This window comes from Orbicella franksi, chromosome 10 (genome assembly GCF_964199315.1).
Source record: "Orbicella franksi chromosome 10, jaOrbFran1.1, whole genome shotgun sequence".
Classification (NCBI taxonomy): domain Eukaryota; kingdom Metazoa; phylum Cnidaria; class Anthozoa; order Scleractinia; family Merulinidae; genus Orbicella; species Orbicella franksi.
In genome coordinates, this window is record NC_138154.1 from 6,996,781 (window position 1) to 7,050,823 (window position 54,043).

The following is a 54,043-nucleotide window of genomic DNA, read 5'->3' on the forward strand; positions in this document are numbered from 1 at the left end:
TTGGCACAGTACTGTACAAGACCGAGGAATGATCTGACTTCAGCCACATTCTTTGGAGGTTGCGCATTCTGAACTGCTGCCACCTTTTCTTCGCTGGGTGTGACTCCATTTCTGCTCAGATCATGTCCAAAGAAGGTCAACGTGGGGAGTCTAAACCGGCACTTGCTTCCATTCAGGGTTAGTCCACACTGTCTGAGGCGATTGAGAACAGCTAGCAAATTCTTGTCATGTTGTTCGATTCCACATCCATGCACAATCACATCATCTGCAATGTTTGCGACACCTTCACACCCTTGCAGAACATCACTCACGATCTTCTGATACTTCTCTGGGGCTGACATAATGCCAAACATTAGTCTCTTGTATCTGTAAAGGCCTCTGTGCGTCACAAATGTGGTTATTTGACGGGACTCTTCATCAAGCTCAATTTGGTGAAATCCCCAGCGCAGGTCTAGTTTGCTGAACACAGTTGAACCGTTTAGGTCATGGAGAACTTCCTCTATGGTAGGAATAGGATGCCTCTCTCTTTTGATTGCTTTGTTTGCTCTTCGCATGTCTACGCAAATACGAATATCACCATCTGGTTTTGGCACGACCACAAGAGGTGATGTCCACTCTGTAGGACCACATGGTACTTCCTCTATGATGTCTTCTTGAAGCAACTCGTCCAGTTTCTTGTCTACTTTGTCTCTTAGACCAAAGGGTAGTTGTCTCACTGGCTGGGCCACAAGCTTGACATTCTTGTTAATGTGCAACTTGAGTTGGAAGTCTTTAAGTTTTCCAACACCTTGGAATATGTCAGCAAAGTCCTTTAAAACATCTCCAGCATCGCCTTCGCTGGTGATAGTACATGCCAGTGGATTACTGGGCAGTCCGACTCTTAATACATTCAGTTTCTCTGCAGTGTATTTTCCAAGCAAAGTTTTTCCAGGACCCTTAACAACAGTGAACTCATCCAAACAGCTTTTCGCAGAAACTTCACAGTGAATTTCAGCTTCAAATGTTCCCAGTACTTCAATTGGTTCAGTTTGACCATAGGCGAATAACTTCTTGCTGCATTTCTGAGATGTACACGTCACTCCCTTTTGCTTCAAACTTTCCCATGTAGTTTTGTCCACTATGTTGCATGATGCTCCAGAGTTGATTAGTACATCCTTCAACTCTACACCTCCCACTTGCAGATGTACAATGCCACTTGTTTTGTTTCCATCATTCACGGCAAAGGCATAACCATCTCTTTGATCCAACTCTTCTTCCACTTGATACACGCCATTTGGATTAGGTCTGCCACTGGGAGGACGTTTAGGATTCTTTGTCTTGCAACAAACAGCCAGATGACCAGTAAAACCACACTTACTGCATGTTTTGTTTAGGGCAGGGCAATTGCGGGCAAAATGACCAGTTTCATTGCATCTGTAGCACTTCAGATGTTCCCCTGGCTTAAAATATTTCTTCTCAGGTTTTCTCTTTTTCTTTTTGTTTTTCCCCCATTTGGGGTCGACAGGTCGCACAGCATTCACTTGATCATCTTTGCTCGAGGTCTCCAATGACTACATTTGAAGTTTGACAGATTCATGTATTCGTGCAACATCTTGAAGGACAGTAAGGGTTCCATCCTGGGCTTTCTCCAAAAATTTCCGTCGGAGTTCCAGATCTCTACACTTCTCAATCAATTGATCCCGGATAGCCTCATCCAACTTGTCAAACTCACACGAGACAGCTTTTTGCCGAAGGCAGCACACAAATTGATCGATTGTTTCACCTTCTAATTGTGCCATTTGTCGGAATCCGTGTCTCTCAAAAGGTACGTTCACTTTTGGCGTAAAATAGTTGTTGAGGACGGTTAAACAATTGTCGAAGTTGTTCTGAGCTTCATCTTCTGGTGCAAGCGTGTAGTAAATTTCTTGCAGTTCCATTCCACCTGAGTCCGGTAATAGAGCCACTTTTTGCGCTTGATTTGTTACACCTTTCGATGTCACATACAAATGAAAAGCACGTTTCCATCGCTTCTATCGAACGGAAAGAGTAGTCGGTTCTCCCTTGGGGTCGAAGCAAGGAAGACCACAAACTTCAAGAGATTTTGGTTCAACAGTGGAGGTTGTCGGTAAACTTGGTTGCGTGTCGCTGGTTTCACCGCTCCTGGTTCCAGGCATGTTGCAAAATTCAACTGAAATATACAGAAGAACCTTTTTCCAGTTTGATACTCATTGCCAAATGTGGTGATGGCTGATAAAACACACGGATTTAACACGGATTAAACTCCTCAAAACTCCTTTAATCCACTGTACAACACGCCATGCTTACAACCTGAGATCCTTTTCGAACTTATAGTACATCATGTATACTATCACGAAATGTCTCAACAGTACTAACAGCTAAACACTACAGTCTGCCCAGAGTAAAAATCTCTTAGAACCGTAACATGAAGCTTGTGTCTTCAGTACAGAACTTGTAGGACAATAATAACTTGACAAAACTAACTGCAATCCTATTAACATACTGTCAATATTCTTGTTGCCAGTGTTACAAGGTGTTGAGTCTGGTTTACAACAAAACAAATGCTTTGACATTGTTATAATTTTGATGTACCACTACTTCGTGCAGATGTTTTTCACATTATCATAGTTAAGTTGTGTTCAAAATGACTTGACAAAACTATCTGCAATCCTATTAACATACCATCATTATTCTCGTTGCAAGTGTTACAAGGTGTTGAGACTGGTTTAGAAAAAAAATGCTTTGACATTGTTGTAATTTTGATGTACTACTATTTCATGCAGATAATGTTTACACATTACCATAGTTAAGTTGTGTTCAAATGACTTGACAAAACAATCTGTAATCCTATTAACATACTGTCATTATTCTTGTTGCAAGTGTTACAAGGTGTTGAGTCTGGTTTAGAACAAAACAAATGCTTTGACATTGTTATAATTTTGATGTACTACTATTTCATGCAGATAATGTTTACATATTACCATAGTTAAGTTGTGTTCAAAATGACTTGACTAGACGAACTACATTCCTATTAACATACTGTCATTATTCTGATGCCAACGTTACAATACAAAGTGTTAATTCTGTTTAAAAACAAAACAAATGCATGGACATGGTTATCATTTTAATGTACTACTACTTAGGTTTACGTTAAGTTAATGTTGTATACATTTTGTCTAATATTTAAGTTGCATGTTGGGTGTTTCCTTTCTAGTTCTACCATTACTTCATGACACAGTGCATGTCAAAGAAGTTTGTTACATAAAACTGATCATTTCAAATAATCCAGATATAGCTATTCTAACAGTCAAATGCAATCATATTTCTTCTCTCATTTCAATCCCTTTTTTACTTTCCAAAATATACTACCCTTTGAATATTTGTTTGTAACTAGTAGCAAAAGCTGAAATTGCAAAGGACTTAGTATGCAATAGTAAAAACTATACACTAAGAAAGCAAATAAGATACATAGCTACAAAGTAATTCAGACAACTGTAAAACAACTCATCACAAGTCTTTGAGTAGCTACGCCTGGATTAACCTTAACTCTGAAAAAATTTTATGTAACCTATGTAAACATGCTCCATCAATAACAGACTGTTCTTGTGTAATAAAATAATTGATTTATTTTAGACAAGAAAGCCAGAAAATAAACAGCTTATTCTTACATAGCACTCAAGTCCCTTCTCAAGGTCTACAAGCATTCAAAAAATGTCTTTTGTAAAATGCTTGATGGTCTTCTCGTAAACCCCATCCGGCAGATAGACTTTTTAACCACTCCTACTTATTTCTTTGAAGTGACATTCCACCTTGAACCCGTGTATCATAAACATAAACCACTTATTACATGCCTAACTCAATTTGACATTGATATAATGTTCCAACTTCCCAACTTCTAATGAACAACTTTCAAACTTCATACTTCTTAGCTACTTCGTAGCCCGCCAAAATTCAACTTTAAGTAACGCGAAATACAAATAGTACGGCTGAGAAGTTTTAAAACTATAGTAAGCGTCTAAAAACTTTAAATGACTTCCTTTAAAGAAACAAGGGATTTTATTTTATTTTATATACGTGCACTCGCAGAAGCACTTTGAATCCCAGACTGGATTAGCTGTAATCAGCGAAGCAAATGAGGGCACAGAAGCCCTTTGTATGCTGCTAAAATGCTTTGCGTACCCTTGCCGGTACAGTGATATGATACCATGGTTCGCTCGTCCCGTCCCTGTTTTCAGCATGGTAACCAACGAAGTGCTTGATTACATCTATACAGTCCACAGTCATCAAATGATCAATTGGAATCCTGCAGTGTTGAACCCACCAGCATTGCAAACTTATGCCCAAGTTATCTCCCAAAGAGGGTCACCAGTGCAGAACTGTTTTGGTTTTGTTGACGGAACAGTGAGGCCTATAGTGAGGCCTGATGATAATCAGAGAGTTGTCTACAATGGCCATAAAAGAGTGCATGCTCTAAAGTTTCAATCTCTAACTCTGCCAAATGGGATTATTGGACACCTGTATGGCCCTGTTGGTAAGTACTTCTGTTCTTGAAGTTTCCTTAAATGTAAAAGGTGTTAGTCAGTGGCAGATCCAGGTGCTCAAGAAAGGGGGGGAGGGGGGGCGAGGGGTGGGTCTAAGGAGCGTCCTTATTGTCTGAATAATGCAGGGGATAGGATGCATGGTAGGGGGTGAGGGTAGTCTGTGAAATGCAGGAATCTATAATTATTCACTAAGTACTGACATATATTATCTGCAGATAATAAACGTGATATTTTTCGATTTTTCCTAGAAGGAAGAAGGCATGATGCTGGAATGCTTAGGGATTCTCAGCTTCTACAGAGTTCAGATGTTTGCTTTTGATCTTCATGGGCAGCTGATGTGCATCTATGGGGACCCCGCCTATCCCTTGAGGATCCATTTGCAAGCACCATTTTGCAATCGAGTGTTAACTCCTCAAATGCAGGGATTCAACATATGTTCAACATATGTTGATCTACAGAGTTTGAAAAACAAAAATTCTTATCTTCATCAGTACCTAGACAAAATAGAAAAACAAAAAAGTTTTGAAAACACTGGGGGAAGTATTGCAGAGGTCAGAGAAAGACAACAACGCTGTTAACTTCAAGAATTGAAAACAGCTGTTGAGAAGTCACTTTGGTTTGCCAAAACCCTGGGCCTTAGGCTTAATCAAGTATGGTTTACAGATGAGAGAGGAGAAAACCACAAAGTGGATTTTTCTTCAGAGGACACCCCTAAATCATTTAAAGATCTACCCGAGGAAGAGCAAGAAAAGTTGAAAGGTGTACTATTCCTCACAGATAAGTTTTGTATAAGTGACACAGCATACCATGAGCTGACTCTGACAAGTGGAGGGGAGAATCTGCCCTGAAGCTACCTGATCAGACAATGTGAGGAAAACCTTAACCAACTCTGCCACATAACAAGAACACCAGGAGCTGCAGAGGGTGCCCAGTTGATATTCAAGGAGGAATTGACGAACAAAATAAAATCACAAGTAAACATATTCCAAACTATTTAATTAATTTATTTACTTATAATTTTATTATCTATAATTATGTATTCGTGTATGTACATGTAATCACAATAACATTTGTATCAGTGGTTGGCTAATCAGCTATGACCTTATTTTATATTTTCTCCCTAAGAGCCTGACCAACCCTACCCTGCCAGAAAAAATAAGACTGAAGGTCAGTGGGGATGGTGCGAGGACGACCTGGATGACCAATTTTGTGGTTATCTCCTACTCCCTGTTAGATACAGATGACGTGATGTCATCAAAAGGTTTGTAATGATATAATTATGAAGTACACACAAAAACTCCATCATACATAGCACTTCAACTTTAAATCTGTATTGATATATAATACTAGTTATTATTTCAAAGGTATTAATGGTGGAGTTGATAAGGTGATGAGGGTAGTCCAGACGTGAGAATAAAGACTTGAAGCGTTCACACTCCTCCGAAAAGTAAGGCCATAGCATAGTTGTTAATAAGCTCCGTTTGTACCGGTTGTCAACGTGACTCTGGTAGTGGACAAGTAAACTAATACTAGGCTTCACGTAAACTTTATTCTCAAAACCAATTAGTGAATTCTTTGTGCAACAATAATAGAATTCTGATTGTACTTCAGCTACATTGTAGCCTAGCACAATCTACAATTTTTACACAGTACCAGTATAATGTACTAGCCTTGAACTTTTTTCGTTATTTCCCATGTTTAGGGTAATGCCACTTGTATACAAGCATCAAGAGTTTCCTCGCTTCCAGTTTTTAGGCAATTCATTATGGGATATGTGCCCCAGAAAAGTGAGCACCAACTCTCGAATCTCAGCCATTACTGAATATTTGTTTCAGCTTCACGTCTGTTTACCTTTTATTTATGCTGTGTTTTTCCACTGGAATACTTCCTTTACACCTTTTATACTGGTCAGCAATTCTATAAACTGGTGAGTCAATCAATTCTTTGGCTACTTATGTCTTCTGCGCAAAAAAATGCAATAAAACTTTGAGTTTCGAGAGCGATGTTTACTTGCGAAATGTTTCAAGTTTGTAATCACTCTGTTTTGATTTCTTCTCTAGGTATGGGATTTGGGTACTGGAATTGTGTTGTTGTTGGCTGCCCAAACAGCAGAAACAGGTTGAATAAATGGGCGAAACAAACCTGCAATGTTCATGCTTGTTTGAACAGGACATATACCTGCGACTGCAAGCCACCATTCAAGCTTTTTCCCTTTCCCACAGAGAAAAAGGATAACAAAGGAAGAAGACGTTCATGTTGCTGAGTCATTGTATTTTCAATTGGTGCTAGCTATTACATCGTTTCAATTGCCATTTGTTTCTTAATTTAATGGGCCAAATTTATTTATGTCACTGTTTATAATTCTGACCTTTGACTTGGCTATAAATGTACCTGTATTATGGACAATATTGCTATTTTTGTACATGCCACATTTCATAAATCTCATTGTTCAGTGGCTAAATGTGGTTCACACATGCTCTGTTTTTGCAGCTATTTTTAACCCTGGTAATCATAAAAGGCTTAATTTCAAAGCTATTTTAACCCTGTTTATGTCTATTTTAAAGCTAATTCATGTAAGTTTTGGTCAGCACTCTCGACTATTTTTTGGCCAATTTTTGTTTCAAAATAGTAGGTTTAAAATAGGTAAAAATTGCTTTAAAAAAGTCCAGAAAAATAGTAAAAAAAATACAAAAATGATAGGAATAAAATAACAAAAATAGGTATAAAACAGATATAAAATATGCATTATTTTCGTAAGGGGTAATTTCACCTACCCACGCGACAGGAAATAAATCTTGTACCAGTATACTGAATTCATAAATTCAAGTACATTTTGTCAGTTTTCTGAACTGCCATTCGCATGCATGAATGACCACAAAATGTTGGCTTACAAGTTACGTTAAGAGCGTCAAGCTCTTTGTTTTATGTAAGCAAGGATGGGACAGATGAGTATCAATATTGTTTGTGGTTGTTGACAGGAGGATCCTCATGGAGGTGAAGACCTCCTGTTTGTCTTTTTATGTTGTTGTGCACTCATTATCTCTTCAATATTGAGTACAAAGCTATTATATTCAAAGAATATTTTATATAAATTTTTTGGGGGTTTTGTTTGGGAATACAGTTGTTTGTTTCATTAGAAACTCAATTATACCTCACTGAGGGCTATTTAAACTCAACCTTTCTCAGTGTGAACAGAATGTACAAAAGACAGCAATGATGGATCATCCTTGCAAGTGCAACAGTCTAGTGCCATATATTTTGTGTATTCTGTTACATTTGTAATGTTGTACATTAAATGGCTCTTACTGAGGTATTATGAAAAGAACCATGAGGACATTATTATGATTTTACTACAAAAAAGCCAGAAAATGGCTTGTTTTCATATACATGGAAGAGTTTTGTTTAGGGTTTTTATCACTGACTCAAAAAAAAAATTATTAACTGCCCTATAAGTAAAGAAATGTAGATATTAAAGTAAGTGGGTTATTGTAGAATTTTCAGTGAGAGGAATATTTAAAGGGGCTGTGTTGCAGATTTAAATTATTTTTTTTTGCAAGGACTTTAAATTTTGAATACAGGAAAACATTCAGATAACCAGTCAATATTCTACGTCAACCACTCTTGGTCATTTGCCTCTACTTAAGAATCATGTTGAGGTTTGTTCCTACTTCAGACAAATTTGATTTCACTTGACAAGACATGAGTTAATATATTGCGACATTTATCCTTTAATAAAAGTAGGATAATTGAGCGCTTTCCAGGTGGCCATGGAGTCTTGTACAGGACCAGGACCATCTTATTTAGGGATTTGTTTCTCCAACAAGCCTCCAATTTCTCCCATTTATGTATCATTTGCTAAAATCAATTCATCATTTGGAAATAATTGAGGATTATTGTAAGAAAAGAGATTTGAAGAGCTACAGTGGTCAATTTGAACTCCAAGGCTGTGGTATGGTATGGTACATTAGCTTACTTTGAATTTAAATTATCTTCAGTTTACTGAATGTGACTCTAGTTGTTAGAGCATGATAAATTAATGGTATTTAGTAGCATACATTGTGTGCTTTTTATTTCACCATAAACTCCACTTTTATATTCTGGAGCGTTGGGACAACCTCAAGAGGTATCCTGAAATTTCAAAAACTTGTTTGTGGACTGATTTCTGGATAATTTGGTTGAATGGAAAGTGGCCATTGTAATTATGTGGTTATTTCTCCACACAGAAAAAAGTGGTTTTTAAGCAAGTATGAAGTAGTTTAATGTCCTGTTGTGAATCCAATGTCCAGCTAGATTGCAAACAAAAGACTGAGTTTTAATGTGCATTGTTTTGCATAGAGAGTTGTATTTTTCTACTAATAAGTACAGCGATGGCATTGCAAGACTTAAGTATATGTGATACTACATCCACAAGTGTTTAATCTACACTGTCACTGGCCTCAAAGCTCTGGTTATCCTCACACTGACCACCCTGGAGGAGACCTGTAACTGGATTTGATCTTGTCCAGAATAGTGAAAGTAACAGGACTTCTTGAAATACTTCTTGATATACTTACATGAAATGAGAAAAGTACTCTTAAAATGGGAATTAGTTTTAAAGAAACAATATTCATGAACTGTTCTTGAAAATAAGAATAATCTTTTCTTGAAATAAGAGCATTCCTTCTTAAATTAAGGATTTAATAAGGAATCTCAAAGTAAGAAACTGTTTCGTAAAATAAGAATTAAATAAGAAATTTAATTTAACAAAACCAAATTTCTTAAATGGAGATTTGTTTTAAGAAATGTATTTCTTACAATAAGATTTTTCATTTGAGTGTTCAGCAGTTGGTTGGACAGGAATTCTCATTTCCAAGGCTGCAAACACATGAGCAACCAGTTCTTGCTTGCTTCCGGAAACTTTCAAGCCCCGTTGACGGCAATAAAGCCTCAGAGGGTCAGAACGCCAAGAGTTCAGTTCATTATAAGTTAGAGACTCCTGACTCCTCAGAATTCATTGCAGCCCGTCAGAAATTCTTGGCCAAAAAATTATGACTTTAAATGCAATTTATTCCCTCAAAATTATCTGGAAACCGTCACTTGAAACTTTAGACATATGTAGTTGATTAGGATTGGTAGCAGATGCATTAAAGATGGAGAAATAAGAAAAGATAAAACGTAAACAGACTTAGGCTGAAAAGAATACTCAGTAATGGTGGAGACTTGAGAGTTGGTGCTCACTTTTCTGGAGCGCATATCCCATAATGCATTGCCTAAAAACCGGAAGCGGGAACCTCTTGATGCTTGTATTAGCTTTGATTTTGCAATAAAGGTCAGGTGGCAGCAGTCAGCTTGACATGGCTACCAGTGGTGTGTGAGAAAGGAAGTTTAAAGAAGTGAAAGAGATAAGGAAGTGGTGTTGTGTGAAGTCCTTACCCCAGCAACAGAAGGTTATGGTGAGGCACCAGTCCTGCTACTGTGACAACTGTATTGTTGAGGATGAGACCTGCATTAACAAGGCTTGGATGGATGATTGGAAAGAAATGTCCATCTGCAGAGATGGTTCAGTGGCAACTACAAGACAAGCAAGAGAAACACCCACCCTTGACCATAACACTGCCGCAGAAATAGCTGACCTTGTGGTCAAGCAGAGCACTGTAGCAATTGCTGCTGATGATGACCTAATGTATGATTTCTTTCTCTGAAGGTCACACCAAGCGGTGTTGAAGAGCTTGACAGCAACTACACAAATGACTACAACTTAACCGCTTTGAGGGGTCAACTGGTTTTAAAAGGCAACTTTTACCTTAGCGACAACATTAATGACATCAAATTTATCCTAGATGAAAAATGTACAGCCACTGTGTATGCTGCCACTGTCTGCCATGTTTGCAGATAATTGCAAGAAAAGAAGGGAAGGAAAGCCATACACAAACTTTCACTGAAGGAATACAAAGAAAGTTTTACAGGGCCACCTGCAAAATGCTGTTAATAGAGTGTATGTCCTAGTGTATGTAACATTGTGTCCGACCTTGCTATGATACAGATTTTTTCATTAGTTTGAGCCACAGGCTCAGTCTAGCTAACAACAATCCTGTTCAAGGTCCAAAGTCACATTTCTTAGTTTATCAAAGCTAAGGTCACACTCTTGGTGACTTTGTATTTCACTCCACATGGTGTGTCCTCGTGTTTCAAAGCGTTCGACACAGCGACCAACGACTCCCAAGGAGAATCTCCCTTCCCTAAGTACCAAGGTTCTTGGCTGTTGTCTGCAGGCTCTAAACCTGCCCATCGCTGGTTCATGTACACAGCTCATCATTCCACTCAAAAGAGCAGCCACTCTTCCATCATGTCACCCTGCCAAGCATACACATGTATCCAAATGCTCCCGTGGGTGCTTACCAGCAACAAACCAACCAAGGTGAAGGACACTACTGCTCTGGATGATTCCCTGGTGGATAGCTACGACAGTGATTCAACTGTCAGCATCCAGGGCAACAAGGATCCCATGTCCGTGGACCAGCCAGCTCACACTGTTAAGGACTTGTTAAGCACTACAGAAGGAGTTCTCATCCCTCCATCGCCCTTTGACCCTTTCATGCTTAATTTTGCTCCAGAGAAGCCATATCTTTTATTGTCAAATGATTTTTGGGCATGCAATGTTGCTAAATTGCACTAAATTTTCATAAAAATGCAATATTTTACATTTTAACTAGATTTTCGACTAGTTTCTACTGTGTAATAAGCAGTATTTTACTTAAGTGCATGAGCATAAACCAAAATTTCGACTTTTCGACACACATAAGGAAAGCACTGTCTCTCCTGAGTTAGTTGTTTATCAAAACAATCAGCTGACGTAGGAATTTGTTGAAAAATGCATAACAATTAGTTCTTTGTCTACCCCACCAAATGTTGTCTGGGGACAACACTGAGTGCGAAAGGGTTAAGGGCAACCAACTACAAATTATCCAGAATACCGTAAACATTTGATATCACAGGCCTATCATTATGGCCAGATTCGGCCTAGAACATCAGTTTCCCAAGCCCAGGCTCACTCCCAACATCACCCATTGGGAACAATGTCCCCTCTGGGTTTGCATCGCCCTTTGGAAGAAAACTTGAAGGACAAAATCTTATGGGGTGGATAAGTTGATTTTACATTGCTTACTCACTTATCCACCTCCATTCCCCCTAGGTTCAGCTCCAGGTGAAGGATTGGACCCCAGTTTCTTTGTTTCCGGTCACAAAAGTGCATAAGCAAAAGCCAATGATCGACACCTTCCACAAATTGCTGGATGCCTACATCACCTACATGCTTGTCATTGTTGCAGCTCACCCAAGGAGGGCACTGCAATTACTCAAATATCCTCATATAATCAGCAGCATGGAATCTAAATTCAGGGGAGCATATGACGAACAGTTTTGGCGTCATGCAGTGTACCTTGGAACCTCGAGCATCTAAAGTTGTGGACAGTGATATTTTCTGGTTTTGCTAAGCCGCATTGTTTCATCTGTTCCAACCCCTACCAGAGCCAGGCAGATTGCCCCATGCCTGACCCCACTCATCATCAAAACAGAGGATTAGGGTTGTGTTGCTGCAGTTAAGAGATCATTGCCTCTCTTTGAAGTAACAGAACATATTCTACACATTTTCCTTCATCTGGTATCTCAAGTGTTGGTTTCTGAATTGAATTTCTTAAACATTGTTGAACCTGTCATGCCCATAACGCATTATGGGTAAAATAAATGATTTGCTCAAATAGATGGAAAATAAAAAAAATAAAAACATTGAGTTAAAGTCCAATAGACATTACAAAGCCATTGATTTAACCATTGAGGTGTTGAAGAAAGGATTCTTCATTTTGACCTGTATTATAGAAAATGAATAGGTAACTGTGCTTCTCATCTATGAGACCTTCCACAGGAAAACATACATTAACGCCTATCTGTTGCGCACTTTGAAGCATCTGTTAACTGTTTGTTTGCTGCTAAAACGGTGTGCAAAATTGTTAGAGGCGTTAGAACATCTGTTAGAATCTCATCTTTAGCTGTTCAAAGCGTTAGAGAAACCGTTTGAAATGTTTTAATGCACTTATCACTGTCTTTCCTGGGGAATAACCCCCGTAAACATGCGCGAAGTGGTGCATTTTTGCAAAACATTTTTGGTAGGTTAAGGGCATTGTTTGTTTTTAAAATGAACATGCCAGACCCCTGGGATGTTCATACGGGATTTGTTTGACATTGGTCAATGGTACATCACTTTTACTTGTTGTTAATGGTAAAATGCATCTCCTAGGTTCTTAAAAAAAGACTATTCAAAGCGAAACAATGAAATGTTTATCAAAATACTGATAGATTGTTTGAAAAGGACATCATATTTGTGGCTAGAAATTGTGTCAGAAGCTATCATGTTTGACATGAACAATTTTCCATAAGAAAAGTGCCACCGGTATGCTTGACCAGTTTTGCAGAACAGAGCAGTTCATTTAATGGGTGCTTGAAAGGAAAATAAAGGTATGTTTATAATTCCAGTTTTGTCTATTAAATCATTTGTTTGAATGCTATAAAAAAAATTGTAAGTGCTGCTTTCTTGACCATGTAATGCTTCGTATTAACTCCATAGTTTTTCAATCACTTCACCTTTTCAGCATAAAGCTTACAAACACGCAATTTTAGCTCACCACGTAACCTGCCCCATCTACATTGATAAACCACTTGTTCGTTAAGTGTGAAGCTAGGGATGTTCTTTTACAATTATTAGCTGCCACCGCTGATAAATTTCACATTTTTTTTCACAGCAATCGATGTGATGGATGACACTGAGGGGGTTTCGTTTATTGACTTGGCTGCATCCCTACTCAAATCTGTGTCCTCTTGTTTGGCTGGTGTCTTACTTTTCAACTTTAAAAACGAGGAAAGATTGGATTGTCAAGGCTTTGCCGCATTAGATTGTTTGAGAAATTTTTGTTTACAGTCACTAGCCTGAGGGCTACCACATTATTTTTCCAACCAAATAACTTTCTTTGTCGTAGCCTGGTGTTTCAAGAGAACAAGCCACTGAACAGACACTGGAAATTGGAGTTGCACATCCAATACAGCGATACTTAATGTTCTTTCATCCACACTTGACACAGTCACTCATAGTAAGTAGCAAAATACTTGATAACAAATTGTGCTCAGACTTTTTACCCCACCAGTTAACGAAATATTTCCTGAACTACTTACATCAGTACAAAGAACAGCACGTGGCTTTGCAATAACTAGACGACAAAGTGGCGATAACAATTAACGTTGTTGTGCTTCTAAATTTTGCCTGTAGCCAGTCAGGTGGGTTGAGAGATGGAGAGTTATTTCCATGACCGAGATGAATTCTAAAACAAAATGTCATGCAAATAATTTACTATGATCAAAAAGACATGATTATGCTAGTGAGTTGGAACTTATGAGTTTATTTTATCTTGCATTCTTATCACGCATTGATCACCCCTGTACCACTACTCCCATGGCGACAGCATTGTTCATGGTAATGCTCTATGGAGGAAGGTTGACTTGATTTCAATGAAGACTCACCTCAGATGTCCTAGGAAATTATGTCTACCCAGGAATGAGGAAACTTTTTCGAGCGAGTGTCATAATTTGGATTGGGAGGATTTTTGCCCCATTTTAAGCTGATGCAGAAAGCTTGAAGTTTTGATTCTGGCCTGGATTGGATACAGGAAACAAACTGTTCCCACAGCCTTTACAGAGGTATTGAACATTGGGAAACTACGTTTTCTGCAGTTGAGGCACTGTTAAGTTACCAACTCTTTGTTTGGAAGGCTTCCTTTAAAATGCCCAATTCTCAAAATATTACTTATTGACGACTGCTAAGATATTTCTCAGGAAAGTTATAAAATATCTCCCTTTAAGCACCACAAACCTCTCAAGCTTTTGTGTGGCATACAATCAAGAAACCCTATTTCCACATTGTGTTGCTGAGATGTTGAAGTATACTATATTCATGGGCATCACTTCACACAAGAAGGCTTAAATAACATCATTCGAGAACATTGTGATGCATTGGAGCTAATAAAAGATTACCAGCATATGCTGTGTTTCCCATGACATCTTTGCTGGAACAATTCACATGTTAACATAATTTTTGTAACAAGTTTCATCCCTTTTTTAAATTAACATTTTTCATTGATGGAAAATGAGTGTTTTTTGCTAGCAAAAGCAAGAATGTTTGTGCACATTTACGATATAATTGATGCCGCATTTTGTTGTAGTGTAAACAATTGTGTTGTAGAGAAAACACTGCGAAATGCCATGCAAATAAAACACTGATAACCCTACAAAGAAATGGAAGATTGTTTTAATTGTATTTCCATTTCTGAATTTTTCTTTATAATTCTCAGGTTTGGAGATAATTTGAGTGTAGGAGGAAATAGACAACTTGAAAATTATGAAATGGGAAAGGGAAAATATGAGACCGGAAGTGTGAGAACATGGCATGATGCCATTGTAAACCTTTCGTAGTGCGATTTATAAACAACAGTTCCAGTTCATTTCAGCTCACATTTCCGCAGTTAGGAATCCCACAATGGGAAATAAGGTTGAAAGAGTTCAATTGAAAGGTTGTTTTAATTTCTCCACTTAATTGTTGTGTTTGGTTGGCCTTAATGTTGGATAATTTTGTGCCAAATTTCAAGGAAAATGATTAAATGCTTGCAGAGTTACTAGCAAGTGAAGTTTCGCCACAAAATTACCCTGGTGTGCACTGCGCGCTTGGATTTTTAATCGAAAATGAGGCTAAACTTTTACCTGTTATAAGAAAATTTAACGGATTGATTTCAAATTTGGTGATTGTTCTTACATCTAAAGACAAACTACTGGTTTAACAACATATCAGAGAGAGACATTTTTTTGAGATAGCAACGGTTTAGATTGGACATCACCAGTGACGTTGTCAAAACAATGTTTTGTCGCTGTTAAACAATGGCAACTTTTATCATTTTACTTCAGATTTGGGTTAAAAGTTCTTCACCGCCATTGCTATTAGTTGGTGCAGTTACAATTAGTGACATTCTCTACAGGATTTTGACCATATCTAAACAACCAAATACTTTACAAGTAATGTGAATTCCAAAAACTTCGACAAATGGGTCATAAATGTATGCACTTCAAACCACTCTGCAAGTGAGTCACAAATTTATAAACTTCAAACCACTCTGCAAGTGACTCATAAATTTATGAACTTTAAAGCACTCTGTAAGCGAGTCTAAATTTATGAACTTTAAAGCACTCTGCAAGTGAGTCATATATTTATGAAATCCAACACACTCTGCAAGTGAGTCATAAATTTACGAAACCCAAAACACTCTGCAAGTGAGTCGAATTTATGAAATCCAAAACACTCTGCAAGTGAGTCATAAATTTATGAAATCCAAAAAACATAAATTTGTGGACAGGAAACTCAATATAAATAAATTCATCAATAGAAGACTTGACCGAACATCAGCTTAACGTGTTGATTAAACTTACTCTATATTATAGAGCATAGCAGAGCTAGTACGTAAGTTTAACAAAGTCTGAAAAAGTAACAGTAACAGTAACAGTAACAATAGAACTTTGTGATACCGGAAATGCCCTGGCGCTCTAATCGGTAGATGGGGGTTTGTAAAGCACACGACTGAGATAAAGAACAACAGTCAGAAAAAAAATGTATAAACTGGGGTGTCACTGTTAGTCATAAATAATAGCACCTCATTTTTATTTGGCTAATTGCTCTAATACCAATACCTGACCAAATATTTTACGAGATATCTGACCAGATGTCGCTTCACTATGTGCTCCATTGTCGGAGCTACTACAATTTATCTGATTCTTTGGTTTCCCTATTACTTATTATTTTACCAACTCTGATCGTATTTACCTCTTTTGAAATGTCTACTTAACTGCCAACAGTGTAGTGTCTTTATTACTTTCGCTTTAAAAAATGTGGAACGACGTTTTCTTTTCATGACTTTTGACAACTTTTTTAAATACCAAAATGCTCAAATCGCGGCGAGTGGCAAAATGGCGTAAACCTCCGATTTGAGTAATGACTTAACACCTCGCAATATGCAAAACACCAAGGAAAACATTACACATTTCTATTTTTCATTTTTCAACGATGGGCTGCAAGAACCAGCAATGTAAAGGTGAACCTGCAGTCACAGTTTACAAGAATTGTATGCAACAGCAACCAAGTTCCTAGACATCGAGTCCACGTGAATAAAAATTACTTATAACAGAAAAGGAATGTCGAGCAAAATTTTCAACACAGTGAATAGAAAATCTGACAGATCAATCTGGGCAGCGCTAATGCATTAAAACTATTCAGACCGGTAAACTGTACCACAATGGTGAGGCACTGATTTTCCTTGCAAATAAATAGAGTTTTAAAAAGTCACTGTTTACAAGATCGGTGAGAGGCCTCATCGGAGGGTTCCAAGGCTTGCATTTAAATGGTTTTGGGTTCCCAGCACAAGTCCTCCCATGCAACCGATCCTAGGGGCATTTTGCACTCAAGCTTTGCGAAACTGGTGAGTTGTGCCACCACGTAGGTCATTGAGATGACACGATTGTTCCATTTTTTTGTTGTTGTTCTTGTTATCATTATTATTATGATTATGATTATTATTATTATTATTACTATTATTACTATTGTTATTATTATTATTATCATTGTTATGCTGCACTTTGCACAGGCAGTATTAACAGATCAGTAAGCAATGGCAAAATTGCCCATACTTCGGCCATTTTCCTATACAGTCCTTGGGTGACTTTTTGCATTTATGAATTTTGCAATGGTTTGATATTAAATTATAATACCATTCTTGAAATGGTAGTACCATGTCTCTTATTGTTACTAGTTTTCCTCTGGGTTCTATGGGAAACACAGGGGTATTTGAGATGTATTGGTTCTCTAATATGTTCCAAACTAAGTACGCAGCTAAAAAAATTCAGAATCAATTGATATGGTAAGAAAAGTACACATTTTCAGGGACTTCTTTCAGAAGGATGTGAGAACTGTCACCTGTGTAATACATGGAAGCATTTTCTTTATTTTTTTTTATTAAATATTTGCTTGATTCTTAGATAGCTAGGTGTCCTGGGTTAGTTTGCACTGAGTGTAAGCTAGGAATTTGACTTGTTAACAGAGTGTATTGCTTGTACCACTTTCAATGCAACAAGTACAACACCTGTTATTTTTATATTATATCATTAATCCGTGCCTCAGGATCAGGACTTGGGACCATAAAACAAAACTTTCATAATATCGACTTAAAATTGCTAACTCGATTTACAATGGACTATAAACTAGACCTTATCTCTTCTGTTCCGGACAAGGGAACATACATTGAACGTTATCAGATATTTTCGATATTTCGGTTGTATCTCTTCAATATTCTACAAGAGCACATAGATTGGGCCATATCAGACACTCTCAGAATATCGGTCATATCTCTTCACTATCGTACAAGGGCACATCGATAAGGCCATCTCAGAAGTTTGGTAGTATCTCTTCAGTAATCTACAAGCACACATAGATTGAGCCATATCACACATTCTCGATATATCAAGCGTATCTCTTCAGTATCGTACATGGACGCATAATTGGGCCATATCAGACATTCTTAATATATTGGTCCATATCAGACATTCTTAATATATTGGTCTTATCTCTTTAGTATGGTGCAAGGACGCAAAAGTTGGGTCATAAATGACATTCTTAAAGAAGAGCTTTGTCTTGCTGATATAGCTCAAAAATACATTTGCTGCTCGTAGTAAGATTGAAAACTTTTGGCAGCGTTAGAGAATCTGATTTCCACTTTAGATCTGCCATTATGGTGTTGTTATTATAATAATTTCTTTTTCATTGGGATAAATCGTTCTGCTGATACAATCTCAAGCTATGACTCCAGTTTACTGCATATATACCATAACGACATAGATTGAACCTAATCCTCCAATCTCAAGCTATGGCTTCAGTCTATTGCATATATACCAAGGGCACATAGATTGGCCCTAATCATCCAATCTCCAGTAATGGCTCCAGTCTATTGTGTATATACCAAGGGCACATAGGTTGGACGTCATCTTCCAATCTCAAGCTATGGCTTCAGTCTATTTTGTACATACCTAGGGTGCATAGATTGGACATAATCATCCAATCTTGAGATATGGCCCTACTGTACTGCATATATACAAAGGAGAACTAGATTGAACCTGATCATCCAATCTCACCCAACAGATGTGTAACTAAAATGATCAATCCATGATTTAGAGTTTTGAAGTTGAAAGTATTAACAGCCCAAGTAGAGGACCCATAGTTATTATTTACTTTTGGCCTACGAAAATTCAAATTCGCAGCAAATCTTGTATTGTAGGTATGGACTTCAGATGCCTGAGTAAGGGTTCCATGGAATATAGTTGGAATGTTTGTTGAGTCATTTAAAATTTTATGAGTAAATAGAGCCACTTTTAATTTGTCCACATTTTCAAATTTGAGAATTCCTAAAAGATTGTAATATGGTGAAGCATTTTCCCTGCTATAAGCAAAGAATATGCTTCAGACACATTTATTCTGCTTAGTTATGATTTTACGTAAATTAGTTTTACATGCACTACCCCAACTTATGATAGCATAGGCTCTTTGGACGAATCAAGGATTACAAGAGGAAGAACAATGTCAAGTTCCTGTGGACCAGTAATGGCAAGATCATGCTGAAAGTTAGTGAAACATCTGCCACAGAAGCTTTTACTACGCATGAAGAATTTGATGACCACCTCGACCAGTACGATGGGTTCAGGCGACAAATGGGCTTCATGCAGCTTATGCAAGAAAGAACAGAGGGAACAGTTTGTGGCTTTGAGCAATGGTGGAGAATACGTGAGATGTACCAATCATTGGTACGGTAACTTCTCTTCTGTAGAGGATTTTCCAACCTACGAGAGAGCAGTGCGGTTGGATGTGTCCACAACATTTACAGGGAAAGATTCTCCCCTCTGTCAACACAAGAGACCTTCACCTTGAGGTTGTCACATTCAGAGAAGAACCCGGATCGCCCCTACTTTGTATGTCAAGACAAGGACTGTAGATCCTTTCAGTGGGTGGATGATGAATTAAGCAAGAAAAATGAGAAAAAGCAAGGCAAACAATAATATTGAACAATCCCACTCTCATTTTCAAAGAGCCACGGCTTAATGTTCAGAAGTACTGTTATGACCAAGCTTTACCTCAATAAAAAATGAGACATAAACTTTTTGAGTTACTTGAAGAGTTTTTAAGAACAATAATAGCTTGGTACTAATTCAACGTAATTTTTTCTCTCTAACCAATCACACTTTTTGTGATCAGGAAATCTCTGGTGTCAGCAAGCTAAACCACTTTAGCCAGTGATGTTGCAATTTTTCCTTTCTAACCAATCACATTATTTTGTGACCAAATTTGGAAATCGCTGATGTCAGCCAATTAAGCCACTTTTAGCTGCTGATGGTGTAATTTTTTTCCTAACCAACCAAAATTTTTTTTTCTGACCAAATTAGGAAATTGCTCACGTCAGTGAGCTAAACCGCTTTTGGCCAGTTCTAACTGGTTTACGGTAATATGAAGCATGGGCCTGAATGCAGCCCACCAATTGCTACCATGGATTGCCACCTCTGTGACAAAACCTTCATCCAACCATCCTCTTTCTACAGTTTCTCTGTTTCCTTGCCAAGATTATAGACCCTCATCATACCCTATGTCTTTTAAGGGTATTTGAAGACCTTGATCCAGTTGTGGTTATGCTACAGCAGGAAGTTAAATCGAAGAAACTGGGAAGAAATCATGTCTTCTACAATTGTTTAAAAGGTGCATTAGAGTTTGCCTCAAAGTTCTCCAATCCACAAGAACAGTTTTGCCACGATGAAATGGTACAAACAGATGTGGAGATCTTAGAAATTCACACTAACCCAGGGCGTAATAGGGCATTTCAGTTTGATTGGAAAGACTAGAACCTACCCTTTGTGCCATCGAAAACCACAAGGGACAAAACCAAATGAAATAGAGAGCTTTTTATGAAAACCAAGAAAAAAGCAAATGTCTTCATATGCCAACCAGTGAATCTCCTCCAGCAAAAAAAGGCTTGCATCAAAGAGCGACAACCATCAGTTGTCAAACACAGCTTGACTTTTGCAACATTAGCTTAATCAAGGGACAAAAATTCACGTAGCACTTGTTACATTCATCACATTGAGATATATAAAACAGTTGCAATCAATTCAGCCAATACAAGCAGCATTTTGCAAGAAATGGTTCATCAAAAGGACAACGCTAGTTTAAGTGGCTATCACTTCTGTCGCTCAATCCTTAGTTACGAAACTAGCCAATCCTAATGTGCATGACAGCAGGCACAGGCAATTGTCCCTGGACACTCTCTCCGAGAGCGTAGCCTTGTGTGACAGAGAGAGGGCCGCAACTGGACTAAAGTACAAAAGGAACAAATTCAAAAGTATCACCATGCCATATTTTGAGAAATACATATTTCTGTTATGAGGCAGAACTTTCTTTTCCAATAAAAGAAAAAACAAGCTGCTATGACATTGTAAACACTGTGAACAGTTTTCAGTTTGGCAAAGTTGTTATGTACATTTTCAAAATCTTTGACACTGAAAATCCTACAGATCAAGGAGGCAGATGACTTCAGGTTATGGCATGAAAGTGTGCTAACAGAATTTCCTGAGAGGTTCTAGCAGGTTCTTGCTGGCCCTATGTGGGGTGGGTTGGGCCCACAAGACATCAGGGATCCAATGAAGGTAACTTAACAGTCTTATTATTTGTCTGTTCAGCAAGGTTATGCTGGTACGTGTAGATTATCTCATTATTGCTATTTATTTTATCACCTTGCAAGACATAAAGTGAACAAAATAACCTGACCACTTTGTTTTAGGCAAGAGTAGATGTTCCCTGTACCAGAGAATCTACCCAGCAAAGAACAAACAAGCAGTGATTGTTTACTTCAAGGACAGATGCTCAGGTGATGATTTTTTTGGAAGAGAGGTTTTTAGAGGTATCAGATAAATAATTTTGGATTTCAATTTGTTGTTTTGTTTACACAGTCTGTAAAAAGTTTAATTTGTCAAATACTTTGTTTTTGAATCAAGCCAGGCAATTTTCGATATGAATTGGACCAGAGAAATGTCCTTAGTTTCCAGTCCCATAGGATGAACATTTCACTCGGCCATTCGCCATGCAACCAAGGGGGATAGGCATTGTCACATTTGTTCCATTTTCGGAAGACTGGTATCGAAAATGGATATTGGTGCTAAAGAACAAAATTCTTCCGACTGGGAGCTTTGTTTTGATATACAGCTTACAGCGGTTTCTTTTATTTATCAATATCATTCCAAGCTTCTAAATCTTCAACTGCTGGCATAAGATTACCATAACAATGAGCAAGCAAAATTGAAAGTTTTTTGGAGCAAATTTTCGCTGCAAGAGAAATTGGGATTTACTATTCTGTCTGTCAAAAATAGAAGAACATAATGTGACCTGTGTTTCTATTGTTTCGGTTTGTTACTGGAGGCCCTGGATTTGGCATAACAGTAGCATTTGGATGTCTGTATTCCCTCTAATTCTGCCAGTCCATGGGAAGCAAGAGCAGGAAAAAATCCAAGACATTCATTGAACGAGTCACAGAGGGATCGCTTTCCGGTCAGGGAACCAGCTAGAAAAAGGGCTGCACTTCAAGGTGGGTATTTGTAGAGGTCCAAGGAGCTTTGTGCCCAACAGAAACAAATTCAGCGACTAAAGAACAAAGTAAGTCTGTTATTTTTCGTCAAACGTTTGACTAATTTAAAGAGCTTAGCCATTGTCGTGATAAGCTGGAAATTATATACACTTTATTATTCATAATAGCCCTATTAAAAAAAGAAACAGAAATGGTAATCAAATTGTAAAAAAAAGCCCTGACTGTTCCTTTAATTAAAAATTAATATATTTGTTTTTCTATCTCACAGAGAGAGAACATACAACAAACTTTGGATGAATTGCAAGCAGAGTCACCACCACAGAGAAAATCGACATTCCAGGTGACAAAGAATGCATCCACCTCAGAAAGAGAAGTCCAACTCAACTCACCAATGAAGGAGGTTTAAATTTGCCAAGGAGAAGTGCCAGTAGAAGACAGCTAGAAACCCTCATTGCTTCAGCAGAGGTAAGTGGAGGGTCTGCAGAGAACAGAAGTCCTGCACTTGATGGCATGTTCTCTACACTATGTAAATATGGCACAATCGCAGATATGTCTAAATATGTTTGTTCATCACGAAAGATGAGAAAGGCCACTGTGGCCAAAATAAAAATGCAGTGTGTAGAGTATGAGAAAAGTGAGGAAAATTTTAATTAGTAAAGTCAAATATCAGCAGACAAGATCATCTATGGTAATGAAAAATACTGGGAGGCATACCAAAAAGGGTTTTATGTCAAAGGAAAGAATAACTTATGGATGGGGTGTCCCAGTTCCTAAACCACTTTCATACAGTGTTCTGATGAATAAAACTGAAGAGCTTGATATGGGAGATGTGATCTCAGTAAGGGAAACTTTGTGCCATGACTTACCAGTAGACCAACAGGTTGATGGGGTGTATAGAAATTTAGAAGAATTTCTACTCATGCTTTGTAAATTCTATTTAGAAATTGATGAATATAGGAAAGAAAGTGACAAACTGACCTGGTTTGGTGAGAGGGAGGGAACATTTAAGGTTGCGATTGGGGGTGATGGAGCCCCATTTGGAAAGTGGGACCAATCAATGTCCTGGTTAGTAAGCTTTTTAAATGTGGGACCCAGGGTAGCCTCTCCGGATATTTTTCAGAGCCAGCTGTAAGGAGGACCATGAGGTGGTTACCAGATTTACAGAGAAAATAGCTGCAGATATAGAGGGTATTGAGAAGAAAACCTTCACTGTAATGGGGAAGGATGTAACCTTCTCATTTGACCTTCTCCCTGGGGACATGAAATTCTTGGCTTATATCAATGGTGAGTTATCTAATTCAGCAAAATACTTCCAGTTTTGCTAATGTTTGTCAAGATGAGAGTAGTTCACTAACTGGCAAATTTGAGAAGACCCAGAACTGTAAATGGAGACCATGGCAGTATAGCCAGAGAATTGTTATTGCTCAGCAGGTTGCTGATTTCAAAATGAAACTCCCGGGTCACTTAGCTGAGAAAACAAAGAAGGCTAAAGTCACTCAGTTCATTGCTGGGAAAAAATCAAGGGAAGAATTTGAACCATTTATTGGGAAGCTTTGTGACAAAGAGGCTGTTGAACCCCTCCACTTAAAGAACAACGGGGTACAGTATTTGCATACAATGCTGCTCAATATTGCCATTTCTTTGAGTAATGTTCCCAATAAACTAAACAGCCTTAGTGAACTTACCCCAAACTGTGCAACTGCCAGATATTTGAAGGCTATGGAAAATGATGAAAAGGCAGGGAGAATGAAAAAGCAATTGGGCAAGTGGCTGCTTGAGGACAGGGGTAAAGACAAGGATTTTACGTATCGCTTGACAGGTAAAGATTCAAGACTAATCTTACATGGGTTCACGTACTTAGTTAGGGCAATTCAGGGTGACTCAACAGACCACAAGCTGCTAATGAAACTTCTGCCAATTGTCTTCATTGGTACTAAGCTCAGGGACTGTGCTGCAATTTTTTCTGTGTACCATCTCACTGAAGAAGATCTTGCAAAACTTCCCCAGTTGTGCCATGATTATTTTACTGCAGTTGCTTTGTTTGGGTCTTCAGTTTCAGGCACTGTGTGGAGCATTGGACATTTAGTCTATGCCCACTCAAAGCAAATGTTTGACAAATATGGGACAGGGTTGGGTATCAATACAATGCAGGGCAGGGAAGCTAAACGTGTGCAAATTGCAAGCTTTGCCAGAAACAGCCAGTACAAACAATGTTGGTATCAGGTTTTTAGGCATGACCACATTAGCAAGCTATGGCTCCCCATCAAGCAACCTTCACTATTAGCCTATCATCAGTCACCTGACACTCTCATTCCCACCCGCATCCGTACGGATCCCCAGCATTACTGCTACTGTGGCCTGTCTAAAGAAGCTGAAACTGAACAATGCTTTTTCTGTGGACATAAACTCATGGAGGAGATCAAGAAATCTGTACGTGATGGTAAACCAACGCAAGAGTGTTTAAGGTACTGATCTTAGTGAGTTTAGTATGTAAGCTGGATGTAGAATGTTATCTCTATAGTTTTTGATGATGCAAGGCTGTACTCTAGTGACACCTGTTTGCCCCAGAAAACTTAACATTTAAAATATCAGGATGACTGAAGTTAAACTGTATAGCAATGTAGGGTATTAACCCTTAAGGGATTGGATAGTTTAAATGTTAATGGCCAAGGGCTCTCAATTATTTTTTCTTGGAGCACAGCCTTGTCATATCCAATTAAAGTTACAACATTTTGATCATTACTGGATATATAATTCTGATGAATGCCAGCTCTATTCAAATACACACTGAACTTGCAAATCAGTTGGGTATTCATGTTAACTCAACTTGTAGTTGTAGTGTCAGTTCAAACGATATTGTCATTTATAAACATGAATTTCAAGATGCAAGTATATTGTAAACTAAAATATAATGGACTGTTGAGACCTTTGTCTCTCAAATCATTAAAGGGAAATGATTAAGCAATTCCAAGTGTGGTTAGTATTGTGTCTATTATTTCAATGCTGGCTGATGCCATAGGAATTCCAATATCCATAATAAAATTTAGCCCTTAAAAGCTCCTCTTTAACAATGTACGTCATTGTTCCCTTGTTCTCATTATTTACAATAAGCTTTGCTTCTCCTTTTCCCTCACCAAGTTGCTTTTTAAATTCACCACAATCTTCAAATTGGTCGAACAGGTTACATAATCTTCTCAGGCTTGAAAACATTATAGCCACTGATCCTGGTTTCTCTTCAACCTCTACCCCATATCTTGTTCTACCAAGAGTCTCCTTACCCAAGAGATTGAAGACCTCCTATGGCATGGGAAGGTCAAAGCAAACCATCCAGGGATGTACCTTGCTCGTCTTTGAACTTAAACAGTGAAAAATTGCAGTTTTCATGCGGATCATGCTTCGTTGTAGCATGGGATATAGCTCACCGATGCTGTATTTGGGTCTCTCAGGAAGACCGCCAAACTTCCCTTTCACAACCGCTTCAGCTAGCTTATTTAACTCTTGAAATGCATTGTCTAAATCCTTTAGCTTATATGCATTTGAAATTTGTCGCTCAAACTTTGATTTCTCACAGTTCAGTGCCTCTTTTATTGAAATAATTAGTTCGCCTTCATTGGCTTCACATTGATCCGCCATCTTGGATTTTGCCTAACTAAGCCTCAGATCTCCCGCAGCCAAACTGGTGTGATTGTCTTACCAGGAACTTGGCAATCATACTTTTGTCTGATGTTTTGATTTTAGCTTCTGTTTGGAATTTTATATTGCTTGTGTCGAGGAGGTTGCATTTGAAATGCTGAAAGAAACAGACCCAAATGGGTGTTACTGGCTCAAGCTTGATTCCACAGACCTCAAAGAGGCACTAATGGAGTCAATGAAAGGTGTTTGGAATGGGGACATAGATCTGGGTGATGGGAAGTTACAGAAATTGCAGGAGTGTGATGGTAGAGTTAATTTGGTAACTGACTTGGCAGACTGTGTAAGTTGTGGTAACCTTGAAGTGGCATAAAGGTCATAGTTAGATCGGCTACACAAGGATGTTGAGTTTCTTGATAATGGCCTCAATTTAGCTGCAGAGGAATACTGCAAAAAAGCTCACAAATCCAAGCACTGCAGAAGAAGCCATGGAAAGTGTGAACTGGAATGTAGTTGAGTTTCAAACTCTTCTACAACAAGCTCATATGATGAAGCAGACCTGTGAAGCAGAGTTGGTAAATCTTAATCCTAAAGTTGTAAGTCCCGCAGTGTTGAGACTGGTTAAGGGGTCACTGCGAGCAATGGCCAATGAGCCAAAGGGCTATTTGAGAAATCTGTTTACAAGAAACGAGTAGCAGCTACCCATGTATTAGTTTTAATGCTGTCCAACGAAAAGAGGCAGAAGAAACCACGACCTCCACACATTGATAATATAGTTGGACGTGATGCATCATGGCCTATATGGTTTGTCCTTCTTTACTTGCATCCCTTCAGCTACTGCTGGGATATAGCAGTTCTTTAAGGTGGTACTACAAAAAAATGTATTCTCTATAGGAGTTTATTACGGAACATTAGTGCTCACGCTTTGTGTGCTATCTCACCTTCATTTAAATTACTATTACATAACACTTTTCAAGTATGTATTATTTCATACCACATGGGAGTACGGGAGTAAGGTGTCATAACATGTCCTGGTAAATAGTTTGGTAGCAGTACGCTACTTTCACTTCTTGCATTGCCAGTAGAGCTTTGCTGTATTCTCCTTTCGTCCTGTTTGCTTTATAAGCCATGCCTGGAAGCCGATCGGACAAAATTCATGAAGAACGAGATACTAACAGCAATTCAGCAACAGATCCTCCTACATCGCAAGGATTTGACACAGTGAAATCTCTGTTTAAAACATATCTCAAAACCTGTTTGGAACACAAGGGCAAAGAACTCTAGGATAAACAAAAATACTTGATCTACAGGTAGAGAAGTTCAAATTTAAACGTAACCAGAAACAGTTCATATTCAAGGCCAAGCCCAAAAAATAAGTTGGAAAAATCAAAGATGCAAGTGCCCAGAAGGATTGCAAGAAGGTGGCCCAAGCCAAATCGCTGTTGCACAAGAGACAGAAGCTTATCAAGTAGCTCACAGACCCAAGTGAGGTCAGCTGGGAAGCAGTCCAAGAATACAAATCCCAATATATTGCCTCGGACAATGAGGACAACAAGAAAATACGAAGTGCTAGAGTCCCAGCTAATAGGAAAGAAACAGAAAGAAAGGCAGTGATGTCAGCAGCAGAACAGTAAGAAGCGCTATACAAGGCCCAACATGGGCACACTGGACTTTCTGTGGTGTTTGTATCACCATTGTTTCTACTTTACGTTTTTTCTATTTATTTTGTAAGGTGCTTTGTTTCTTCTTGTGTTATATCCACTCCTTGTGAGTTACCAACCAAATTTGACTGTGCTTGTTGTGTTGTGCAAGTTCCTGTAATGGTTTAGAAAATAATGAGTGAGAATAATGAAACACCATTTTTCTTAGAAATCTGCATAAAATTTGTCCTCGTTAACACATCTTTAAAGATATATTTTAAGGCCTATATAGTTTTTTGTCAATGGTTTTTCAGTATATAGTGATCATTTTTGAAGTGGCGTAATTCTAACCTCTTCCAGGCTTAAGTTACTTGGGCTGCAACATGAAAAAAATAGAACAGCTGTGGGCAAACTTAACAAAAGGTCGACCCGCTATAACAGGATCTGGTATACCCTCTGGTTGGTCAATTTTGACAGGTTTTGTCAACACTCAAGCATTACTAATGAGATGAGAAATGTGATTAGAGCAGTCAGAGACCTTTCAACAAGTGATGGGGCGTTCAAATCTATGATAATTACCACGCTAGAAGATTTTCCCCACATGGAGTGCCTTCGCGAAGAACAGAAGCATTCCATAGAAAATATGGATAATAGCAAAGATATCTTTGCAATCCTTCCCACTAGTTTTGGAAAAAATTTAATCTTTCAACTCTTTCCATAAGTAATCTCATTGATGAATAGAAAAGAAGGCACTGCCACCAACAATCATCATACACAACTTTCATAGATGGCGGGCGCTTAGGTGAAATGGTAACTATAAACATCAAAGTGAGGCTAGAAAGGCCTTGTAGTATCATCAAGCATGGTGGCGATACCAGGAACTTCGAGAAGTGTAGTTGTTCTTACAGAAGAAATACCAGGAGCTTCACTAGATGGACAGAAACAGACTGAATTGAAAAATGAAGAACTCAGATTTTGGTTACAGTGCAGAGGTGACCCAGGGAAAGGCTTAAAAATGAAAGCAGAACTTGTGAAAAGGTGATAAATATTTTGGTTCATTTTGCTTATATTTACCTTTCATTTAAGTCATTGTTTTTCACATACCGTTTTGTTTTCCATAGTACACCATAGTTCTTCTATTCTTTAGGGTTGAGCAAAGAATATCCTGGATCCAGATCCAGATCCAGATCCAAGCAGGCTTTACACAAAAAGAAAGCAGCAACAAAGTAGCAAGGATGTGTCGCACTCACAAGGTGATGAGACCACGAGTGCAATCAATTACCCAACAGATGGGTGGGGTACTTTGCTCTCCAAAATGCCAGTGTTCACCAGAGGAGAAATGAATGAGTACATCGCAAGACCTAGCAAAATTATTGGCAATAAAGATCATCATTTGGTGCTGACAACTCTTCAAAAAGTGAAGACATTTCTAGAGGACGAATAGCTCCATGAAATATTGGCAGCCAGTGACCAGCAGTGCTTTTAATTTAAAGCGAAGTGTTATCACAGCCTTCAGAAAAATGACCCTCCTCATCAATTGAGGCTTGCTTTGTGCATAATAAAGGGAGATGTTTTACACTCTAGTTGTACCTGTGTTGCTGTTGGTTCTTATTTGAGGTATCAGACATCATTCACAGAGTCAAACTTTTCTCCCAAAGCTGAATTAACAGCTGTTCCCAGAAATAATGTTGCTTTTCAAAACACTGATCTTTTTCTACAATTTCCTCTGTCCAGTGAAGCTGAAATGGTTGTTCCACAAGCCCTTACCGATGCAGAGAAGTCTCTCCCGACAAATCTAACTGTGGATGAAGACAAAATTCATGCTATTGAAAATAGCACTTATGATCAAGCAGGCTCCACTGAATAAAAGAGTGAACATACTGTTTCACTGCATCAAGCTTTCAGCTAATTGCAAAAAGGCAGAGAAACCATGCAAACCTTGCACAGCCACTCATGCATCCCAAACCCTTTACATTGAAATATGTGGAACATGGCATTAATACGAACCTGTTGCCCTACAAGAATATGAAAAATTTATGTTCAACAGGAAAACACCTGTTGCAGTTCTAAGAAGTGGCCTTGTTGTGTCAAAAAACTTCCTGGTGCTTGGTGCCACACCAGATGCCAAAGTTGTTGATTTTGGATGTTCTTTGTGCTTCAGTTTAGCAGAAGTGAAAGGTCCACATACTAAATTTCATGTGACACCATTGGATGCCTGCTCCAACCCAAATTTTTTTATGGAGAAGATCAGTGCCAGTCCATGTAGACTAAAGAGGAACCATGGATATTACATTGTATTTGTGCCCAAGTGTATGGACAAATGGGCATTGCTGCTGCAAAGTGGTGTGACTTTATTGCTAACACCAGTGAAGGACTCTGTAGGGAGAATTGCCTTTGACCCAGTCTTTTGGCAAGATCTAAGGAATAAACTTATTCAGTATTATTTTGAACATTTCATGAGTTATGCAGCAGTAGATTTTCAAATTTCACCAACAAGCCATTAAGGATTGGTTAGGGCTTTCTCTAATGTTTTCCTTTTCACTAGCAGGGTTTGTTTCTAAAAGTACAGTGGAATCCAAAATTCTTGAAGCTCCAAGGGAATTAAAATTAGCTTGAGAAATTCAATAAGTTTGGGGTTAAATTGCAACATTGGACTGAGGCAAGGACAATACCTATGGAGAGGTTTGAGAAATCATAAGTACAGGAAATCTTGATACCACTGTATTAAGGCATTAACTTTCATTTTTTGAACATTGAAGAGAGTTCCGGTGTTGATGATTCACCAAAAATGAAAAACATAACAAGTGTAATTTTTTTCCAGCACATAATGTTTTTTTTCTGTTCATTTCCTACTCATTGCTATTGTTTCATTTCATAAGAAAACTCTGTTGTTTTCATGAGAAAACACGGGGTGTTGAAGTGTGATCTAAATGAAACTGTATCATTTTACATACAGATACACTATATTAATTTTGTTGACTTAATTAAGAACCCAACTAATTACATACTTACATAAATATTCGTCATCACTCTGGTAGGAGAAGCAACCACCTGCCTCGAAATATAAAGTACATGTATATACTAAATCAGGTATTTATACTACATTACAAGTATTTATTCTTGTTTTCTTTTTCTTAATTGAAATGTAATGGCCCACAAGTATAATTAGGTAAATTTTGTCAAAGGAATAATCTTGAATGAAGCTAGATGCAAAAGTATCAGAAACCAGTTTTGATGTCAGCAAATATATTGCAAATCTCCTGTTTACAGTGGCACACCTCATTATCATATGAAACCAACAAGTTAGTCTTTTTTCTGTCTTCAACTACTTTACTTTACATTCAGAGTACCTCTCTCCACCCAGATGTACAAATGGCTACTGGGGAATTTAATGCTGGGGACTGGCATCCCATCTAGAGGGGTGTAGAAATATTCCTAGTCGCTTCATTCTATTGAAACCAGGATAAGCCACTTGGTTGGTATGCAGACTTTCTCTTACCTTTACTATTTTTTAATCTGGTAGGTTAAGGTATAGCAGTATGTAGTCAAGCAGTTCATATAATAACATTTCAAATCGTGTGAAGTCTGGATTCATACAGAAATGATACTTGATTGGGCATTGCATAAAATTACACAAACTGTCCACATCTGATTGACCACTTCAAACTGGTGGAGAGGCATGACTCCGTCCCAAATGTGAAAATTCTTAACTTTATTTATTGCTTTTTCCACATGTATATGCAGGCTTTCTATTTCTTGTGTCAAAACAACATCTTCGGCAGGCATTTACGCTGAACTTCCAAGAAAGGGAGGAATGTTTAAAGAAACTCCCAAGGGCAACAAATCTTGTATAGTGAAGCCTTTGTCTGCCATGACAGAATCATTTTTGTTGAGGGGCAAGTCCAACAGTCCACTTCTTACAACTATTTCTCTGTCCAAAATACTTCCTGTGTAAAGCTGACTAATGAAAGTTATAGTACCTGCTGGAGAAATGCCAATAAAGCCCTTTAGGGTTGAATGGTGCTTACAGTTACTAAAAAGCTCACCATTCAGGTGTAAACTGCTAGGCATTTGGCACCTTATTTCTGTGCAGTCAATGATAACCCTTGTTGAGCTATGGTTCTTTTCAAAATCTTCAGCCATTGGTATGTTTGTGGGGTTCACTAGGAAGTGAGATATGTGGTGTATTTTGTTCTCCCGCCACATAAGAGTCTGGGTACGTCAGTAGCCTCGTTTATGTTCTGTTACGTCAGATCTATGTGTTCTCGGATTATGTCTTTTTTTTTTTTTTTTTTTATTATTATTATTAGTATTATTAATTATCTATTTTTTACAGCACGCATACTTACATTATTAATTACAAAAAACTACGTATAAAACTACAACAATACAGCTACTTACGCTAATTACAACTTGCTCTAATTACAATGCTTGACGGAACAACAGTATTATTTAAACCGCTTATGTTACACTACTTTTTAATCGCGGACAATTACTACAAACTTTTACTACGGTTACTAGAACTAGTGAAAACTGCAAAAAAAAAAAAAAAAAAAAAAAAAAGACAAAAAAGCGACAATTTACAGTATATTTAGCTATATTTACAGTTTAACTTGCACCTTTGCTCTGCTAGTTTCTATTTCTACTTTGTTTTTAAGGATAGCCAAGAAAGCGTCTAAGAAATAATCTTCCTCATTTTTTGAAGCGGTGTAAATATAATATTTTGCAATGATTGTACAGAGGTTTAGACCGAGACACAGAGGCACGGTGTCTGTGATGCCGTAAAGTATTTGTGCTTCAGAGAGCGTGATTACAGTATTGTTTTTTCTGTACCACCAATCAGTAAACTCTGTCCAAAACAGCTGGACGTTGGGGCAAGTTACGAAGAGATGTGTAATTGTTTGCTTTTCAGCACATAAATGACAGCGGTCGTGCTCTTTAATACCGAATTTATGTAATGCAGCATTGGTGGGTAAAATATGGTGTACAATCTTGAACTGAAACATCGAGAGTTGAATATCTTTAGATATATCTTTAGATGGATTATGTCTGCCATGTGCTCGATGTAGCATTGTATTTGTTGTGTTTATTTAAGCTTCAGTACTTAACAAGAACCAAGTTCAAGAAGTGTGTCAGCCAGTGTAAACAAGCTCCCCTAACTCAGAAGGACTGAAGAGGTACCAAGAAGACTGTAGGTTCGGCCAGTGGTTTAATACCTTGTTTGAAGTGGTGAAAACAAGGGACTCATGCCAACCAGAACGTGCTTTGAACCATCAACATCTTCATCATCGCCTCCATGTACCTCTGGAAGTTCTCTTTATGGCAACACTGCTGACAAAGTTGAGGATGAATTTGAGCTATTTGTTCCCAAAAGGTCTGTGAAGAAAGGGAAATCTGCTAAACATAAACTTGACATCACCCAAGAAGTGATGAAACTCATCCAATAGGCTGTAAGAGATGACCCCACAAAAGAAACCATCAGCTTCATAAGGGATGAAATGGAAAAGTCCCTTGAGCATGAATTAAAGTTATTTCAACTCATGCTTGGTAACAGAGCCAATTCAGGCATGCCTCCCTCATCCAGTATGGATACAGGGTTTTATCCACCATGGAATCAAGGTTCTGCCTATCATGAAACAGGGGTTTACCCATCAATGCAAAGTTCTCTGGGGGTACAACAGACCACTCAGGAAAGGATGTCTGAAGGTTCTTACAGGAACCCTTTCCTTTATGGTAATGGTAAGTTCCAGACATTGTAAGTCATGTAGAACTGAAAGTATAAATGTTCATATATACTTCAACCACAGTCCTTAGCACATGACCAGTCATTCTATCCCATCATCCTCAGTGTAAGGATCCCATGAGATTGCACCATCTAATCCCAGTATTCAATGTATGTCCTTTCACGCTTAGAGAGAAAACATGTACGAATTTAACTGTTCAAAACATTAGCAAAAATTGGAAATTTTTGCTCAACAGACACTTGGAAAGCACAAAATCTGACCTCAGCTATCACTGGGTTCACAGGAAACCACGGTTTTCTCCTGTTTTCCTTCATTCAACGACAAACACATGGTGTTTTGTATGGCTCCACGCTGAGGGTTCAAAATGGCAGATGAGAACGAAGACAACGTTTTTCATTTGGAAGATTTGGAGGATTTAACCTCTGCTGAATCGCTTGACCCACTGGGTGAGCTGCAGAGGGAAAAAACTGTACCCAAACCACAGGTTTCAAAAGGGAGCAGTTCCAAACGAAAGGTGACGTTGCCAAATGTTTCTGCTACAAGCAAACCACGTGCTCATTCACACACTCAACATGAGGTGGTCATAGAAGGCCTTAAAACACTCCAAGAACAACAAACAGCATCTCTAGCCTCGTTAGGGACAGCGATTGCTGATATGGTATCGACTGTGAAAGAATTTATGCACTCTTCTGGGAGCGATACATCCTGGAAGAGGAAAAGAGATGACCTCAGTGAATCAGATGCTGATGAGCACAAGATTGATGACGAGATCGAGTCAGTCGACGTGGACAAGGCGTACGGAAAGCTTGTCAGTGAGGACAAGACGCCAGAAAAACCAGCAGAAGATGAGGACGATGTTCTTGCTGCACTGTCAAAGATTTATGACTCAGAAGGAGCTGGGAGTGATTCAGTTAGTTCAGTTAGCAAATCTTGTAAACAAAATGGTCAAAACAATATTGTCAGAGGACAACGCTAAAGAAAAGCTGGGAAAATACTACAGACCTCAGAATTGTGAAAACTTAGTAAGTACAAGAGTCAACCCTGAAATTTGGGCAAAAATGAGATCCAGCTCAAAATCAAGAGATTTAAAAATGCAAAAGATCAAAACTAGCATGCTTGAGAGCATGCATCCCAGGGCTCGAAATTAACTTTTTCATTCAGGAGCCAGCTGGCGACTAACGGAAAAATTTTGGTCGCCAGATCGTAAATTTTGGTCGCCAACTTATTTTATATATAACTTACACAAGAACTCGATTTTATACGTTACTTTGCATGCAAGAAAAGTCACAATTGAAGAGCGAAAACAATTAGAAACAACACAAGTAACACTTAGTTATAAAGCTACCGTTGTTCTCAGGTGATATGTCTCTGCTCCGAAGATGATGGTTGTCTCCACAGTCATTTTAAATGAAGCAAAGTATAAAACGTTTTAAGAGCGTGGTTTTCATTGTGAGACAAACACGGGTCCTTGCGTATTTTCCCTTTGCTACTTCTTCGAAATGCCGTTCTTTATTTTGTACTTGCTTGCCTCGACACCTTTCACTCACGTAAATCTGCAACTGATTGGTATCTGCCGCCATTTTCACGGCAAATGAAAAGCACATGGCGTTGAAGTGCGCCTGCGATGCCAATTTGAAACAATATGGCGCGCCGTGAACGCAGTATCAACCTGTTGAAATACATTCAATTTTTTCGATTATCGTGTAATATTCAGACATTATTTAACTGGGGACGGAAAGGTGAGTTGTATACTAGCTACCATATCTGATTGATTTCCTAATATAAAGATTTAAAAACAAAAGTTGTGTCGTGGTTTTCTTTAGTTATCGGACAAAATGCGAGTCACCAGCTGGCGACCAGTTCTGAAAATTTAGTCGCCAGTGCTCAATTTTTGGTCGCATTGGCGACCAGTGAGTCGCAATTTCGAGCCCTGCATCCAATCATTAGTTTGACAGACAAACTCTTGGCTTTGAAAAGTAAACCTCAAAATATCAGCAAGGAAGATGTATCGTGTTTCCTCTGGTTTACTTTGGATTCATTGACTCTTATTTCACATTCCGTTTATGAAGCCAACCTTATCAGACGAGAGCTGATCAGACCAGATCTTAATGAACACTATAAACAACTTTGCAGCTCTCAAACTCCAATATCAAAATTTTTATTTGGAGATGACCTGCCCAAGGCAGTCAAGGAAATAAGCAAAACCAACAAGGTCAGCCAGCAAGTATCTTATTCAAAGCATGGCACATTTTCCAAACATGGATCCAATAATTTCAAGAGACAAGGATCATATCCAAATCGTCAAAATCATTTTTTGTTCCAAGGCCAAAGACAACAGAGGAAACCACCTTCAAAATTCAAAACACACAAAGGCGCCTGTGTGGAACACACAAAGTAGCTCCTGACTAATTGGGAAGCCAGGTGAGCATCCCACTCTATACATTCGATCCATGCACAGCAGGTGGATTGAAAAATTTTCTTTCAAAATGGCCAACCATCACTTCAGATCAAAGAATCCTTGATGCTATTACAGGGCTGTCATTAAGGGCCGTTACCCATAACACCTGTTACGGCTGAGTTCACTCGATGTTACGGGTGGAGATGTCGATGGTTGGTACGAACATGCTACACTTGCCAAATTTATTTTTAAACATTTCCCTGTTGAAATAAACATAACTGTTTCTTGGTGTCTTGCCCCCTTGGTTCTACTATTTATATTTTACCCTGGAGATGAACTTTCAGTTTGCTTAATCGTCATGAATTACATTTAGACGCCATTTTAAGCAGCAAAACTTATCTCGCAATGCGCTGCTCCTGCCTTTTGAGAAATTCTGCCGACCGATGTAGGGTGTTGTCCAGGCTGATTGATCGTGTTTGGTCCCGCGCGTGTGTACAGAAAGTTATGTTTTAATATGAATAAGAGAAAAGAACCCACGTCAAAACAGCCTGGGGTCGACAGATTTTTTTTCTTAATCCCAACGGACCGATGGAAATGAGGAAGCTCACAAAACAGCCGGTCGAGGCGGTCGACAAATACCAGCGATCACAGCTTCAAGTGCTGCAAGTACTTCAGCCACATGTGGGCAGCCTGTAGAACTGAGTATTATGCTACAAAGAGTGGAAGAAAAATTTCCCGAGTCTAGAAATGGTAAAGCATTTCATTCTTATTACCACTGTAACGGAAAGAGATGTTCAATGTCTGATCCAGCTTATTTGAGCTCCTCTAATGGTAAGATAGCTCGGTAATGTAGAGATGTTATTATAATTTTCATTTCCGGTTTCACTCCAGTTTTATGCATTTGACCATAATAACAAATTATTATAACTGTTAGCAAACATAAAACCATATTGCTGATTATGGACTGTCATTTTTTTTTAAACAAGGAACACTCAAGTCTGTTGGAGATATTTCATAACTTTATTCATTTGATCTCTGTAAATTAAGGTGCATGAATTTGAAATTATGCACTGTGAAAAACAAACAGTACTAAAATAAGGACCACTTGCATAGGTTGATGCAACAAAGATGTTATTTCACTATTTGCTGATGATGTACTATAACATATTATCACTCTGTTTTCTCAGCATTTTTGATTAGAAAAATTGCCATTTTCATGCCCTAGAAAGCAGGAAAATGTATTTCTAGGGGTTTCATGCTCAAAAGATTCTGGGGGGGGGGGCATGCCCCCAGACCCCCCTAGATGCGCAGGCCCTTTCGGGCCTTCAGAACGTGGCCGTGGGCCACGTATTTCACTGCTACGGGTGATAACTTACATGCAACAGCTGCTTCAAAGCTTAATGACACCCCTGCTATTAGAGGGGTCACAATTGACTTAAATGAGCAACCCACTCAGTGTTTTATACCCAGCCAGTACAATTTGAATCCATTGGAGGTAGAAATCATTGATCAACAAACTGAATGTTTTCTTGAAAGGGGGATCATTGAGAAGACCACACACTCAACTGGAGAGTACATTTCTATTGTTTTCATATGCCCAAAGAAAGATAGCTCTCACCGCCTTACTCTGAAACTCAAACAACTGAATCAATCAATACAATATCACCATTTCAAGATGGAGAATCTTAAGAATGCTATCACTCTAATAACCCCAAATTGCTTTATGGCTATCATTGACTTAAAAGATGCTTATTATTCAGTGCCAGTCAATGTAAATCACCGGAAATATCTGAGATTCATATGGAAAAACCAACTTTTCCAATATACCTGCCTTCCAAATGGTTGAAGTAGTGCATCTAGGGTGCTTACTAAAATACTTAAACCTGCTTATGCCACGCTACAATCCCAAGGATTTGAAAATGTGGGTTACATTGATGACTCATACCTTCAAGGAGGCACCTTTGCAGATTGTGACACTAATGTTGCTGCCACCACCAACCTTTTTGGAGATCTTGGGTTCATTTTGAACCAAGAGAAATCTGTTTTTTAACCAAGACAGATAATCACTTTCCTGGGTTTTGTTTTGAATTCAGTTGCCAAGACTGTTGCCGTGACACCTGGCAAGGCTACAAAATTAGTCACAAAAGCTAAAACAATACTTGGAAAACAATCACCCTCAATTAGGAAAGTGTCTGAAACTGATTGGCTTACTGGTCTCCAGTTTTCTAGGTGTCATACATGGTCCACTATTTTATAGACAGTTAAAGCTTGACAAAACAATGGCCTTAAAAGCCAACAATGGTAATTTTGATGCTGTCATGACTCTTTCAGACACATCAAAGTCTGATCTAAACTGGTGGATAACACGCACACATACCACTTTCAATCAGGTATCCCACAGCAGCCCCAGTGTCACTATTTACTCTGATGCATCCTTGAGTGGCTGGGGTGGGGTCATGAATGATGTGTCTACTGGAGGTCTTTTTTCAGAGGAAGAACAGACAAACCACATTAATTATCTTGAGATTTTGGCTTGTTTTTTCACACTTAGAACTTTCTGTCCTAGTCTAAGAAATTGTCATATCAAGGCAATGATTGACAATACAACCGCAATTTCTTACAGTAATAACCTGGGTGGAAGAACTATTTCGTGCAATCAGCTAACAAGAAATTTGTGGCTGTAGTGTATTGAAAGAAACTTATGGATTACCGCAGCCCAAATCCCGGGAAAACTTAATGTCATAGCTGATAGCGAATCAAGGAAAACCTACCAAGACATTGAATGGAAACTTGACCCACTTGTTTTTAACAAGATTTCTTCTTTCTGGGGTAAACCCTCAATAGACCTTTTTGCATTGAGACTCAATTTTCAGTTTAGACCTTTTGTCTCATGGAAACCAGACCCAGAAGCCTTTGCAATTGATGCTTTTTTAATTACCTGGAAGGAGCAAAATTTTTATGCGTTTCCTCCTTTTGCCGTAATCAGCAGGGTACTACAGAAAGCAGAGCAGGATCAATCACACGGTATAATCATTGTCCCACTTTGGACCACTCAGATCTGGTGTCCTCGTCTGCTGTGGATGTTAGTAGATCATCCAGTTCTTCCACCATGTTCCCCTCATTTACTGACACTTCCAACAAATCATCATCTGAGACACCCACTCCACAACAAGCTAAAACTAATGGCATGCAGGTTGTCTGGGATTCTTTGCGAACAAGAGGAGTTTCAGAGAAAGCTTCAGCAGTTATCCTCAACTCCTGGAGAGGAACCACTCAAAAACAATACCAGGTCTACCTTAAAAAGTGGTACAGTTTTTGCAATAAAAGGGGTTTTGATCCCTACTCAGTTTCTTCCATAAAGGCTCTGGATTTCTTGGCTGAATTGTTTGAACAGGGCTTAGGCTACAGCACGCACAACACTGCCAGATCTGCATTATCACAAGTATTACCTCCTTAAGCTGGAGTTCCTTTTGGAGAACTACCCCTTACCAAACAGTTCGTGAAAGTGTAAGGGGATCACATGCCCACCCTGTATATTCTCTGTCTGGACCCACCCAGGGTTTTATGACCAATTATTTGTCGCATTTGTTCACTCTCTTGACTTTGAATTCTGGGATTGGTGCAATCTCATGTGATCCCCTTACACTTCGTGATGATAGGATAGAATCCATATCAAACTTCAACTTACAGGTAAGTCTCGTTTCATTTTCCAATTATTTGCAAAATCACTGGCACATCCAAATGGGAAACTACACCAGTGTCAAAACAAAACAGGAAAAGCCACAACTGAAAGCTCTTCACAATGGAAAATCGTTTTTGTGGAAGAATGGGGTTTTTGTTTATCTTCCTTTCAGGTACAACATTGCAGTCAAACACCACCATTCAAGACAAGTAAATTCATACAGAACCTGCTCTTATCCCACTTGGTTTCGTAACATTAAAACTGCATAATTTTCTTAAATCTAGTACAACTTTTGCGCCGTATTTTTTTGTTTTTGTTTTTGTATTTTTCGTTTTTTTTTTGGCTGTACATTCTCTTCGAAGAATTGCCACACTTATCTTTCAACTGAACTTCAACCCACAACATTCCTTCCTCCCTCTTTATAGGAACAAGAAGATCTGTTAGATCTTATAACCACGCTTATAAAATGTAACTGTTTTCTTAGCACTACAGTCACAACTCAGTGCACATTCCAAAGCAGTCCTTGGCGATTCGTTGATTGCTGTAGACACCACATCACTTGATCAACACAAACTGTATGATTGCACCATCGCTCTTAGCCTTTGTGAAATTTAAAATCACCTGATCAATTTGTAGCACAGCTGACAACAACAACAACACTGTTTATCCCATTGAAGCCCTGATTTTTTTCAGGCTTCTTCTTTCCAGTTGCTTAAATTGGAAAATTTACTGCGATGATCATACTTCACTTTCATCTACTACCGCAGTTCAAATATGAATTATTTCATATATACTTCACACTGTTTAACTGTTTAACTGTTTAAGCCTCTTATTGCACCATCACTTGTAGCTGTTGTGAAATCTTTGATTGCGCCATCAGTCGTAGCCGTTGTGAAATCTCCAATGACGTAATGGTCTTAGTCTGGAACTTTCTCCGGAATATGAAAATTCACTTAATGTTTTCCATGAGTAGTCACACGAGTCACATAATTCAAGAAACATTGTCCATGGCTATCTTTGGTATGGTGGTTATTTCCCTACCGATGACATAATCCTTACATGTTCTGACACGTTCATTGCTTGGCTTGCAAATATCTAACTTTGCTTCCGATTTCTGAACTCGCTTCAATAAAACAGCACAACAATTCACTTCTCTAGTCTAAAAATATGCAAAGTACTCAGAATTCTAAGAAGACTGTAGCTCCTGGCTGAATAAACTTGCAAAGTAAACACGATCTTAAAATTGTCACGTAGCAAAATTGAAAGATGAAAGATCAGTGCATTCTATGGCTGACGTAATAATTTTTTCAGCGTATTTATTATTCCCTCCGAATCCAACTCTTCAATAAAACCAAAAGAAAATATATTTTTACACACAATAAAGAAAACAGTATCCATAACATTGTCCATGTATTAATGTTTCCACAACTTTTGGCGAATAAACATAACAGGTTGCATGATTCAAAATTTGGCCGAGAGGAAGTTTGGGTCTGGTCACCAACTAAATGGAAAAAAAAAAACAAAAAAAAAAATGTGTAGAACATGAACCGTGCTCGGCCCATGGCTGCACAGTTAATTACATGTACATTGTACGATGACCTAGTATTCAGTATGCACCAGTGTATCACGTACATAACTTTAACACCCAGTGTAACAGCACATCCTAGTGACCCAACAATACAACCCACACTACACTTAAATTTGTAGCTATAATTACTGGAATGACCATTTTGTATTCACTGCCATTTACAACAATTTCCAGAATCCTCAGAAAGGTTTCTGATTACAGAGACATTTCTGATGGTGATAGTGATGACAGTAATCTTGCCTATTTCGCACTATACTACCGAGATTAATACATTCAAAATCCATCCAATTTGACAAGCTGTTTCCTTCTTTCAAATTAGGTCACCATCTCAACAGTTGCCTACAGATCAAACAGCTGAATATGTACACCAAGTCAGTGACATCTGCACACCTAAATCAGGAACTGTACACTCTGATTTCAATCTTCAAATGTCCCCTACAAAAGTGGCATGTGGAATATGCTATTCCCCCTTGAAGCGGCTCAAATTGAAAGAATTTGAAGACAAAAAGATTCCTGTCATTATAGACAATGTTCAACCCTCAGTGGCTCAATACAGAGCAACAGAACAGGAATATACTGTAAAGAAGAAATCAAAAATAACTCCATCTGTAGTTAATTATTCTTTCAGTGAGACCTTTTCCCAGACTGCATTTATACTTGATCAAAGAGCAGAAATTTCTGATTATCAGACAATAAAAAATGTAGCAAAAGTAATCTCACAAGGAGATGAATCTTCCAGGCAAACCATGATGAAAGACCAGGCAAACCATTTATTTACTTTTATCCCTGTTGAGTTAGGCATTCTTGTTCTGTTACAGCTTGCGGAGTTATTTCTTTCAACATAATTATAACAGTGAATTTTAAATAAAGGTTTATTTTACTATGTGCAAATCCAGTAAAACTCATAAATTGATATCGCCATGCAATTTAACACTTTCAACACTATAGAGTATGATCAATACCCTACCCATCCGTACTTGACAAAAATATACATCCAAATCTCTTTATAATGCACACCCTCCGGACCATTATCCGGCTTCCGTGATAACAAGATTCCACAACAGCGAAGTGTGATGAGACTTTGGTTACGAACTGTCACAGATAACATATGGTATACAATTTTAAGATCTGATTTCTCTGAATTTGTAGTACACATTTACTTCCATACATCATACAATGCAGGTCCAATTACTTTACAAACAACTTGAGACCTGCCTTCATGAAACTGTATTTACTATGTTTCCAACGTCATCCAATACCTCCAAATTGCTTCTTCAGACCACAGGAAGTGTCTGCAATTTTTCCATTATAGTGGGAGCCGTTTCTCGTACATTTCTTTGTACCTTCAGCCACAGATACGAGTTCTATCCATGAAAGGGGGGTGTCCGTAATCCAACATATTTTATCATTCACATGGGATCCAAATTTCATCATCCACGACCACAAAACCCTAAGTAACACGTTTGTTCAGTAATCATCAATATTTAACAGTCCCTCTAGACAATGGATACCTGTTCAACTGCCCTTTCTTCCAAACATCTACTCTTGCTGTAGACAACTGCCGAAACATACCTCTAGATTATTTCAACTGGCCATAGAACAAATCGTTAACTCCCAGGCAACAATGTTCATGAGATTATACATTAGACCCACGTACCCCTCAGGTACGTATTTTTAACTATGAAATTGTTGTTATAAGTGTATTTCTTGTACAACTACAATTATTTTATTATTAATGAGGTTTTTCACGGTTTTGAACTAGGATCAAAACTCTAAATATCTTGATCTGGTGTTTCATTGGGTATCAAGATCCATCCACCTGACGTGAATGGGTGATGTTTAATGGCTGGCCACTTTATGAATTATTAATGAGTTTGAGAAGTAACCATGTCTGTTGTTTTAGAAGAATTTGAGAAAAGTAAGCATGTTAGAAAGGAGAAGGAAGACTTGTGGCTGAATGTAATAAAAAGATAAATTGGTTTCACAAAAGGCCAACTGAATTTTAGTAGCAAGAGCAGCCAACAACAGCAGCTAAAGAACACTCTGGCATCAAAAGAACTAGACACAGCATTTGCAAGTGGAGGAACAAAATTATGAAGCTGAAATTAAAAAAGCCAGTTTTCTTTGTAAACTCTTCTCCTGAAGCTATCGTTCATTTAGTTAAAAGGCATTGCTTATAAAACAAAACAGAAAATTACACCCGTCATTCTCCAGAATTTTGTGGCAACACGCTAAAATTAGACCTGAGTGAATAAGCCAATCGAATGGGAGCATTGGTCGTCTGTTGGGACCGGTGATTGGCCGGCTGAACACCTTAGCCTTGTTATATCAGATCGCGCCGTGTTTAAATTAGTAACAAACAGTCCCTTAAACCAAGACAGCAGTTCCTTAAAATAAGGTTATCTAGTTTACCCTGTTTTAGGGAAGGTGGTCCTTACCTTTCTAACGCAAATTTAAGTAGTGTTCTCTCTTAAATTAAGTAACTGCTTTTTGTAGTGTATATAAATACATAAAAGTCATCAATACTAAGAAGACTGCAAACAAGTCAGGTGGGTCTAATTTATTGACTTCCATTTTGAGGTCTACAAATTATTAATTAACTTGAAAGGAAGTGCCCTGGGCAAGCAAAATTTAAGAATTACCTGCCTAAAGGTCCGGTAATACAGGTAACATTTTCTTCAACTTGTCTCGCACCATTGTGGCATTGCAAGTTGAAACACGTTGTTGCACGTATTACCACGTATGTTACCACTTGTCTCGCAGAAAAATACAGTGTTGTACGTTGAGGCAACATGTAGCGCAAAGTACAGTCAAGTTCTACTTTCTCCAACAAATTTAAGTTTTGCTGCTCATATTACCACTGGAGCTACAACTTGTCTCACAGCAAATTTGAATTCAACGCTTGTGATTGGCTCTCACGAACTGTGGCAACACGGCAAATAAAAAACATGGCAGACGGTGAAGACGAGCCTGAATTCAAAGTAGACCAGCAACTCTTGGAAAGTCATAACTTTGCACTGTACAAACACCTCGAGGGCTATCACAGTCTTTGGAAGACCTGGTTTGTCCCTTCAAAACAAGCAGGAAGAAAGGCAAAAGGCTTTGAAGAACTGTCGCAAAAATACAACTTTTCGCCTGGCTACCTGAAATGACACTGAGCTTCATACTGAGAGAACTTCGCTGACACGGAAAATTAAAAAGAAAATGACGGCCAGAAGTCGAAGTGGAACTCCGTCGAAACGCTAAATTATATCAAAGAAGGCGCCATCTTTATTTACACACGATTGACCAATTATATATGCTCATAGAATTAGTCAGACTTGCAACACTGTATTTTGCTGCGAGACAAGTTGGTCAAAGACGTGGTAATGCGCGCAACATTAGTAGATGAACAAGACAGCTCATATTTAGTTATATATCATGACGGCATATGCTAGACTTGCCTATTCGAGGTGTAAGAGCCGATGTGTAAGAGCCGATCGAGGTGTAAGAGCGGAGCTGAGAGCGGCAAAAATTGTCCGCGCTCGAAAGCACGAATTGCGGCGAACCTAAAACCGCGGAAAAACAGTTAGATTTATGCAGGATATTTTTTCAACGTACCCGGTTCTTCAGCAACTTGACTAAGGACACTGATTTAATACTAAGAGTAGCTCGTACCTGTTCATATTCCTTGTTACCGCCGACCGCCTAACAACAACTCAGCTGAATGAATGAGATGACAAATGTATAAGGCAGCGTTTTGCACGGTCAGGGTGCGAGAAGAGATGGGTTTTGTGACCATGTCAATATCTGAAGCCGACGAGACTTAAAGAACAGTGGCAACACAGGTTCAAACCAACCAACTTTTCACGGCATACGGGTAACGAGATCGTTTCGCGAGCGGAGAAATCTAAATAACATCTAGTGAGGGTCAACTTCATGTATCAGCACAAAGTATATTATCCGACTAATACACCCCTAAAAAGCACTATACATCCTCATACAGTACTATACACCGCTATACAGTACTATACACCCCTATATAGCACTATACAACCCTACACAGTACTATACACCCCTATACAGCACTACACACCCCTATGCAGCACTATACACCCCTATACAGCACTATATACCTCTAAACAGCACTATACAGCACTATACACCCCTATACAGCACTATACACCCATACATAGCACTATACATCCCTATGCAGCAGTTTACACCCCTATACAGCACTATAAACCCCTATACAGCACTATACAACTCTATACAACACTATACCCCACTATACAGCACTATACACTCCTATACAGCACTATACACCCAAATACAGCACTGTACACCCCTATACAGCACTATACACCACTATACAGCACTATACACCCCTACACAGCACTAGACACCCCTATACAGCACTAGACACCCCTATCCAGTACTATACACCCCTATACAGCACCATCCACCCCCATAAAGCTCTATACCTCCCTATAAGGTACTATACACCCCTATACAGCACTATACAGCACTATACACCGAAACACAGCACTATACAGCCCTATAAAGCACTATACACCCCCGTACAGCACTATACAACCCTATACAGCGCTATACACCCCTATACAGCACTATGCACCCCTATACTGCACTATACAACCCTATAGAGCGCTATACACCCCTATAAAACACTATACACCCTTATACAGCACTATAAAGCACTATATACCCCTATACAGCACTATACAGCACTATACACCCTATACAGCACTATACACCCCTATACAGCGCTATACACCCCTATAAAGCACTATACATCCCTATACAGCAGTATACAACCCTATATAGCACTATAAATCCCTATAGAGCACTATACATCCCTTTACAGCACTGTACACCACTATACAGCACTATACACCCCTAACCAGCACTATACACCCCTATACAGCAGTATAAAGCACTATAAACCCAAATACAGCAATACTCACCCTTATACAGCACCATAAAACCCTATACAACACTATACACCCCTGTACAGCATTATACACCCCTATACAGCACTATACACCCTAATGCAGCACCATACACCCCTACACACCACCATACACCCCTATACAGGACTATACACACCTATACAACACTAGACACCCCTATACAGCACTATACATCCCTATACAGTACTATACACCCCTCTACAGCACTATACACCCCTAAACAGCACTATGCAGCACTATACACCCCTATACAGCACTATACACCCATATACAGCACTATACATCACTATGAAGCAGTATACACCCCTATACAGCACTGTAAACCTCTATACAGCACTCTACACCCCTCTATAACAGTATACGCCACTATACAGCACTTTGCAGCACTATACATCCCTATACAGCACTATACACCCCTATACAGCACTATACAGGACTATACCACCCTATACAGCACTATACACTTCTATAAATTACTATACATTCCTATACAGCAGTATACACCCCTATATAGCACTATAAACTGCCATACGGCAATATACACCCTTATACAGCACTATACACCCTTATACAGCACTATACATCCCTATACAGCACTATACACCCCTCTACGGCACTATACACCCCTATACAGCACTTTACACCCCTATACAGCACAATACAGCACTATACACCCCTATACAGCACTATACACCCATATACAGCATTATACGTCCCTATGCAGCAGTATACACCCCTATAGAGCACTATTAACCCCTATACAGCGCTATACACCCCTACACAGCACTATACACCCATTTACAGCACTATAAACCCCTATACAGCATTATACACCCCTATACAGTACTATACACCTCTATACAGGACTATACACCCCTATAAAGCACTATACACCCAAATACAGCACTATACACCCCTATACAGCACTATACACCCCTATAGAGCACCATGCACCGAAGTACAGCACTATACAGCACTATACATTGAAATACAGCACTATACACCCCTATACAGCACTCTACACCCCTGTATTGCATTATACACCCGTATACAACAGTATATGCCACTATACAGCACTATACATCCCTACGCAGCACTATACACCCCTATACAGCACTACACACCCCTATACAGTGCTATAAACCCCTATACAGCACTATACATCCCTATACAGCACTATACACCCCTATACAGCACTATACAACCCTATACAGTGCTATACATCCCTATACAGCACTATACACCCCTATACACCACTATACACCCGTATACAGCACTATACAGCACTATACAGCACTATACACCCCTATACAGCACTATACAGCAGTATACACCCCTATACAGCACTATACACCCTGATGTAGCACTATACACCCCTATACAGCAGTAGACGCCCCTATATAGCACTAGACACCCACAAAACTATATATAACACTATACATAACATAACACCTATAACACTATACATGAATACATCTAGAAACTGTTTTTCATTGAAGCGGCTGTCATTTTGTTAAGAAGAGAATACTGCTACTCTACTCACTATCTACCACAGAATAGATAGTGAGTAGCGTAGCCAATAAGCTCACAGCATTCGTAATAGAACACTGGCAGATTTATACTAATACCGAACAGATGCACGGCAACATGGAATTTAATTATATATACGCGGTCTACTATGTATTTGCATTTGAAAAATGGCGAAACGACTGGCCATACTGTCGGATGGATGTAATTTTTCTTAAATAAAAATCAACTATCCACTGTCAACTCAACAAACGGAAGATATTTTACTTGATATCTGTGGAAGGTTAAGAAAACTATTAGCTGAGAAGGTTGAACAAGGTGATCGCTATTGTTCTATTCCCTAGCATCAAAGCATCTAGAAAACAAATTTTACCTTGACAATTTTAGTTTATTATTTAAAAATAGATTGAAACGGGGATTGAAGCCTAATATTCGAATAACCCCATCCCTTGACCTGAGCTATGGCCCAGGTGTATTCTATTCATAAGTACTGGTCGTGGTAAGGACAATACAGGAGTTGTTAATTAATAATTGGAAAACCCAAACAATGAATATTTAAAAGTCCTGTAAACCTAAAGCCACTTTATTCAGCCTGCTTAGCTGTCGTTTGCGTTAAAGAGGGGTTTTTTTGTTTGCACGAGAGGTCCCGCATAAGGATGTATAGTAATCTATAGTGCTATATAGGGTTGTATAGAGGTGTTTGGGAATGTATAGGGCTGTATACGTGTTTTAGAGATGTATCGTGTTGTACAGTGTCTGTGTCAGGTTGTATAGGGGTGTTTTAAGTTGTATAGGGATGTAAAGTGCTGTATAGGGGTGTATAGTGTTGTATAGGGATGTATAGTGCTGTATAGGGATGTACAGTACTGTACAGGGATGTATAGTGCTGTTTAGGGGTGTACAGTGCTGTATAGGGGTGTATAGTGCTGTTTAGGGCTGTAGAGTGTTCTAGAAGGGTGTATAGTGCTGTATAGAGATGTGTAGTGCTGTATAGGGGTGTATAGTGCTGTATAGGGATGTATAGTACTGTATAGGGATGCATAGTACTGTAAAGGAATGAAGAGTGCTATGTAGAGGTGTATATTGCTGTATAGGGATGTATAGTGCTGTACAGGGGTGTACAGTACCGTATAGGGGTGTATAATGCTGTATAGGGGTGTATATGGCTGTTTAGGGGTGTATAGTGCTGTATAGGGGTGTACAGCGATGTATAGTGCTCTATAGGGGTGTATAGTATATATGTATAGTGCTATACAGGAGTGTACAGTGCTGTATAGGGGTGTACATTGCTGTATAGGGGTGTATAGTGGTGTTTAGGGTTGTATAGTGTTGTACAGGGGTGTATAGTGCTGTATAGGGGTGTATGGTACTGTATAAGGGTGTATAGTACTGTAAAGGAATGTATAGTGTTTTATAGTGGTGTATAGTGCCGTATAGGGATGTATAGCGCTGTACAGGGGTGTATAGTACTGTATAGGGGTGTATAGTGCTGTATAAAGGTGTCTAGTGCTGTATAGGGTGTACAGTGCTATATAGGGGTGTATAGTGCTGAATAGGGGTGTATAGTGCCGTATAAGGATGTATAGTGCTGTACAGGGGTGTATAATGCTGTATGGGAGTGTATAGCGCTGTATAGCGGTGTATAGTGCTTTATAGGGGTGTCTAGTGTTGTATAGGGGTGTATAGTGTTGTATAACGGTGTATAGTGTATAGTGGTGAATAGTAACGTATAGTGCTGCATAGGGGTGTATGGTGCTTTATAGGGATGTATAGTGCTGTATTTGGATGTATAGTGCTGTATAGTGCTGTATACGGTTTTATAGCGCTGTATAGGGGTGTATAGTGCTGTATAGGGCTGTATAGTGTTGTATACCGGTGTTTAGTGCTGTATAGGGGTGTATAGTGCTGTATGGGGGTGTATAGTGCTGTATGGGGGTGTATAGTGCTGTATAGGGATGTATAGTGCTGTATGGGGGTGTATAGTGCTGTATAGGGGTGTATAGTGTTGTATAGCGGTGTATAGTGCTGTATAGGGGTGTATATTGTTGTATGGGGTGTATAGTGCTGTATAGAGGTGTATAATGCTTTATAGGGGTGTGTAGTGCTGCTTATGGGTGTATAGTGTTGTATAGGAGTGTATAGCGCTGTATAGGGATGTATAGTGCTGCATAGGGGTGTATAGTGCTGTATAGGGGTGTATAATGCGTTATGGGGTGTATACTGCTGTATAGGGGTGTATAGTGATGTATAGGGGTGTATGGCGCTGTATAGGGGTGTATAGTGCTGTATAGGGGTGTATAGTGTTGTATAGCGGTGGATAGTGCTGTATAGGGATGTATAGTGGTGTATGGGGGTGTATATTGCTCTGTAGGGTTGTCTAGTGCTGTATGGGGGTGTATAGTGTTGTATAGCGGTGTATAGTGCTGTATAGAGGTTTATAGTGCTGTTTAGGGGTGTATAGTGCTGTATAGGGGTGTATAGTGCTGTATAGGGGTGTATAGTGCTGTTTAGGGGTGTATAGTGCTGTATAGGGGTGTATAGCGCTGTATAGGAGTGTATAGCGCTGTATAGTGCTGTTTAGGGGTGTGTAGTCGTGTATAGTTGTGTGTAGTGCTGTATAAGGATGTATCGTACTGTATAGTCCTCTAGAATGGAGTGTAGGAGTGTATAGGGGTGTACACTGTATGCTATTACATGTAGTTTCCCCTCGACCCTCACCAGATGTTTTTGAGTATTCTCCTTCGCGAGCTGACAAAACATCACAACTGAACGATTGTTCCCAGACAACATCTGGGTCTCCTCCATCGCGGCCCGCAATGGCGTGCGCACATATTCACAGAACCGGTCCAGGGCCCCGTTTCTCGAGGATCCCGAAAAGTTTTCGCTCCCGGAAAGCGGCAGCAAAATCTCAAACCTTATGACTTTAGAGCCATATATTTCATGCGCATATTTTTAATATAAAGAGAGGTTCTCTTTATACAAGAAGTTTCAGGCGTATACCCCTCTCTGTCTTTAACTACCAATCAACTAACAATTAATAGAGGGGGTAAGTTTCTAAGGAAACTGGGTTCTGCGTCGGTGGGGAGTATAACAAGATAATTTGGTTTTATCGACTGGGTTGATAATGTGAACTGTACGGAGCCCATTAAGTGCTATTAAATTACACTTTCAATTTTAAATGTCCCCTGAAGTTTTGCCCGCGTTCTGTCTTTTCTCCCGACTTTTTTCCTGCGTATTCATTTTTTTCCCGACTTTTTTCTCGACTTTTTTCCCGACTTTTTGTAGAAGGCTGTTGACCCCAATCTAGTTTCTGCTGTGGACTTAGTGAACATTGCGGATTATTATAGCTGTTAAAATGCGGTATTTTCTCTTCAGTGGGACGCCAAAATGGCTAGCGCTTTTGCCGTGCTTCTAATTCTGACATTTGTTTTGAAAGCGTCCACATGTGATGGTGTTCGACTTGCAAACTACATTCCTACATTGCAAGAATACCCTGCTGGACGTTATGATCTAATCGAAAGCTATTTTCATCTTGGACTGGAATATACAGAGATTTTGTTGTTTCTTGTTTTCAGTCATGGCATCAACTCAAGCCTTAGATAGTTAAAAGGGATTTTAAAAGCCAAAGGACTCGGACGAAGAAGAACCCCGGCGATTTAAGGTGGCCGAACACAGTTTTCGAGTGCCTATGCATAATTCACAATTACTTTTAAACTATTTACGCTTTGGCGCCTATTTTTTCCAAGAGTCAAGGTTAACCACATAAGGGTTTATTATCGCATTTTGTCTAAGGTGTGTGCTGTTGCCATGACAACGGGGCTGGTTGAAAGCAAGGCTTCAAAAATGGTCTTTCTTTTTTTTTTAAATCCCCACTACGAATTGACATTAAATCCCTTCTGTCGACATTGTTCGAATAGAATTTTGACATAGACGATCTTTGCAATTCGCCGTAAATCGTTTTCACTGCATGTTCTGTATTATTCAAAATTCCCTATGTCAAAATTCAGATTTTTTGTGATAGATCATTCACGTGGTTTCTGAACTATTTTTTTTTTTTTGCCAAATGTCTTGAAATTCAAACGACTGGAGCGTTAAAAATCGGCAAGTTTCTGCAAAAGCAATCGGTCTCAATTTTTCCAGCAACTGCGCATGCGCTGCATTTAACTGGGTTCTTTCGGTAACAAAGAATAGGTTGACAATTGCTGGGTTCTTTGCATCGTTACCTTTTCTAATATATCTTTGTAATAAAGGACTAAAGCCATCGATACACTGCGTTCGAATATAGAGAAAAATAGGACAGAGAGTGGGGGTTTTGAGTAAATAAAATAATCGCCGGATCGCTCTTTGTTGATGGCATATTTATTTTTGCCAGTGTTTTTTCCAATCCTTGTACACGCGCTGAATTGCATCAGCAAAAGCGCGCGCGAAAACCGTGTTCGGCCATCCTAAGGGAGGTCAAGAAATTGACTACATATACTGTTACCGTCATTTTCACTGCTACGCGACTTACGAAAATCAAAATGCCGTGAAAATAGGCTTCCGACGATTTCCGTCAATCTAACTCCACCCATACCTGCTGACAAATTTGGCGCGAAGTTTTACTCTTCAAACGCTAACGGTTAGGTTATGTGTCACTTTTGATCAATGAAATTCGTCAGCGGGTGTGATTGCAGTTCGATTGACGGAAATCGTCGGAAGTCTATTTTCAAGGTTTTTGATTTTCGGGGAGCATTGAAAACGACGGTAACTCATTTGAACTGTAACTAAAACATGAAACTAAGTGTCCACTTTTCTCTTCCCTTTAGCATTTGTTTTTTTCTCACAAAACAATAAATTATCCGCAATTAGTTTTTACTAGTTATTCCAGTGGTTCACAGGGTAGCGCTTCACTGCCAAATCAGCTATCTTTGTTTTGTTGTTGTTGTTGTTGTTGTTTTTTTTTTATCAAAGAAAATTGAAACGCAACAAATACAATCCATGTACATCATTTGTTAACATGTAACAGTCAATAAATCGATTGCATATACTCATTTGAACTGTAACAAAGACATGAAACTAAGTGTCCACTCTTCTCTTTTCTTGGACACTATTTTTCTTCTAACAAAACGATGCGTGGTTCACAGGGTAAAAGTTTACTACTATACCAGCTATTTTTGTTTCGTTTTGTTTTGTTTTGTTTTGTTTTGTTTTGTTTTTTTAACAAAGAAAATTTAACCTGTTTTACAAAAATAAGGGAAACGCTATTAAATTCTATTCAATCATGTCAAATGATCATGCCCGGCTGTCTTTCATGGTATTCGTAAACTCTTCAGCAAGAGCCGGGAAAGATTCGTAAACGTAAGAAGATCCAGAATGGGAACACACGTACGAGCCACAGCGCGTCTCTGGAGCCCTTCCGATAAACAGATAAAGAGAGACAAATTCTTATCGAGTCACAGGTGATCACATCACTCCCTGTGCCAAAGCGTAGAAACATAGAAAACGCCTTCCCTTCCAAGGACTTGACAAATTTCTTCAAATAGTCGAGACTCTGATGTTCAGCATCGGTTGATGGCTCTCCTTGGAACAGTTTAATTATCTTCTTCGCTGTTGGTCGTTTACTTTCGTACAATTGATCGAGTCCCTCGGGTGTTTGGAAGCTATGATCACACCCTTCCGCCATGTTTTCTTTCCTTGCAGCACTGACCACTTAACGTTCAGCGGCCTTCCGAAAAAAAAGTCGAGAAAAATTCGGGAAAAAAAGTCAGGGAAAAAAGTCGGCAAAAAAATGAGTACGCAGGAAAAAACGTGGACAAAACTTCAGGGGAGATTTAAAATTGGAAGTGTAATTTAATGGCACTTAATGGGCTCCGTGGAATTGGCTATCGTAAAGAGATTCGAAAGCTTTATGGCGGCCAATTTACACTATCAACCGATTTGATGAAACCAAATTAACTAAAAATGGCTTTGCGGGCCCGAAAAGCTTCCGGGGCTTTCAAGGAACGGGCCCCAACGAAACATTCGCTAAAAGCGAATTGCATTCGCGGTACGCACCCGAATGGCTTTCAAATCCAGTCTTTGAGGCATTTTACTCCCAATACAGGGCTGGAATTCGGGTGGGAAAAAAAAAATATTCAGGAGGGAAGGGATATTTAGAGTGTCCATGTTCCGAGGGCTTTTCCCTTAATTTACTTTATTTACATTTATACATGGCAAAGGTTGTCCATCCCTACACGGAGTGCTGGTACAGGTGCATGTGATAAAGTTGGTATAGTGCAAAGAAATCCTGTGCTGTGCATGGTGCTCTTACAAAAAAAAGATAAATAAAATAAATTGTCAAATGTTAAAATGTGTCCGTAGGGCCAGTCTGAAAGGGGTCTCTGGTTCGAACTGGCATATGTTAGATTGCAAGCTGTTTTATTCTGTCATTGTTATTAAGAAGACGCTGTCCTTGTAGATCTCTCCTCCTGTCCCTGGGTTGATGTAGGTTGTCTGTGATCTTGTGTTGTAACTGGAAGGCACCTTAAGGTGAGCTGGGATGGAAATCGTGTTCCTGACATGCAACGATGCATGAAAACCTTATATGCGGTGACATTTCCTTCTTAATTCAGG

General features: G+C 38.9%; 3 pseudogenes; all 3 read left to right on the top strand.

Annotated features, from left to right (window-relative positions):
- Positions 1-4,233: 4,233 nt before the first annotated feature.
- LOC145501555 (uncharacterized) lies at positions 4,234-10,545 on the top strand (annotated as a pseudogene).
- Positions 10,546-15,749: 5,204 nt separating this feature from the next.
- LOC145500879 (uncharacterized) lies at positions 15,750-24,748 on the top strand (annotated as a pseudogene).
- Positions 24,749-32,581: 7,833 nt separating this feature from the next.
- Positions 32,582-33,302, top strand: LOC145500878 (uncharacterized; annotated as a pseudogene).
- The last annotated feature ends 20,741 nt before the right edge of the window (positions 33,303-54,043 follow it).